This window comes from Rana temporaria, chromosome 3 (assembly GCF_905171775.1).
Source record: "Rana temporaria chromosome 3, aRanTem1.1, whole genome shotgun sequence".
NCBI lineage: Eukaryota > Metazoa > Chordata > Amphibia > Anura > Ranidae > Rana > Rana temporaria.
In genome coordinates, this window is record NC_053491.1 from 268,121,915 (window position 1) to 268,194,003 (window position 72,089).

Sequence of the window (72,089 nt, forward strand, 5' to 3'; positions counted from 1 at the left end):
AAAAAAAAAAAAAAAAAAAAAAAAAAAAAAAAAATATATATATATATATATATATATATATAAAAAATTAAATACAATTCAAACAAACAGTCCAAAAGTCCATAAGTGTCAGAAGATGAGTGAATTAAACGAAAATAAATCTCCACCACGTGACAATCCACCAAAATTTTGAAGTGATCCCTCCACCGTTGTAGATGGCTACTCTCACCTTCATATATGGACCACTGAGTTAACAGATGGTCAATAAAGCAAATCAAATAGGCAGGTCATGAACAGGAACCAGGCTGATGTATTAGATCCTCATAAGACAACCAAACCGCAAAGGACAGGTGCATGTAAAGAGATAATCACATACTAAGTGCTCACTGTTGCAATGTGTGGATTTATTCTTTAAAAGAAGCAAAAGTCAGGCTACTCACATTTGGCCAGACAAAAAACGGCATGAAGTAACAATCTTTAGGAATGAACAGCAGATGAGCGACGTGATGTTTCAGGCTCCTAAACCACCGGACGCGTTACGTTATATCAACTTCCTCAGCGGGGCGGGCTGAGGAAGTTGATATAACGTAACGCGTCCGGTGGTTTAGGAGCCTGAAACATCACGTCGCTCATCTGCTGTTCATTCCTAAAGATTGTTACTTCATGCCGTTTTTTGTCTGGCCAAATGTGAGTAGCCTGACTTTTGCTTCTTTTAAAGAATAAATCCACACATTGCAACAGTGAGCACTTAGTATGTGATTATCTCTTTACATGCACCTGTCCTTTGCGGTTTGGTTGTCTTATGAGGATCTAATACATCAGCCTGGTTCCTGTTCATGACCTGCCTATTTGATTTGCTTTATTGACCATCTGTTAACTCAGTGGTCCATATATGAAGGTGAGAGTAGCCATCTACAACGGTGGAGGGATCACTTCAAAATTTTGGTGGATTGTCACGTGGTGGAGATTTATTTTCGTTTAATTCACTCATCTTCTGACACTTATGGACTTTTGGACTGTTTGTTTGAATTGTATTTAATTTTTTATATATATATATATATATATATATATATATTTTTTTTTTTTTTTTTTTTTTTTTTCTGCATATTTATATTCACACTTATGGTATTGGTGTTTGAGTATACCAGTATCATTTATATATTTGAGTTTTGCGCTGCACTTTTTCTATTTTATTTTTTACTTGCTTAGGATTTTTGCGAATTTCCCTTAGTGTTCAGCTGGCATTACCAGTGATCTGAACCCTGGGGGTCTGTATCACATAAATACACTTTTAATATCATAATTTTTTGATCTATATATTTGCGCTGATTGCACCTTGTTTTTTATATATTTTTGAACTTTAACGTAACGCCCATACTAAAAGTAAGGGGGCGCTACATATAGTATCACCTTCACCAACTTGTGACAAATAGGGATGAGCCCGATGTTCGTCTGTTCGCCGAATAGCGAACAATTTGCGGTGTTCGCGGCACCCTTTAAAAGTCTATGGAAGAAATCAAAAGTGCTATTTTTACAGGTGAAATTTGAAAAATGTGAATATTGTGCAAAAGTTCATTTATCTCACTAATGCAACTTAAAAGGTGAAACTAATATATGAGATAGACTCATTACATGCAAAGCAAGATAGTTCAAGATGTGATTTGTCATAATTGTGATGATTATGGTTTACAGCTCATGAAAACCCCAAATCCACAATCTCAGAAAATTATTGTGAAAAGGTGGAATATTCTAGGCTCAAATTGTCCCACTCTAATCATCTAAATAAGCCATAACACCTGCAAAGGGCTCCTGAGCCTTTAAATGGTCTCTCAGTCTGGTTCCGTAGGAATCAAAATCATGGGAAAGACTGCTGACCTGACTGTTTTGCAGAAAACCATCATTGACACCCTCCATAAGGAGGGCACGCCTCAAAAAAGATAATTGCAAATGACGTTGGATGTTCCCAAAGTGCTGTATCAAAGCACATTAATAGAAAGTTATGTGGAAGGGAAAAGTGTGGAAGAAAAAGGTGCACAAGCAGCAGGGATGACCGCAGCCTGGAGAGGACTGTCAGGAAAAGGTCATTCAAAAGTGTTGGGGACTTTCACAAGCAGAGGACTGAGGCTGGAGTCAGTGCATCAAGAGCCACCACACACAGACAGATCCTTAACATGGGCTTCAAATGTCATATTCCTCTTGTCAAGCCACACCTGAACAACAAACAATGTCAGAAGCGTCTTACCTTAACTAAAGAAAAACAGACCTGGTCTGTTGCTCAGTGGTCCAAAGTCCTCTTTTCTGATGAGAGCAAATGTTGCATCTCATTTGGAAACCAAGGACCCAGAGTATGGAGGAAGAATGGACCGGCACACACTGCAAGGTGCTTGAAGTCCAGTGTGAAGTTTCCACAGTCTGTGTTGATTTGGGGAGCAATGTCATCTGCTGGTGTTTGTCCACTGTGCTTCATTAAGTCCCGGGGTCAACACAGCCATCTACCAGGAGATTTTGGAGCACTTCATGCTTCCTTCCACAGACGAGCTCTATGGGAATGCTGACTTCATTTTCCAGGAGGACTTGGCACCTGCCCACACCACCAAAAGCACCAAAACCTAGTTCAATGACCGTGGGATTACTGTGCTTAATTGGCCAACAAACTCGCCTGACCTGAACCCCATAGAGAATCTATGGGGCATTGCCAAGAGAAACATGAGACACATGAGACCCGAACAATGCAGAAGAGCTGAAGGCTGGTATTGAAGCATCCTGATCTTCCATAACACCTCAGCACTGCCACAGGCTGATAGCTTCCATGCCACACCGCATTGAGGCAGTAATTGTTGCAAAGGGGGCCCAAACCAAGTACTGAGTACATATGCATGCTTATAATTTTCTGAGGTCTGATATCGTTCTATGTACAATCCTTGTTTTATTGATTGCATGTAATATTCTAATTTTCTGAGATTGTGGATTTGGGATTTTCATGAGCTGTAAGCTATAATCATCACAAATCACGGCTTGAATTATCTTGCTTTGCATGTAATGAGTCTATCTCATATATTAGTTTCACTTTTTAAGTTGCATTAGTGAAGTAAATGAACTTTTGCACAATATTCTAATTTGTCGAGTTTAACCTGAATGGTCCTGCCCCAGGGAACATGTATCAATGCAAAAAGAAGTTTTAAATACTGCCATTTTTTCAGGAGCAGTGATTTAATAATGTTTAAAGTGAAACAATAAAAGTGAAATATTCCTTTAAATTTCAGACCTGGGGGGGGGGGGTCTATAGTATGCGAGTAGAGCTGCACTTGTTTCCCGTGTTTAGAACAGTCCCTGCAGCAAAATGACATTTCTAAATGAAAAAAAGTTATTTAAAATTACTTGCGGCTGTAATGAATTGTCGGGTATCGGCAATACAGAAAAAAGTAATTGAAAAAAAATGATTTCGATAAGCCCCCCACCTGCAGACCCCCACAACCAACGGGCAAGGTTTGTGGGGATAAGGCCCTGCGCCATTTTTTTTTATTTTGGCACAGGGTTCCCTCTATCCATACCAGACCTGAAGACCTGAAGGTTCTGGTATGGATCTTAAGGGGGACTCCTACGCCATTTTGAAAAAAAAATGGCGCAGGATTCCCCTTAATATCCAAATTTTTTTTAAATCTTGGTTTGGGTTCCCCCTAATATTCATACCAGACCCAAAGGGCCTGATAATGGATTGGGGGGGGGGGGATACATGCTGTTTAAAAAATTTTTTATCTGGGACCCGACAATTCATTACAGCCGCGACCAGTTTTAAATTACTTTTTTTCCTTTAGAAATGTCATTTTGCTGCAAGGACTGTTCTAAACATGAGAAAAATGTGCCACATTACAGGCATACTATAGACACCCCCCAGGCACAATATTTGAAGGAACATTTCATACTTTTATTGTTTCACTTTAGGCCTTACTAAAATCACTGCTCCCGAAAAAACATTATTTTTTAAAAAAAAATTTGCATTGATACATGTCCCCTTTGGCAGGACCCAGGTCCCGAAACACTTTTTATGACAATGCCATGCATAAGCCTTTAAAATTAGCACTTTTGTGTTTTCATGTTCGTGTCCCTCAGAATTTAACGGTGTTCGCGTGCTTGAACACATTTTTTTGCCTGTTCGCATGTTCTGGTGCGAACAGAACCGGGGGTGTTCGGCTCATACCTATTGACAAATCGTACTGTCACTGATACGCAACAATGACACGCTCAACCTTACCCTGCAAAAAGATTTTCCAGCATACAAGACAACAGTCTTGGTGCCAACTAAGAGTGATTGTCACTGTGTTTAGTTGACCAAACAATTACATCTTTAAACTGCCACCAACTACTTTTATTGAGAAGTAATGCTGTCCATACACTATACGAATAATCTGGCGACAATCGGTCGTTTAGACAGTTATTTCGTTTTTTGAACAGTTAATGGGCACAAAATCGATAATCGTTGGGACGTTTTTGAGCCAAAAAAACGAAGGAAAAGTTTGGAAGTTTTCTGCCGAATGAACGATAAATCGTAAGGTTAATGTGTTTCCCGTCCAAACTTTCTGCACTAGGTATATGTAAAAAAAACAAAACATTTTTTTTTTTATTATGTCCATTACACGATGGCACTATCGTTTGCGCTCACGACCAAACGTTTGTTTTTCGAAAATGGGTTTGGCCGATTTTTCGTATATTGTATGGCCAGCATAACTGTAATTTTAGAATAAATGTCTGTAAAACACGCTTTCACCACAGGCAGGTATATTCAGAGGACCAATTGATGGGGAAATGTAATATTTCTTTACATACAGTAGTTGGTGAGGTTGAAAAAAGACACAAAGTCCAACCTTTGTGTGCTATTATGTTAATAGTAAATTGTATATACCTGTATGTTGTGGTCATTAAGGTACCCAAGTTATCGTTTTTTTAAATTATTAATGCTCCCCACTGATACCACTGCTTGTGGAAGAGAATTTCACATTCTTACAACTCTAACAGTAAAGAACCCTCTACGCAGTTTAAGGTTAAACCACCTCACTTCTAATTTTAGTAAATGGCTGTGTGTCTTTTTAAATTCCCTTTCACTTAAAGTCTTTTCTCTATGCTAGTGTCACCAGTACGGCATTTGTACATTGCCATTCCCAAGTGTCTCCTCTCCAGAGAGAATACGTTCAATGCTTTTAGTCTTTCCCCATAGCTGAGATCCTCCAGTCCCTTAATTAGTTTAGTTGCCCTTCTCTAGACTCCAGTTCCAGTACATCCCTCCTGAGCACTGGTACCCAGATCTGGACGGCATACTCCAGCTGCTGCCAAAACACAGTGTAAGGGCTTACCTTAGTTGGAGTCCATAATGCAGAGTTGTATGGTCACCCTTGCAAATACACATAGCCCACGGTAACAAGGTAAGAAGCTATCTGGGCTGTGAATCTGCACACGGGGGCTTGACAGGAATTTGCCAAAGGATAGTCAGAGTAAAGTCGTAGTCAGGGATTCCAAAATTCAGAATAAACGATCAACATAGCCAGGGTCAGAAGCCGGAGTCAGTCTTGTAGCTGTAACTAGAACACAGAATGCAGGAAGAAAAATAATGCCATTATCAGATTGATGGCCTCTCTGCCAGTTGCAGGGATCTACTAAGTACCACACATCTGATGTTGTGGTCCAATTGATCAACAGAAAATATTATAACTTCATCCATGTTTTTTAATTTATAGGTATATCCTATGGATAAAGCTTTTTTGCTACCTCTAATGCCGCGTACACACCATCGCTTTCTGCGATGGAAAAATGCGACGCTTTATGTGCTTTAAAAAAACGTCATTTTTCAAACTTCAATTTGAACAACGACGTAGCATACACACCATCGCTTTTTCACAACGCTCTAGCACAGCGCAGTTCCGTCAATCACGCACGACGTCACTATAAAGGGTCGTTTCCATGCGGAAGACGGCCTCTTTTGCTGATATCGTGTTGCTGCGTGTTAGTAAAAGTTTGGTGAGATACGATTCGTGATTTTCAGTGACTGTGCTATAAATTTCGTTTTCTGTCGTACAGTTTGTCTATTTGTTGTCGGATCTGTGATACAGTGCTTGTACTAAGGACGTATTTGTTTTGGCATTACGTTTTGTGTGCACGGTGCTGTTTAGCAGGTCGTTCTTCAAAGGCCATTCTTTACTTCAGGGCGTAATTTTTAGTCTGATCTGATTTGACGACCGTTTTCTAGCCATGTTGCGGGTACGAACTCGTCGCCGAGATCGTGCTGTGCTTGTTGTTAGGATGTGTGCTGCATCCCAGCGACGGTCCATGAACAGGGTGAGGAGGAGGTTGTGGACCAAGAACTGGTTGCTACGCAGGGACCAGTTCTCTCATATGCCTCTGCTGCGGGAGATCCGAGAAAATAACCCTGATGATTTCAGGAATTTTCTTAGGATGTCTGACCCCGTATTTCAGCAGCTTTTGGCTTTGGTGTCGCCATATATCACCAGGCAGGACACCGTTATGCGGGAAGCCATCACTGCTGAGCAGAGGCTAGTTGCTACGTTGCGCTACCTTGCAACAGGGAGAAGTCTGCAGGACTTGAAGTTCTCGACGGGCATCTCCCCCCAGGCTCTGGGCCTCATAATCCCGGAGACCTGTTCGGCCATCATTCAGGTTCTTCAGGAGGACTATGTTAAGGTAAGTGTTGTTCTTTCAATGGTCAAACTATGTCCCAAAAAAAGTAAAAAAAAAACTTTTCTAATATGCTCAGAATGCTCACTTTGTCTCTATGTATGCTGTTCTACACAATTTGTAAAGCCCTACATGTTTATTTAATTTAGCCAACCTGTCCATCATTCTATGTTGTGGCCAAACCCACCTAGCATAGTCCCTATATCCCCGTTTATTTGTGGCCTCCATTGTAGTGCTGCATTTTGTGTGTCCCTATATCCCCGTTTATTTGTGGCCTCCATTGTCCAAACCCCCCCCCCTAGATTTTTGAACTACATACTAATAATTATTTTTCTTATTAATATTTTTTTTTGTGGGGTTGTTTCTCATGTGAGAAACTCATCTTGAGCCCCACTCCCCCTAAATATATTTTTTGAACATCAGAGGGGGTGATTAATATGCTTAGTGTTCCCATGTTATTTTTTAATACTAACCTTTTTTGTGGAATTGTTGGTGGGATCCCTTGTAATTTTAGCTATATTCTGTTCAAAATCTTTGTTTTAATGTATTTTTTATTTTCTTTCTATCCAGTTCCCCACCACGCCACAGGAATGGCAGACTGTGGCAGCGGACTTCTCCCAGCGTTGGAACTTTCCGAACTGCGGAGGAGCCATTGATGGCAAGCACATCCGCATTGTGCCCCCACCCCATAGTGGATCCCATTTCTTCAATTACAAGGGGTTCCACAGCGTTGTTTTGATGGCGGTGGTCTCTGCCAATTACGAGTTCTTGTACGTGGATGTTGGGAAAAATGGCCGGATGTCGGACGGCGGTGTCTTTGCGGAGACGGAGTTCGCCCAATGGCTTCGGTTGGAGGACCTAGGATTGCCACCTGCGGAGGAGAACGAAGAGGGTCTGCCCTTCGTGTTTGTTGCAGATGAGGCTTTTGGTTTGGGTCCCCACCTCATGAGGCCATTTCCCGTACGCACCCTCATCCATGAGAGGAGGGTTTTTAATTATCGGCTGGCCAGAGCAAGACGTGTGGTAGAGAATGCCTTTGGAATCATGGCCAGCCGATTCCGATTGTTTTTAACAGCAATAAACCTTGCGGAATACAAATGGAATTACATCATCCTATGTTGTTGCATTTTACACCATTTTTTAAAACGACATTCACAAACTTATCTGACGGTATTGCCTGATGAGGCTGATGTTGTGGCTCCGGAGCCGGGACATCAGGCTAGCCATAGAGGCTTGGCCCCCCAAACCGCACGTGCAGTGCGTCAATCATATGTGGACTATTTTATGGGGAGGGGGGCCATTGAAATGCCTGATCTTGACTAAAGAATAAAATTTACTTTTTGTTTGATGAAACAGTGTTTATTTTTTAGATATTATTTCTTTGTAAGTTTTGGGGGGTAATGTTTCTTTTTCCTAGGTTCTCATCCAGCCATGTGTTTGGGATGTCATAAATTCCCATGAGTGTTACATCTTAATAACTCTAAAAATATGCCTGAGTAATTGAATGAGTCTGCATTGATACCAATAACTACACACAAATTGTTTGGAGTCCAAAATGTTATTTATTTTTTACCTTTTTCTTTTTGATTATTACAAAATATAATCATTTTTAAAAAAAAAATTTGTATTTTTTGATTAGTACAAAATCTTGTTTTTTTTTTTTTTTGTCTTTTTTGATTAGTACAAAATATAATTTTTTTATATTTTTTTTGTCTTTTTTGATTAGTACAAAATATAATTTTTTTATATTTTTTTTGTCTTTTTTTTGATTAGTACAAAATATAATTTTTTTATATTTTTTTTGTCTTTTTTGATTAGTACAAAATATAATTTTTTTATATTTTTTTTGTCTTTTTTTTGATTAGTACAAAAATTTTTTTTTTTTTTTTGTTGTTTTTCAAATTCAAGGAAAAAATAAAATACACAAACAATTAAACCCTCCCCAAAACATTAATAAAATTTTTAAGCTGCCGTTCCAGCGTCTTTGCTTTGTGGCGTATTTCACGGCAGGCCAGACGTATGTCCTCGACTTGGGCCCTGCAGGTGAGAACCTCGCCGATGAGGAGCTGGGCACTATACGTGTCCAGTCCCTGACCAGCCCGATTTCCTCCTGAAATGTGGAACCAAAACATGTGTTAAAAGATTGTATGCCTATATCTATATTCACAGAAAATGTGGTAGATGTTACTTTACCGGATGTTGAGGCAGGTTCCTCTTCCTCTACATCCCTCGGGGGTGTGGCTTGATTGGCTTGTGCCTCCTGCCTTTCTGCTTCATTGTGCCCTACAAGATTGAAGAAAGGGAAAACATGAGGTTCAAACATTACGAGCGGCCTGAAATGACACCAAAAAATTACTAAATTATAAACAAAAGGGCAATATTGTTGATTTTTAAACAATTATCAAGAAAATAGACCAGTATTTAATCCATTCACAAAGTAATGTCAAATCTGTTGACCAAATTTTTATTTTTAGATATGTAAGCTAACCAAGTCTCCCCTGGATCTGCTCACCCCTGTGTGTGACCCAACATAGGTTGTGATTGTGACAAACAATTGTGCTACTGAGTACACATGTTCAATAAAAAAAGGAGTAGCAAACGCTCCTTTTTGGGAATCTCAAGGTATTTACGTTTCTTCTAAAATAAGCTGAAACACATTTCCATCAATTCCAGAATTGAATACACCTTTTTTTTAAGCCCCAAAAATGTCACAACTTTCATATTTGTGTCGACTAATTGGTCATAGGAGTCGTCGTTCATTCGCCCACAATTCATAAATTTACGAATTTAGTTCAGATACAGTGCTTCAACTCCCCTTTGCACATGCAAACTAGGCATGATGCCATTTCTCATTAATATGGTATTGGATTATTGAAAGTCAGCGAATGAACGACGACTACGACGACTGCATCATGCGTCCACATTCATAATATTCATTTTATGGTCAACCTGCAAAAAAAAATAAAATGGCACAAAGAACACACCAAAATAATTAATACACATGGAAAAAACTTACTTCTTCTTCGAATCACCCTATTAATTTTGTAAAGTTGGTGGGGTTCCCTTTTTTTTAAATCCGACCACCTTTTGCGCAGGTGCTCTCTGCTCCTGGTTTTCCCAAACTTCCGCTGGAGCCTACGGATGACCTTCTCCATAATTTGGGCTTTGACTTTATTGGGATGCATGTAGGGGCCATGCTTGGCATCATAGTCCTCCCTCCTCAATATGGTGACCATCTCCACCATTTCATGAAAACTCATATTGGAGGCTCTGCAGCGGAATCTGCGGCGTGGTTGGGCCTGGCCTGCCTCCTGGCTTGAGCTCGAATACACCTCCATGTTGTCCATCTTTTCTCACTCACCAAACGACAGAAAAGGGGCGTGGAAAGGACGATACCGAACGTCAGGGGCGGGGTGTCGTGCGGAGCGTCACGCGTGCGTAGTGTAAAAGGGATGGGACGTGTTTGTAAACGGCGTGCATAGTCTGTGGAAGAAGGCGTAAATCACGATCTTTCCTAACGACGAGACGTAAGTTTTTTATTCCGACTTTATTATAGTGAATAGGGAATGAGTTTGTGGGCTAGTTAGGGGAAGTAAGCTAGTGGCTTTAATTACATTATGTTTTGGCTTCTGTTTCATGTGCAGAAAGAATGGATCCCTTCAAGGATGCTGATTTCCTGACAGAATTCATACAAAAATGGAAGGAACATCCTGTTCTGTGGCAAACCAAAAGCACAATAAATAAAAACAAAGATGCCAGGGAGAAAGCTAGACAGAGCATGCTTGTTTTTCTGAAAACAAGGGTCCCCAACGCCACAACAGACACTGTGAAAAGCAAACTAAATTCCATCAGGGGCACCTACAGGGCCCAACGGGTCCAAGTCCTGGCCTCAATGAGGTCTGGGGCTGCAGCTGACTCCATATACAAACCAACCCTGTGGTACTATAGTCAGCTGCAGTTCCTGGACGACCACATTGAGACCAGGGCATCCATGTCTACCCTTCCCCCAAGAGGTAGCTCCCAGCTTCCCAGCAGCCAATCCTCCAGTGTTCCCTGCAGACAAGAGCAGGCAAGCTCGGAGGAAGAGGAAGAGTTCCTGGAGGACCCCAATTGTGAGCCATGGAGAATGGTATGTGTTTTTTGTATGAATTTAGTTAGTATATGACAAGTATAGTAATAATGGTAAATGTATGTTACTATTGTTCTAAATTCTATGTGAATCTCGTAAGTTTAGGGATAGGATCAATAGTCAGTAGTGGGAAAACATGATGGGGTCAAAATGGGCAAATTAATAATGTTTATGAAGGAGTGGGTGGCATTTTCAGATAGGCCAGTAGGGGGGAGTAACGCAATACACCTGCAAGGGGTCCCAGATGGAAGACACCCTTTTTGAGTACTATCTAGTTGACACTAAATTGAATAAAATAATTTTTGGGGAAAAGGCCACTTATTTGCTAAATTAGGCATGCAACAACCCACATAATTCCAGGGTGACCATGTCTGAAGGTGTTTAAGGGGCCACATAATTAGGGATGGCGACCCTGTGTGTAATATATATTGACATTCAATTTGCATCACTCATGATTGTAAAAATGTGTGTGATTAATGACAAACACAAATAACATATGTTCCTTTTTTTGATACACAGGCAGACCCAAGCCAGGAAGAGCCAGGGCCCACAGGGAGCCAGGAAGAGCCAGGGCCCACAGGGAGCCAGGAAGAGCCAGGGCCCACAGGGAGCCAGGAGGAGCCAGGGCCAACTGCAAGGCAGGAGGTGGCAGAGCCCACTGGGAGCCAGGAGGTGGCAGGCCCCAGTGGGACCCAGGAGGCACGCCGGCGGGATACCATCTCCCGGATCCCTCCATTCCGCAATCCCAATAAACGGCTCAGGAGTATGCGACAAATGGAGGAGGAGACCCAGGGCCTGCTTCGCCAAGCTACTGCAGCCATCCGAGAGCCACCCAGTGAAGTTGAGGGGTTCGCAGCGCTCATTGCAGCCAAGCTGTACAATCTGGAGCAGAGCCAGCGTGTGCGCTGCAAACTCCTCATCTTCCAAGCCATAACCATGGCATCCCTGGGGCAGCTCGATGACGACACCCACATTGTGCGGATTGCTCCTCCTGTCCTTGCTGCTCCTCCTGCTCCTGCTCCTGCTCCTGCTCCTGCTCCTGCACCTGCTCCTGCTCCTCCACTTCATGAGGCTGCTCTGGCTCCTGCCACCTCATCTCCTCCAGGAACCCAGCCCCCAAGGACTCGGGCTACAGGGAAGGCTGCAGGGAAGACTGCAGGGAAGGCTGCTGGGAAGAAAAAGGCCAAGAAATAATACGGTGCCCCTGATGGAATTTTAATGTGGACTCACAGGCTGTATTTGTGGCTTCGGGGACCCTTGTTTTCAGAAAAAATCAAGCATGCTCTAAAGTGCTGCCTACCTTGGCATCTTTGTTTTTATTATGTTGTGTTTTTGGGTTGCCACCTTTTTTTTTGGAAATTTTTAGGAAGACTAAAATAAATGTTAATTTTTCCGCCAAATTTCACCATGTTTCTTTATTGTAGATTTGAGAGATCATTATTGAGTGGGCAGACCCATTACAAAATAAATAATGCAAACATTAACAAGGTAAAAAAACATGCTTGTGGGTGAGTTAACTAAAAAATTAGGTTGTTGCAGACACTTCACACACTCCTAAATAAACACAAAATAGAGATTACTAATCAAATTGGTGACAAAAATTTAAAAAATAATAAAAAGGTGGACCAATATATATATTTAAAATGTTTAAGATGGAAGATACAACTAAATAACAGAACACAAACATAAACATTATCAAACAAGAAAGAAACTAATTAAAAGCTTGTCATAACTATGTAACAAGATCAGCCGCAACAAACGTCCATTTCTGGGCAGCAGTTAAAAGCAGGGGTTAAAGAAGCGCTTTCTTTTCTTGTCTATAAGCTGAAAAACACCTTTAACGAATGTGCTGATTCCATTCTGAACAGTCGTTTTACATGAATGAGCGCTGCCGTCTCCTAACTTGCTTCTGAGCATGCGCGGGCTTAAATCGACGTTTTTACGTACACACGGTCAATGTTTAGAACACAGAAAACGACGTCGGACAAAAACGACACATAAAATTGAAGCATGCTTCAATTTTTTTCTGTCGTTTTTTAGAAGACATAAAACGACGTTTTTGCCCACACACAGTCAATTAAATTGACGTTTTTGAAAATGACGTTTTTTTCCATCGCAGAAAGCGATGGTGTGTACGCGGCATTATGCGGTGTCTGTACGCGGCATTATGCCGCGTACAGACGGTCGTTTTTTGCAATGAAAAAACACGAAGTTTTGAAAAACGTCATTTCAAATGACCGTGTGTGGGGAAAACGTCGTTTTATGTCTTGAGAAAAACGACAAAAAAAAAATTCGAACATGCTCGAATTTTTTGTGTCGTTTTTCAAAACGTCGTTTTCTGTGTCAATTAAAATGATAGTGTGTGGGCAAAACGACGTTGAAAACGACGTTTTAAACCCGCGCCTGCTCAGAAGCAATTTCTGATACGGGAGCGCTTGTTGTGGTAAAACTACTGTCCAGAATGGCTTCAGCACATTCGTTCGTTTTAATAGTAATGAAGAAAAGACTGCGCAGCATTTGACACAATGCATTTAAATGCTACACTAAAACCCTAGTTTGTTGTGGCTCATCTTGTTACATAGTTCTGACAACCTTTTTTGTTTTAGAATTATTTTTCTTTCTTTATTTATTTTTTTTGTTTATGCACATCTCCATGTCCCTTTATTTTTTTGGGGTTGTTTAATGTATTTGAGCAAATGAATACCATGTTTAGCCTAGGTTCACACTGCTGCGAATTCAAAATCGCGGTAAAATGCACGATTTTACCGCGATTTCGCGGCCGCGATTTTGCCGCGATTTGCCGCGATTTCGGCCGCAATTTAATGTAAATCGCGGCCCGAAATCGCAAAAAGTAGTACAGGAACTACTTTTTGAAATCGCAGATGCGGCGTCGCACTGATTAGGACAGTGCCATTGCCGACAATTGCCGCCGATTTGAGATGCGATTTGACATGTCAAATCGCATCTCAAATCGTTCCAAATCGTACCCAGTGTGAACCAGGGCTTAATGTTTGTTATTTTGGAGTGTGTGAAGTCACCACAACAACATAATATCTTTTTAGGCAAATTACCCACAAGGAGGTTGTTGTCCCTTGTTAATGTATTTTTTTTTTTTTTTGGGAAATGTGTTTGCCTCCTCACTAATGATCTCTATATATGTAAAAAAAATACACATGTCAAATTTTTGCCCAAACCAACAAATACATTTATTCATGTATAAAATAAATAAAATAAACTTAAACACATCTGTCAAACAAAAATATATATAAAAAAAAAAAAAAAAGCCAGGAATAAAGTAAAGGAGACCCTGCTTGGATTTTGCAAGGCAAGGGTCCAGCAAGCAAATAATCCAGGCTGGCAATGCCAATGTTTTGGGATTAGGGGCACCATCTCCTCACTTCTTCCTCTTTGGTTGAGGCTTCCCTGCACGCTTCCCTGCAGGCTTCCCTGCAGCCTTCCCTGCAGCCTTCCCTGCAGTCTGCCTCCTCGGGGGCTGGGTTTCATGAGCCAAGTTTGTGGCAGGAACCAGAGCAGGCTCAGGAAGAGGAGGAGAAGGATCAGGAGCAGGAGAAGGAGCAGGAGTAGGAGAAGGATCAGGAGCAGGAGAAGGAGCATGAGCAGGAAGAGCAGAAAGCACAGGAGTGGGAATCAGCTCCGGTAGGTACCCACGTGGTGGGTGCCTACCCACGTGCACCCACCACGTGGGTACCTACCGGAGCATGATGGGATGGTGATGCCTATATAAATGGGATGCAAGGCGCGCTTCCATCATTGCAGTGAGAAGAGGCGACGTGTCAACATCGGAAAAAGGGAGAAGAAGAACATGACGTCGCAGAAGACCGCGCTGGCTGCCTGTTAGTAATTGAGCTAACACACGAAGATAGCAGGCAGCCAGCGCTGAAGAAGAAGGCACCGGACAGCTGCAGAAGAACCGGGGTGCGCCGAGTCAACAGCGGAGAGCGGCGAAGATAGAAGAAGACCCCCGGAGAGCGGAGAAGACCCCCGGAGAGCGGAGAAGACCCCCGGAGAGCGGAGAAGACCCCCCCCGGAGAGCGGAAGAAGAAACCCCCCACGGAGAGCGGAGAAGACCCCCGGAGAGTGGACGAAGAAGCCCCCCCTGGTATTAGAGCTAATAAAGAAGACAGGGGGGGCCTCCGGAGCAGACTAATAAATTATTTTAAAAACCCTTGTGTTGTGTGTTTAATAACTTTAACTTTTTGCCTCCAGGTGAATGGGTAGGGGTACGATGTACCCCATATCCATTCACTTAGGGTGGGGGGCCGGTATCTGGGGGCCCCCTTATTTGAGGGGACTCCCAGATTCCGATAAGCCCCCGCCCGCAGACCCCGACAACCAACGGCAAGGGTTGTCGGGAAGAGGTCCTGTCCTCATCAACATGGGGACAGGGTGCTCTGGGGTGGGGGGGCCCGCAGTGCGTCCCCCTGCCCCAGAGCACCCAACCCCCCCATGTTGAGGGCAAGCTAGGTGGGTTTGCCACTAACAAAATAACACAAAATGGACATGTGGGCTATATAAAAGATGCATGTAGGACCAAAAAAAAACAGCATGCATGGAGACAAAGGTAACATTACCAGCATATTATTAAAAAAAGGTTAATTAGGGACTGTTTAAAAAACAAAAAAATAAACATAGTTTATGCATTTAAAGGACAGAACTTACCTTAATATAGTCCTCCTGCAAAACCTGGATTATGGCAGAACACGTCTCCGGGATTATGACGCCCAGAGACTGGGGGGAGATGCCCGTAGAGAACTTCAAGTCCTGAAGACTTCTCCCTGTTGCAAGGTATCGCAACGTAGCAACTAGCCGCTGCTCAGCAGTTATGGCTTCCCGCATATTGGTGTCCTGCCTGGTGATATATGGCGACACCGAAGCCAAAAGCTGCTGGAATACGGGGTCAGACATCCGAAGAAAATTCCTGAAATCATCAGGGTTATTTTCTTGGATCTCCCGCAGCAGAGGCATATGAGAGAACTGGTCCCTGCAAAGAAACCAGTTCTTGGCCCACAAAGTCCTTCTCGCCCTCCTCAAGGACCGGAGCCGGGATGCAGCACACATCATAACAACATGCACAGCACGATCTCGGCGACGAGAACGTACCCGCAACATGGCTAGAAAACGGTCGTCAAATCAGATCGGACTCAAAATTACGCCCTGAAGTACAGAAAGGCCTCTGAAGAACGACCTGCAAAACAGCAACGTGCACACAAGAACGCACTTGCAAAACAAATACGTCCTAAATACAAGCACTGTATCACAGATCCAACTACAAATACACAAACTGTACGACAGAAAACGAAATTTAAAGCACAAACACTGAAAAGCGCGAATCGTCTCTCACCAAACTTTTACTAACACGCAGCAACACGATATCAGCAAAAGAGGCCGTCTTCCGCATGGAAATGACCCTTTATAGTCCCGTCGTACGTGATGGACGTCAGCGCGCATTGCTAGAGATTTTTCAAAAAACAATGGTCTGTATGCTACGTAGTTTTTGAAAATAAAGTTTCAAAAACGTCGTTTTTTTCATCACATCAAACGTCGTTTTTTTTTCATCGCAAAAAACGACCGTCTGTACGCGGCATAACAAAAATATTTTTCTGAATGATTTATTTAGCAATCAGTTTCCCTGTCTGGTCCAAACATCAACGTACACTATGATATGTTTTGATGATGCTGTGCAAAAGAAAAAGTATTAATTGATTCACTTCCATGAACTACAAAAAAGGTGATTCCTAGTACTGCGTATTGAAGTTTTAAGGTATATCAACTTTAATCAAATTGATGCCTTCGTCCCATCAAAGTATTGTAGAGAAAAGGGAGGCTAAAATAGACTTTGGTGGCATCGTATGTGCAACTGATAATCAGTCAAAATCATAATATAAAATAATTTTTATTACAAAATAGAAAAGGTTCATAACATTTACAATAACATTTTGATTGTGACAATCATGAATCAACTCATCATTGACATTCTATTACCAATGATGTATCTAACCACCAATAATTGGGCAGCGTATAAAAAACTTCACATGTTTCGCAGTTTACTTGGTAATATCCGCTTCCTCAGGAGCCATAAATCGGCACATATTTTGTTAGAAGGTGTACATGGAATTTGTCACATAACTAAAAATAGAGAAATAGACATTAGTATATTCATACATTGTGGAAATATATTGTTACAATTTTACATATAAAAGAAAAGAGTACATCCATCTGCCGATATAAACCCACCACTAAAGAAAGTCTCAACGTGGATGCTGTGCCAGGTAAATGGCCAGGGAACTGGACCAGGGAGGCAACCCACCCCGGAGGATACAGGAAATCACAGGATGACCCAAGTAAATTGGTACAACCTAGATAAAATATTTTAAATATACATATGTCAGTATGTTTATATTTTCCCTCTGGCCCACACAAAGTGGCCAGGTGGTAAAACATATTAGAATATAAATATTGGTACTCATATATGTATGTATATAAACATATACCTTTTATAAAGAGGTGTCTGTTTTATCCCCTCAATGTCACCTTGGTATATTATGTTTGAATAGCCCCTGGGTGCACGGAGGTCTGAAAATAATGATTAACAATAATTATAGTTTTTCAGTATATATTGTCTTTATTATTCCTTGACTTGATCCTTATGGGGTCATAAACATTATTGTATGGATAAATAGTTTATTTTAATTGTTATTGTTATTTTTCCTGGATTCTTTGCATATATTGCAACAAGATGTAGATCTGATTAACTCATTTTGGGAATATACTGGTGAACTATGTGAATGTGCACCTGTGTGTATTAGGAAAACATATACCTTATGTAACATAAAAGTAAAAAGAAAAAGCAAAGCAAAAAGAAAGAAAAAAAGAAAAAAAGGAAAAGAAAAAAGACAAAGTTTTTCCATATATTGTGACAGGAAGTCAGGTAAATATGTGGGTGTTGTCACAGACGGGACATACATTTCTGCCTTGTTTAGACAATACACCAATTGTTATTAGGTGTCGGCTGCAAAAGTAGCCAGAAAAGGTCTAAGGGCGTTGGAAAACTTCAGCTGTTCAGAATGAGGCAATTAAGGCCTCTAAAAGTAATCCAGAGGATTACCACTGAATTGCTGCATCCTGAGGCTTTGTGAGTAAGGAGAGCAGTGTACTGAAAGTCTTCTGAGGAGGTGAGGAGGTGTTTGATTTTTCTGTGTGATAAAAATCAAAAGACTATTGTTTTTCTGCGGTATGACCAGCATTGTCTGCCCAGCACTAGGCTGTGCCAGACTCCATAGATAGGTTCCTGTGTGGTGAAGATATGCATGGAAGCATTGAACTTCCGGGTTCGCGCACGTCACCGCGTCATCGTTGCCACTACGTCGCCGCCACGTCACCGCGTATTCTGTCCGCGAGGAATTTGGTCTGATGGTGTGTACACACATCAGACCAAATTCTGCCAGCAGACATGTCCGATGAAAACGGTCCGCAGACCGTTTTCATCGGACTTGTCTGGTCGTGTGTACGAGGCCTGAGGATTCTCCTGAGTTTCCATTCTCAGTATTAGCAGGGGAAACACCAGTCCCTAGGGAGGAGCCTGCTACCTCAGAAGAGGAACAGCGGCCGATAGGGTTTGATGACCTCGAGGTGCACAGAGAAAATGTTGTCACTGAGCAATTGAGGGACCCCACATTGCTAAGAGCCCGGGAGAATGTAATGAAGATAGATGGGGAGTTAGTTAACCCTGACGAGAGGGTTGCCCTCCCTTACTTCATTATTGAAAGGGACCTGTTATATCGAGTGCCACAGAGGATAGAGGACACCATTGAGCAACTGGTAGTGCCTAAACCGTACCGCAAGATGGTTTTGGAACTGGCCCATGGGCACATTCTCGAGGGACATTTGGGAGCAGAAAAAACCCGGGAGAGGATCACCCAGAGGTTTTATTGGCCTGGGATCACTAAAGAAGTAGAATTGTACTGCTCTTCCTGTCCAGTGTGTCAGATTACTGCATCCATGCCACATTTACGCAGTCAGTTGGTACCCCTGCCCATTATCAAGGTCCCTTTTGAGAGGATCGCCATGGACTTGGTTGGCCCCTTTACTGAAGTCCACTAGAGGGCACCAGCACATCTTGGTAATAATGGACTATGCCACCCGTTACCCAGAAGCGATTCCTCTCCGAAACCCCTCTGCTAAAACCATTGCCAAAGAGTTGTTTCAGGTTTTCAGCCGTGTGGGTCTTCCTAAGGAAGTCCTAACTGACCAGGGCACCCCGTTTATGTCTAGGGAAGAGGCGAAGTATCTGGGGTATACCATTGGAAGAGGTCTAATCAAGCCCCAAATAAACAAAGTTGAGGCTATTCAGGATTGGCCCCGTCCCACCAACAAGAAACAGGTTTGTGCATTTTTGGGGATTGCGGGCTATTATCGCTGCTTTATCCCCCATTTTGCCCCACAGGCTGCTCCCCTGACCAATTCGACCAAAGGGGAGGAGTCTGTAATGACCAAATGGACTCCCAAAGCAGAAACAGCTTTTCAGGCTTCAAAACAGGCCTTATGTAGTCAGCCAGTTTTAAATTCACCTGATTTTTCACGGGACTTTGTGGTTCAGACAGATGCGTCACATGTGGGCTTAGGAGCTGTACTGTCTCAGATTATCAAGGGGGAGGAACACCCTGTTATGTACCTCAGCCAAAAGTTGAAGGCACATGAGGAGAATTATGCCACCATTGAGAAAGAATGTTTGGCGGTGAAATGGGCTTTGGATTCTCTCTGGTACTACCTTGTGGGTAGACAGTTTGAACTGGTGACGGATCATGCCCCATTGAAGTGGATGGCACAGAACAAATAGACCAATAGGAGAATAAATAGGTGGTTCCTGGCCCTCCAGGAATTTAGTTTTGTGGTAACGCATCGCCCCGCTGCTAAAATGGGGAATGCAGATGGGTTGTCCCGAGTGCATGCCTGCCTGGCAACCTGTGTCCCAACCCTAGGGTTGAAACAAGAGGGGGGGGTATGTGACAGGAAGTCAGGTAAATCTGTGGGTGTTGTCACAGATGGGACATACATTTCTGCCTTGTTTAGACAATACACCAATTGTTATTAGGCGTCGGCTGCAAAAGTAGCCAGAAAAGGTCTAAGGGCGTTGGAAAACTTCAGCTGTTCAGAATGAGGCAATTAAGGCCTCTAAAAGTAATCCAGAGGATTACCACTGAATTGCTGCATCCTGAGGCTTTGTGAGTAAGGAGAGCAGTGTACTGAAAGTCTTCTGAGGAGGTGTTTGATTTTTCTGTGTGATAAAAATCAAAAGACTATTGTTTTTCTGCGGTATGACCAGCAGTGTCTGCCCAGCACTAGGCTGTGCCAGACTCCATAGATAGGTTCCTGTGTGGTGAAGATAGACGCCCCAAGTGGCCAGGGTTTATTTTATGTTTGATTTTGTTTATGCTGTTTGGATGCTTGCACTTGTTTCCAGCAAGATGGAAGAATAAACCAAAATCTTTGTTTTCAACCGTCTTCGACTGCCTGTCTGTATAAATTCAGTGTGTGGTGAACCCATCCAAGGGGTCACACACCCCGCTACCGAGCTAACCCCTTACAATATATATATATATAAAAGTCTTTTGATATAGAAAAATATAAAATGAGATATATATGTGGGGTGTGTATATATAAAAAAAAATATTAAAGTGAAGATAGAATGTCCTATCATACTTGTGTGTCCTAAACATATATTAATGAAATAAAGTGTTTGCGGTTATTATGGTGTTTGTATGAAGGGTATAGTTCTATACCCTCCAGCCAGGTTTCCCATTCGTTCAATCAGACAACTGCCTCACATAAGGTTAAGGTTCTGTGGGTGATCATCATATATAAATTAGTTGTGGTTAAACAGCCTCATCCGTTCAAAAATCAAGGTGAGTAGGTTTAGGCTTATCATTGGTGACAGATAGGGATATGCAGGCGTCTCCTCAATGCAACACACAGCTGATGTATGTACTGATGTGTGAGCTTTTATACTGTGTCTCCTGGAGCTTCCATCCGGAAATACCCATGCCGCTCGGCGCCTGACATATGCGTGCACGCATGCAAGCATGCGCCCTAGTCCCAAATCGGTAGATGCATAGAGAATGCTCCACCATAAAGACAGTGGTCGCCCATGGCGGCATGAAGCCGTCAGGGCAACCACCACCAGAAACATGCATCCGCCGGGTGAGTTACAATTGGCCCATATTCCCAGCCTGTGACACAGATCCGCGCCGATGCCAGGGGCACCATTTTGGAAAAGGGAAAATCCCTTTTCCAATGTAAGACATCTGTGGAAGTGATGGGTCCCCCAGTGGTGAAACGGCCACATTGCATTTTCACTATGCTACTGTACCATGTCATCCTGGGAGAAGAATTCAGCAAATGGCTGTACTCTGTAAAAACATACAATCATTTTACAGATTTTTATACTAAACATACAATCATTGTTTCAAAACAATAAATGACAAAAAAATTAAATAGATACATGCGATTCCGCTCATACTGCCGAATAGAACCCGATATATGTTCTCCATGTTCACAGAAGGTGAATGGGAAAAAATTAAGCAGGAAGACATACACAGACATATATACAATAAGAGATGGAGGGGAAAGAAATACACAAATAAACAAAGGACACAAGGAGAGAGATTATGTAGAATTAAATAGATAGATCAACCATAAATAAATACGGAAAGTTTATTTACTTATGCAGAAAGCCAATTCATTAGCCATATCCATATATCAGAATATTTCTGTAGCAAAAATTGCATGATTTTGAAGGGAATATTATTAAATTCTCCATTCCGTTATCATTATTATAGTATCATAGGAAAGGTTTATATGAATTGACTTTGTTCATTCCTGGGGGAGTCATTTCCTGGGGGAGTCATTTCATGCTGGAGTGCATACGGCGCTTGTGCGATGACGTCATCACCCGGCGCCGCTCTGCGTTCCAGCATGGAACGCGGAAGTGCGCCGCACACGGTGCCCTGTTTGCATTCACTGCAATACACTGCAGCTGATCTCCTGCCTATAAAGGCATTCAATGGAGATACAGCTGGCGTTCTATTATTGTCAGCTGTAGACTCAGGCCTGCCTGCCTGTCAGCTCAGCCATGCTGCTGTCATGGGCGACTCTGCCCACTAGATTATGATATCGGCACATCGACGTGCACGAGCGTGCGCAATCGCAGTAATGGCGCACCGGCGCACACGGGCACGTGCAATCGCGGCACTTTGATGCGCACGGGCACGCACACGAGTGGCAGCGGCGTGCGGGCACGTGCTGACGCCATCTTGGTGCCAGATTTGCCTATTTAAGGGAGCTGACTCTGGGGTCTCTTGCTGTTCGGTCTACAGCGTGTTTTGAGACAAACCTGATACCCGTTACCCATTACCTGCTTGTTCGTGAGAACCAGCTTGCTCCCAACTACCCCTGATCTCTACCTGCCCTGACCTCGGCTTGTCTGTCCCTCTGGTCTGTCTGCTGCCTGCCAGTTGCCAACCTGGCTTGGATCACAACTCCGCTTCTGCTCTGATCCTGCACCTGATCTGCCCACCAGTGTATGACCCGGCCTGCCTGAACCTGCTACTGTCTGTACTACGATACACCTCCCTCAGTTGCTGATCCTGGCTTCCTGCACCTAGCTCCAGTCACCTGCTGTCCAGTCATCCTCAGCACCGCTGAATTTTCTCCAGAGTGCACAGGATCCCTGCTCAGCCCAGCACCAGCGTTCCCGCCAGGCGCTTGTGCGACTCTGCACTCTCGGGTTCCCTGTTCACTCTACCAGGGCCTCCGGAGTCAGAGGAGCAAGAGTAGCTGTTCCCTGCACGTCAGGCTCCGCTACCAGGTACGTGACAGCTGCTAAGACTTCCTACAACAACTGCATTGTTGGGAACTACCTTCATGCCATGAACATCTTGCACCATGGACCTTCCATCTCCTGTATAGATATCTACAAACGGGTGAGTAGTCATTCCTTCACTTGTAGTTCTATAGGAAGATCTAATGCTAATGTTTCATCTATTACAATTGCAGTATTACAAATACCATCTGGATATTATTATATCTTCTGGGAGATACTATTGTGCTAAAGCTTATTGCAAAGGAGTACCTAAAAGGGACAGCTACCTCTAAATCATTATAGCAATAATTACCTCATGTATGCTACTCAAATTACCTGAGCTATATTGCCTCTCATAAGTGTGCATTGCTACATCTATAATTACAGCTCATGTCTACAACTATATTTACCTGAGCTTTATTGCCTCTCATGTGCAATAGTTTATATCTACAATATTCACCTCAAGTATGTTACTATAATTACCTGAGCTATACTGCCTCTCATATTATATCTACAAATAAATACCTCAAGTATGCTACTATAATTACCTGAGCTATATTGCCTCTTATACGCACGCACTATTACTCAACTAAAGTACCTGTCATATGCAAGTAACAGTTGTCACTACAACTTCTATTACTACGAGCCCGACATAAGTACAAATCCTCATAGGCCTTGTCGTAATTGTTTGAACATGTTCGCTCTAACTTTTCTATGCTAGGGGTTGATGCTATTTCATAGCATCTCCCTTAGTGGTCTAATACATCTCTACATGCCAAGGTGAAATGATGTAGAGAACCCCCAGACTCCTGTTGAGAGGAGAGGTGCCTGGGGTCCCTTACTGACAATCACCGGCAAGTAGTGGTGTATTGGGATATTGTCCTTGAACTAATTTTAAACGCTAAGCTCTGGTCGCATGCTGTAATGTGTCCATGCTTAATAGCTCAACGCCTTTCTTTAAGTGACACAGAGATGATGTATAGATCCCCCAAACTCATGTTGCGAGGAGTGACGCCTGGGGCCTAATACTGAATTGTCGCATAGAGAATTGCATTGAAGTCCTTGCTAACCGCAGTTGTGGTTCACTCTGTTCACCAGTGTTGTTACAGGTAGAGGGTATAGAACTATACTCTTCATACAAACACCATAATAACCGCAAAGGTAAACACTTTATTTCATTAATACCGTATTTTCCGCTGTATAAGACGCAGTTTTACTACTCCAAAAAACGGAGTGAAATGTCCCTGCGTCTTATATTGTGAATGCTGACCAGTCACTTACACCCCCCCCCTCCGTCGACGCCGTGTCAGAATCCCTCTCTCATAGGAGAGAGGACAGGACATGTGATGCATTCCTAGCAGGGGCATACCAAGAGGGAGTGGGGGGAGACGTTTTGCACCCGGGTGTCAAAACATGGGGGATGTCAGTAGCAGTGCTATGGGGGTGCGCTCCGCACCCAGATCGGGTGTCACCTGCCAGAGGTGACACCATCCTGAAGGCAGTGAGAGCCTTTTCTGGGGTTTTTTTCCAGCCGAACCCCCCTCCCTTTCAGGGCCGTCGTCTAATCCTGTCTGACTTCCTGCTCCTTCCCCCGCAGCTGCTGCTGTGAATATGTCACCACAACTAATTCCTAGCTGCTTCCTGGGTACATCTGAGAGCCAGCCAGCCAGGCAGCCAGCCAGGCAGCCAGCTAGCCAGCCAGAGGGGATTATAATGGCAGTGTCCTCCACTGCCTGAGGTGAGCTGTTGATAAGGGGGTGGGAGGTGTGAGCTGGCATGGTATCCATTGCTCATCACCTGAGCTAATGTTATAGAGGCTTAAGGTGTGTTTGTGTCTGCCCTGCCACCCTGAGCTGATCTGGGAAGGGGGGGAGGTTGCTGTGTCCACCACCACCACCAGATATAGTGTAGCTGAGCTGATTTGATAGGTGGGGTGGTATTGCTGTGTGTCCACCACCCACCTATAGTAGTAGTATAATATAAAATATTTTAGTACACCATTTGGTTCAGATTTTTTTTCTTGTTTTTCACCTCTAAAACCTAGGTGCGTCTTATGGTCAGGTGCGTCTTATACGGTATATGTTTAGGACACACAAGTATCATAGGACATTCTATCTTCACTTTAATAAATTTTTTCTATATACACCCCACATATATGTCTTATTTTATATATATATATATATATATATATATATATATATATATATATATATATATATATATATATACTGTGTATATATATATATATATATATATATATATATATATATATATATATATATATAGTGCCTTGCGAAAGTATTCGGCCCCTTTGAACTTTGCGACCTTTTGCCACATTTCAGGCTTCAAACATAAAGATATAAAACTGTAATTTTTTTGAAGAATCAACAACAAGTGGGACACAATCATAAAGTGGAACGAAATTTATTGGATATTTCAAACTTTTTTAACAAATAAAAAACTGAAAAATTGGGCGTACAAAATTATTCAGCCCCCTTAAGTTAATACTTTGTAGCGCCACCTTTTGCTGCGATTACAGCTGTAAGTCGCTTGGGGTATGTCTCTATCAGTTTTGCACATCGAGAGACTGAAATTTTTGCCCATTCCTCTTTGCAAAACAGCTCGAGCTCAGTGAGGTTGGATGGAGAGCGTTTTGTGAACAGCAGTTTTCAGTTCTTTCCACAGATTCTCGATTGGATTCAGGTCTGGACTTTGACTTGGCCATTCTAACACCTGGATATGTTTATTTGTGAACCATTCCATTGTAGATTTTGCTTTATGTTTTGGATCATTGTCTTGTTGGAAGACAAATCTCCGTTTCAGTCTCAGGTCTTTTGCAGACTCCATCAGGTTTTCTTACAGAATGGTCCTGTATTTGGCTCCATCCATCTTCCCATCAATTTTAACCATCTTCCCTGTCCCTGCTGAAGAAAAGCAAGCCCAAACCATGATGCTGCCACCACCATGTTTGACAGTGGGGATGGTGTGTTCAGGGTGATGAGCTGTGTTGCTTTTACACCAAACATAACGTCTTGCATTGTTGCCAAAAAGTTCGATTTTGGTTTCATCTGGCCAGAGCACCTTCTTCCACATGTTTGGTGTGTCTCCCAGGTGGCTTGTGGCAAACTTTAAACAACACTTTTTATGGATATCTTTAAGAAATTCCTTTCTTCTTGCCACTCTTCCATAAAGGCCAGATTTGTGCAGTATACGACTGATTGTTGTCCTATGGACAGAGTCTCCCACCTCAGCTGTAGATCTCTGCAGTTCATCCAGAGTGATCATGGGTCTCTTGGCTGCATCTCTGATCAGTATTCTCCTTGTATGATCTGAAAGTTTAGAGGGACGACCAGGTCCTCGTAGATTTGCAGTGGTCTGATACTCCTTCCATTTTAATATTATCGCTTGCACAGTGCTCCTTGGGATGTTTAAAGCTTGGGAAATCTTTTTGTATCCAAATCCGGCTTTAAACTTCTCCACAACAGTATCTCGGACCTGCCTGCTGTGTTTGTTGTTCTTCATGATGCTCTCTGCGCTTTAAACGGACCTCTGAGACTATCACAGTACAGGTGCATTTATACGGAGACTTGATTACACACAGGTGGATTCTATTTATCATCATTAGTCATTTAGGTCAACATTGGATCATTCAGAGATCCTCACTGAACTTTTGGAGAGAGTTTGCTGCACTGAAAGTAAAGGGGCTGAATAATTTTGCACGCCCAATTGTTCAGTTTTTTATTTGTTAAAAAAGTTTGAAATATCCAATAAATTTCTTTCCACTTCATGATTGTTGTTGATTCTTAAAGATATAAAACTGTATTTTTTTTTTTTATGTTTGAAGCCTGAAATGTGGCAAAAGGTCGCAAAGTTCAAGGGGGGCGAATACTTTCGCAAGGCACTGTATATATATATATATATATATATATGGAAAAACTTTTTTCTTTCCCTTTTTTCTTTCCTTTTCCTTTGATTTTTCTTTTTACTTTTATGTTACATGAGGTATATTTTTTCTTAATACACACAGGTGCACCAGTATATTCCCTAAAGGAGTTCATCAGATCTACATCTGGTTGCAATATATGCAAAGAATCCAGGAAAAATAAAAATTAAAATAAAAAATTAAAATTTAAATAAACTATTTATCCCTACAATAATGTTTATGACCCCATTGGGATCAAGTCAAGGAATCATAAACACAATATATAATGAATAACTATAATTATTGGTAATCATTATTTTCATACCTCCCTGTACCCAGAGGGGCTATTCAAACATAATATACCAAGGTGACATTGAGGGGATAAAACAGATGTCTCTTTATAAAAGGTATATGTTTATATACATACATATATGAGTACCAATATTTATATTCTAATATGTTTTACCACCTGGCCACTTTGTGTGGGCCAGAGGGAAAATTTGAACATACTGACATATGTATATTTAAAATATTTTATCTAGGTTGTACAAATTTACTTGGGTCATCCTGTGATTTCCTGTATCCTCCGGGGTGGGTTGCCTCCCTGGTCCAGTTCCCTGGCCATTTACCTGGTGGTGGGTTTATATCGTCAGATGTATGTACTCTTTTCTTTTATATGTAAAATTGTAACAATATATTTCCACAATGTATGAATATACTAATGTCTATTTCTCTATTTTTAGTTATGTGACAAATTCCATGTACACATTCTATGTACACAACAAAATATGTGCCTATGTATGGCTCCTGAGGAAGTCAAGTAAACCGCAAAACATGTAGACAATTATTGGTGATTGGATACATCATTGGTAATAGAATGTCAATGATGAGTTGATTCATGGTTGTCACAATCAATATTTTATTGTAAATGTTATGAACCTTTTCTAGTTTGTAATAAAAATGATTTTATAATATAATTTTGACTGATTATCAGTTGCACATACGATGCCACCAAAGTCCATTTTAGCTTCCCCTTTCTAATTCCTAGTACTGACAGCAGTAGGTGTTGGCTAAAGCCATGGCTAAGAAATGCACATCTGAGGGGCGTGGCCTGACGCGGAGGACAATGGAGGCTTTCTGAGAAGGCTCCGTCTAGCCGACTTTAATCAAGAGCCATCCGGTACCTAGGATCGGAGATTAATGCTCCTAAACCCTCCATCCTTGCTTAGGATATCACCCTGCATGCTCCGGTACCATCATTGTACCTTCAAGAGGTCCCCCGGAGGTGTGCTGTGCTCCGTGACGGAGCTCTGTTGGAGAAGTCTCGTCGCCATCTTGGGGCCTACGAGGCCTTCCCCACAGGCGCGCTACAGTGAGGTAGACTCAGCGGATACCGACACACTAATAGTGTCTTCTCCCCCACGGGTGGCAATCGGGGTGAGGGGGATACGTTACCTGTTAGGAATCAGGCATTAATTAGACCCCCGCACCGGATCCCTCACTCCTGAGGCCTATGCTCCCTCCGTGATCCACGGACTCAAGTGCCGCAGACAACGAAGCGGTCGAGTACAGCGGGGACAGTTGACACATCAATCTGCCAGTTCACTCCCGTCTGTATCGCATAGATCGACGGGGGGTGCCCAGGACAAATATCTGACAGGAATCTGGTAGAGAAGCACAGTTAATAAACCAGAGGCCCTCTGACGCACTTCATAATAAAACTGTGAGGGGAAACGTCGCCATCTTGTGGCCTGAGAGTATATTGTCACAGGAATTGATTTAATGTGATATAGACTGCATAGATTTGGATTGGCCTTTTTTCTAATTAATTCATACACTGAAGCCTGAAACTAGGAATGAAGTCACCCGTTCACTTGCACCGATGAAACGCTGCCTCAAGAGGAACGCAAAATATTTCCGATCGGCGACCGGGAAAAGAGCCTGATCTTACCACCAGAAGCCCTCAGACACACCTTGAAGTCTATACAAGGAGGTAACGCCGCCATCTCACGGCCTTCGTGCTTCATAATAATATAATAATAGTGTAACTACTTTTCTGAGGCGAAAACTGCTGAAATTAACCACTTTTCTCTCATAATCCACCTCAGTGACTAAAACTCAGTGTGTGGTGACTTGTGACCATTATCCTGCAAAACTACTGCGAGGATCTGATAGAGTGTAGATGGATTTTATCCCCAGGTCACCGTAACATCTTGCAACCTAAATAATCCATTATATCACACTTTTTAGAATTTTTATTATATTTATTCCTTCTCTAAACTGAGGTAATTTTTTGTACACTGGATGCCTGACTGCAATAATAGACTAATCACAGTAGTCAGAGATTGGTTACCAACTCGATACGGTGCCCAGGGCCTGTGTTATACATTATCGGATTATCATATGATTATCCCTGCAATGGAAACTTACTGAGGTGTTCCTACTCACCGTCAGATGTTAGTCGACAAAAGCTGCAGACCTATCCACTAATATGACACCTGCATGATACGTAATTTGAGGCATTTTTATGGTGCTGGTCTTTTTACAATACTTACTGTAAAGACTCAAAGCTAGGTTTGGACTGATCACATGATTAACACCCGCTGAATGATGATGGTTATAGGACTGTTACACCTATAGGAGCTTATATAGGAGTGAACTGTTGATTCTAAAATATAGTACGACTTAACTCCTGCTGATACAAATTCATTATAGCACTTCTTATATATGAAGGGGAAACAGGGCAAAAAAAATAAGAACTCAATTATCAGAGAGTGTCTTTCTGATATGGGTACCCCTCCTTATACATGCCCTCAGATGTCTGTAGTGGATCCTAAGTTTACTGAACAATTCTCATCTCATTTGATGCCCTCCTCATCACCTCCACCCTTAAGTTCTACTACAACTCCAGCTTTATTTTCATCTGTAGTAAGGGAGGAAATAATACCTACAATGGCTGATCACGGGATTCCTATGGTTTCTCCCTCACATGACCCTATACAAGTAACAGCTGACGTTGAAACTGCCCCAGAAGTTTCTTTCAATGTAGCTGATCTCTATAACAGGATATCTGAAATGCTGGAAAGGGGTTTAGCTCATACGGCCGAGAAAATTACTAAAGATATTAGGGCAGACTTCCAATGTCTTGGCAACAGGATTGATTCAGTGGAGCATAAATTGGACACTAACGTTTCTAAAACTGAACAACATGATGAACATATCCATTTCCTACAAGAACAACTGGAGGCCGCTCAGGCTAAGATTGACGATTTGGAAAACAGGTCAAGAAGAGAAAACTTCAGGGTTAGGGGTCTTCCTGAGTCCATTATGGACGTTCATTCAGCAATACGAGACATTATGAGAATCCTCCTTCCATCTATGCCTGATATAAAATTGGAAATTGATAGGGCTCATAGATCATTAGGTCCACTGAGAAGAGATGGTTTGCCCAGGGATGTGGTGGTCAAGCCTCATTATTTCTCCACTAAAGAGGACATTATGAAACGGTCCAGACAACAGGAGAATCTTCAATACCAAGGTGCTAAAATACAAATATTTTCTGACATTTCACCATATACCATTCAAAGAAGAAGAGCAATGAAACCATTATTGTCTGCCCTCATCAACAAAGACATCAAGTATAAATGGGCTTTCCCCTTCGCCTTAAAGTTCAATTATAATGGTAGAAACCATGTAATACATAGTTTCCAAGAAGGTGAACGACTTCTGTTTGATCTGAAAATTATATCTCTTGAACCTGCCATGGACACTAATCCACCTCAACTTCCATCTGCCAAGAGGAACACACCTACTAGTCCGACTCAAAATCCATGGAACAAGGTCAAATACAGGAAAATTGGAGGTGACCAAGCACCCTGAATATTGAATAGACTTACTCAGGACGTATTTCTTATTCTTTAATTCAGATGAATTTTATCCCGGATTCTTTTTTTAAAAAAAAGAAGACTCCGGGATTACATATCTAGTTTAATGCCGTTTTTATTTAGATTTTTGTCCTCTTTTTTTGGTCATCCTATGATTCAAATGCCTTTTTTCTAAAATTTGTTTTAAGGTGTAATGTTTAATTTGTCGGCAACTGACGACGGTGAGGTATTGAACCTCAACTTGCCTCTTGTGTCGACACTTTGTCGACCCAATGGGTAAGAATGTAGTCCTTTTTTGGGACTATACTAAAATTTCTTGTTTGAATGAGGGAAGGAGAATCATTCTCTTCCCCCATTCTGGGTCACGAATTGACCTTGCACGATCTAATAGTTTGTTGTGCTATATGTTTTTTTATTTTTCTCTTTTTATCTCTTCTTTTCGTTTCTTTTTCTCTCTTCTTCATACTCTCTTCATTTCTTCAGCCTGCCTGCCATTGTTCGTATTTACGAAACTACTGATGATATCTGTTCGGTCCTGCCTGTTCATAGATGTTGACAAGACTTATGGCTGGATCGACTGATGTATCTAAACCCCTTAGTGTTGTTACTCACAACACTCAGGGGTTAAATTCTCCTGTTAAGAGGCGCAAAGCTTTTCAAGTATACAAGTCTCTCCGTGTAGATGTGGTTTTCCTCCAAGAAACCCACTTCCCTAAACGATACAACCCTTCCTTTATGCATGCCCACTTTCCATTGTTTTACCTAGCTAAAGCAGAAAACAAAACTAAGGGTGTGGCCATTTTGTTTTCTAGGTATTGTAATTTTAACCTGACTAAAGAATTTGGAGATCCGGAGGGTAGGTTTCTATTGTTACAGGGTACCCTTGATGGCAGACTGTACACATTTATTTCTTACTATGCTCCTAACAGAGGTCAGAAAAAGTTTTTCTCACAGATGCTTGATACCCTCCGACCATTTATGGAGGGGATCATTCTTATGGGTGGAGACTCTAATCTAGCTTTTGACACGGGATTGGATAAGTCCAATCCTTCTGTCAATGGAATCGTCAGACCGACTAAACTTAGTCTGCAAGTAGCACGCATTCTACATCAGTCTAGATTAACTGACATCTGGAGGGAGTTGAACCCCAAAATTAAGGACTATACTCACTACTCTAACCCTCACCACTCTTATTCTCGTATAGATCATATATTAATCTCTAACCATCACGTCCCAGCTGCCATTAAGTCTCATATAGTTGATGTTTCTTGGTCAGATCACTCGATGGTTCTATTGTCACTGAAGAGAGAAGACACTTCTCCTAAAGTGTCTCATTGGACACTAAATAAGTCTATTTTGAAGGACCCTGTCCTAATGAAGGATATTGAGCGATCTCTACTAGAATACTTTAAGCATAATGATACAGGAGATGTGTCCCCTGAAACTCTGTGGGCTGCCCACAAGGCTTCTATCAGAGGCAAAATTATACAAGTGGCCGCTGGCCTCAAGAAACAAAGAAACATAGACATAAGGAAGCTGGAAAACAACTATCTAGAGCTCCGTAAAAAACATAAATCTGATCCTCTTAACTTTCCTACTCAGGCACTTGATGCAGCTAGATCTGCCCTAAACTTGGTACTTACCACTAAAGCAGGGGAAGACATGAAATGTACTGGAGCTAATTTCTATAAATTTAAAGATAAAATAGGCCCGATGCTAGCTCATAAACTCTCACCTAGATTTCAATCACGGTCTCTCCCTAAAATAAGGATGACTGATGGTTCTCTTACCCTGAATCCTAGGAAGATAATGGAGGCCTTTCATGATTTTTTTTCTAAGCTTTATGCATCCACTGATGATTCTTCTTCAGAGGGAATGGATGATTTTCTGGACAATTTGAATCTTCCTCAATTGACTGAAATACATAGAGAAATGATGGAGGCTCCCATATCAGCTGAAGAAGTATTGTTAGTAATTAAAAACCTAAAATTAGATAAAGCCCCGGGTCCTGATGGGTTTTCAAGTGCTTATTATAAAACATATTCGAGCATTCTAACACCCTACATGGTTAGATTTTTCAACCACATGACCGGTGGAGTTCCCATAGACAGGCAACTTAATTTGGCCTATATTTCGGTTATCCCGAAGCCAGAAAAAGACCATAGCCTGGTGGAAAACTATAGACCTATATCTCTCATTAATAACGATCTTAAGATACTCACTAAGATAATGGCCAATAGAATGTCCTCTTTCATTGGCCAATATGTTAGTAAAGATCAAGTAGGCTTCATCGCTGGAAGGCAAGGTCCTGATCAGGTTAGGAGGGCTGTGGATCTGATCTCTATTTTGAACTCGGGTTGGACTGGTGATACTAATCAAAGGGGAATGCTTCTTTCTATTGATCTTCAGAAAGCATTTGACTCAGTATCATGGCCATTCATGTTCGAAGTGATGAAACGTTGGGGGTTTGGCACGAAATTTCTTGGAGTCTTATCTGCACTTTATTCTCATCCTAAGGCTAATATACGCTTTCAGGGTATTTTTTCGGAACCTATTGAGATTCATAGGGGTACTAGGCAGGGTTGTCCTCTGTCTCCCCTGGTGTTTGCAATAGTTATGGAATCCCTGGCTATAGCTATTCGTGAAAACACAAACATCAGGGGAGTTAGATGTGCCAAAATGGAGCATAAATGTGCCTTATTTGCAGATGACCTTTTACTGTTTTTGACCGCTCCAGATTCATCCCTACCGGAAATATATTCTCTTTTAGACAAATTTTCTATGGTTTCAGGTTTAACTGTGAATATGGCCAAGTCTAGGGCCCTCAATGTTTCTCTCTCTGAATCCACGGTTTCTCTACTGAAGGAAAATTATGGATTCAAATGGGACACCTCTTATATCAAATACCTGGGTATCTATTTGACCCCCAACATCCAAAATTTGTATTTGGCCAATTATCCACCTATGTATAAAAAACTTGAGAAAGATTTGAAAGATTGGGGGACTCAGAATATAGGTTGGATTGGTAGAATTAACTCGGTTAAGATGACTCTTCTCCCTAGGCTTTTGTATCTTTTTAGATCATTACCCATACCGATAATTAAAAGTCATCTAAAATCTTTTCAAGGAAAGATTATCAAGTTTATTTGGAACAATAAGGGTCCACGCCTTCCATCTCGCACTCTCTATAACTTGCCTGAACAGGGTGGTCTGGGGGTACCCAACTTATTATGGTACTATCAATCAGCAAGATTGGCACAGTTATCGGAAACTTTTCTTAAACATGAACGCCCTGACTGGTTAGATATAGAAGAGCAGGCGACCCCGAATCTAACAATAGAGGAGTTAATGTGGAGTCCTACCAAGAATAGGCTTTCTATTTTATCTCCGACTCTTTCTCAAACCTTAGTTTTATGGGATTCACTTAAAAACAATCCCTCTCTAATTTCTAAAGGCAGACCTTTATCGAGTGTTTTTCTAGACCCACTCTTTGTTTCTAAAATTGAAATAGATTCTTTTAAATGGTGGCATGACAAAGGGTTGTATCGTATAGGCCGTTTTTTTTCACGTTCGGGTCCACTTCCTGAACAACACTTCATTGACAAGCTAGGTCTTCCTGTCTCAGAAAAATTAAGATTTTCTCAACTACATGACTATGCACAAAGCCTATGGGATAGTGACTCGATCTCTGGACTATTGACACCTTATGAAAGTAATTGTGATCAGGGTTTGATCAGGAAGGGGAATATTTCAATCATATATCAATCGCTTGCTAATAACTGCACCAAATTACCTCATATGCTGGCCTGGGAAAGGGAACTTAATAACAATTGGGATTTATCTGACTGGTGTAGTAATTATACTAGATCCATTAAAGGATATGTGAATATATCCCTTGTAGAGGCTAATGTAAAAATTTATACTAGGTGGTATTTAGTTCCCGTTAAACTGGCTTCCATGTATCCGTCAACCTCGCCCCTATGCTTCAGAGGTTGTCAGGGATTAGGGTCTATGGTACATATATGGTGGGAATGTCCCAAAATACGTGGATACTGGAATAAGGTGTTCAACATAATAAGACGTGTCACAGGCTGTAATTTGCATCAATCCCCCACTATTGCTCTACTTCACGGGATGTTACCCCAAACCTCCAAGGTTACTAGAAAACTCATCCTATACATTCTGACAGGTGCCAGGATCACAATCGCAGCTGCGTGGAAAAAGTCTACTGTCTCCATCCGGTATATGAAACAAAAGGTTACATGGATTATGGAACAAGAAAAGAGGGTCTGTTCCATGTTGGATATGTCTACTCTTTTCCATGAAATATGGGAACCGTGGATGAAATTTATGGGAATATCTTTTAACCCGTAAAGGCTGTGATGATATTTATATCCTTAGGACGATGTTGTTCGTTGGCAGGCAGGCTGCCATTTCTTTTTCCTTTTACTTTCCCCTGATCTTCTTCGTACTTTCTTTTTTACTCCTCTTTCTGTCTTCTGTCTTTTTTTTTTTTTTCTCTTTTTTTTTTTCTCTTCTTTTCATTGATTGTTCTTTGATTTGATATTTTTGTCTTTTATACGAGGATAAAATCCTTGTTATTTCTCATTCTCAAAGTGTTATGTTTAGAAAAAGAAAAAAAAATGATATATATAAACATTTGTATTAGCCTATGTTTAGGTTGTTAAAAGATTCCACCAAACTTTTGGGGATATTAGGTATGTTAAGGATTTTGAGAATATATATTTACAGATACCGGTGGGTATTAGTGATAATTATTGGAGGGAGGGAGGGGGGAATGAAAGGTTTGCTTAACCTCTTGGACACAGACAGTTCCCAGTGGGGGTGTCAGAGAGGTCATTGTTCTCCAGAAATCCCATCCTTTATTCGTTCCATGAAATTAGATCCAGTACACACATGGGGTTTTTTATTGTGTGACAACAATAACCCTAAGGAATTATATAGTATATGGAAATATCCTTTTATTTATTTAATTATTAATTATAAATTATTGGTTAAACCTAGCTTTTCATCTTAGCTATTACAAACAGTTATACTCTCACCGTATGGTGATGAGCATATGATATGGCTGTATATGATAGACAGTTTTTACGACAGGACCATCTAATATGTAAAGCAATACATTTGATTTATTATTTTCTGTGTATTACTGCTGTTATAGTACAAATGTATGTACTTTTATTGAAAATAAACTTAAATTTGAATGAAAAAAAAAAAGAAATGCACATCTGTATTCACCCATGCTCATCATCATGAAACCAAAGTACTGAATCATCAAGCATAGTTTGCAAACAGGCCACGTTTAGCGCTATTGGACGTCAGGTATAGTCAGAATACTGACAGAGGATTAGCTGGGCCCTGATTGAAAACAGACACATTCACTTGACTAGATAAATTAGCTGAATTATTAGGATAAAATTTCAGAATACAATCACAGGATGCAAACAGAGAAAAATACCGTGCTAAAACCCTATACAAGCTGCAACTAAAAAGTGATATACACACCAAAGTACAAGAAGAAAAAATGTAGTTGCGCTATAAAAATTAAATAACATGTGAAAAAATGACAAAATCCAATGAAGTGAATAAAAAATGGAAGACAATAAAAATGTTCATTGATAAGGAAGTCCTATTAAGGGTGCAATGAATAATTCCAAAGTGAATCGTATGCTGATAAACCACCACCAATAAAGATCACCGTAAGGGATGCAAGCTTACCAGATGGCAAGCATAACCAGCTTGCGGCTGTAAACCCCAGCCCGGGCCTTGTGATGGAACTGCAACAAACACCGGTATATGGGATCCTCCAGGTATGAAGCCAGAAAGATGTACCGTAAAATAAACATAAATTTAATCGAAAAATTGCATTTACAACATGGTTTCTTCATAAAAGCATGGGATAAGAAGGTAAAGCCGGCCAGCTCTCAGGAACGCCCGTCCACACAGGACTGTAACGCCACACGTCAATACATCTCCTTTCTTGACATACGTTTCGTCATACAATGACGTCGTCTGGATGGCTTTTTAGAACTGAAGCAAGGACAAAGGCACCTTTGCTCAGTCATTGTGCCTGATAACATGTTCACGCTGCAGCAGAGCCGGGACAAGGGGTGGGCAGGAGGGAAGGCTTCCCTTAGCACTGTGGTATCATGTGAAGTGGGGGGGGTGCACCACAAGGAGGTTTGGGGGAGGGGATTTGTGTTGGGAGAGGGAATTTGGGGGCAACATTGGATAGTTCTAGGAGGGGAAATTTGAGGAGGTATGCTAGGAGTAGTGATTTGAGGGTATTTGTGTTGGGAGCGGGAAAGAAGATTTGTGCTATGAGGGGGGAATTTGGTGGATTTGTGCTAAAAAAAGGTAATATGGTATTGGGAGGGGAAATATGGTAGAAGGGTTTTTTTTTGGGGGGGGGGATTTGTGCTAGGAGGGTTGATTGAGATGATTTGTGCTAAAATGTGGGATAGGGAGAATTTGTGAGGAGTAGGGGGAGAGGATTTGTGCTCAAAAGGGAAATTTGAGGGGTAGGGGATTTGTACTAGGAGGGGGGAATTTTTTTTAGTGGGGGGGTGGATTTGTGCTGAGGGCATATGGGGAATGAGAGGATTTGAGCTGGGGGGGTAAAGGGCAGCAAATATTTGTGCTGGGAAGGGAATTTCAGCAGGGGCAGATTTGTATTGGGAGGAGGGGGAATTTATGCCTATGGGGTAAGCATGCAGATTAGTGCTCGATGTTTTTGGGAGAAGGGGAGGGAATTTTTACTGACACATGATTTTTATACATTATGGGGAGGGGAGGGCGCAATTTGGCACATTCGCCCTGGGCTCTAGATGATCACTTCCCAGCACTGCACTGCAGTAGCTTATTAGGGTGACAAGGATACATGTACCCATAATTAGGGATGAGCTTGGTGTTCGAGTCGAACCCATGTTCGGCTCGAACATTGTATGTTCGACCGGGTGCGTCGCGGCCCATCGCGTCGAGTGGCGCGTCACGGCCCATAATTCACTGCAGCATCGCAGTGCATTGCTGGCTGATGATTGGCCAAGAATGCACTATGACCCGCATGCTTGGCCAATCACAGCGCGCAAAAAATGGAGAGCCATTTGTGTCGTAAGTTACGGCGGCGTAGTGTATCTCTTGCGGCGTAAGGGCGCGGAATTCAAATGGATGTAATGGGGGCGTGTTTTATGTAAATACGTTTTGACCCGACGTAAACAACGTTTTTTTTAACTGCGCATGCGCCGTCCCTGGGGGTATTCCAGTGCGTATGCTCGAAATTTAAACGGAACAAGCCAATGCTTACGACGGTGACGTCATTCTACGCAAATTCCTATTCGCGAACGACTTACGCAAACAACGTAAAAAAAAATTAATTGTACGCGGGAACGACGGCCATACTTAACCACTTCCATACAGGGCTGTTATACACACATCCATACCAGGCCTATTCTGGCACTTCTCTCCTACATGTACAAATCATAATTTTTTTGCTAGAAAATTACGCAGAACCCCCAAACATTATATATGTTTTTTTACCAGACACCCTAGGGAATAAAACGACGGTCATTGAAACGTTTTATCTTGCACGGTATTTGCGAAATAATTTTTCAAACGCCCTTTTTTTTGGAAAAAAATTGTTTCATGAATTAAAAAAATAACAAAACAGTAAAGTTAGCCCAATTTTTTTGTAAAATATGGAAGATGATGTTACACCGAGTAAATAGATACCTAACATGTCACGCTTTAAAATTGCGCACACTCATGGAATGGCGCCAAACTTCGGTACTTAAAAATCTCCATAGGCAACACTTTGAAATTTTTTACAGGTTACCAGTTTAGATTTACAGAGGAGAGTTGCTAGAATTGTTGCTGGCACTCTAACACACGCGGCGATATCTCACATATGTGGTTTAAACGGCGTTTACATATGTCGGCGGGACTTGCGTGTGCGTTCGCTTCTGCGCGAGAGCTACTGGGGACAGGGGTGTTAAAAAAAATATTTTTTTTTATTTTTTTTTTTTACATATTTATTTATTTTTTTACACTTTTTTTTTATTTTATTTTTTTTATTATCACTTTTATTCCTATTACAAGGAATGTAAACATCCCTTGTAATAGGAATGTGTGTGACAGGTACTCTTTATGGAGAGATGCGGGGTCAATAAGACCGCACATCTCTCCTCCAGGCTGGAAAGCATGAAATCGGTGAAAAAAAATTCACCGATCTCATGATTACTGTTGCTTAGCAGCCGCAATTGCGGCTTTGTTTACTTACGGGGACCCGGCCGTGACGTCATCACATCGCGCCCGGGTCCTCCGACGGTCATAGAGATGACTGGTGACCATCTGGTCAAGAGGCATCTCTATGCTTCCTGCCAGCGCTGGACGGTTCGTTCTCCGGGCCCCTGATGGCACGGGAGAGCCCGGAGAAGCACCGGATGTCCCCTCCCGCCGCCTGTAAGAACGATCTAGCGGCGGAATCTCCGCTATGATCATTCTTACGTTGTGCAGAATCGCCGGCAGAAGAGAAGGATATCTGAATGATGCCTCTAGCTGCAGGCATCATTCAGATATCCCCCCACAAAGCCCAGGACATCATATGACGTCCACCCGGATCGTTAGAGGTCCTTTGTGGACGTCATTTTACAATGGGCTGGTATGGATGTGGTTAACATTAAGTACGCCACCATATAGCACCTTTAACTATACGCCGGAAAAAGCCAAACAAAAACAACGTAAAAAAATGTGCCGGGCCGACGTACGTTCGTGGATCGCCGTAACTAGCTAATTTGCATACTCGACGCGGATTTCGACGGGAACGCCACCTAGCGGCCGCTGAAAAATTGCAGCTTAGATCCGACGGCTTACTAAGACGTATGCCTGTCGGATCGATCCCAGATGCCGTCATATCTTGTTTTGTGGATACAAAACAAAGATACGACGTGGGAATTTTTTAATTACGCCAGCATATCAGTAGATACGCCGACGTAATCCTTTTGTGGATCTGCCCCACAGTGTGTAGAGGATATGTAGAGGATATATATGCATCCCAGGAGTTGTACATATATGTATACACTGCATAGTTTAGCTAGATCAGCTATTCCAAATTTACTGGCAGGCAGTTGATTTTGCTAGCTGAAGTATTCTCCTCTGTAGTTTGCACCTAAAGCTACTTGGTGTGTACTGCACGTGTCCTCTGTAGTTTGCACCTAAAGCTACTTGGTGTGTACTGCCCGAGTCCTCTGTAGTTGCACCTAAAGCTACTTGGTGTGTACTGGCCGTGTCCTCTGTAGTTTGCACCTAAAGCTATTTGGTGTGTACTGCACGTGTCCTCTGTAGTTTACACCTAAAGCTACTTGGTGTGTACTGCACGTGTCCTCTGCAGTTTGCACCTAAAGCTACTTGGTGTGTACTGCACGTGTCCTCTGTAGTTTTCACCTAAAGCTACTTGGTGTGTACTGCACGTGTCCTCTGTAGTTTGCACCTAAAGCTACTTGGTGTGTACTGCACGTGTCCTCTGTAGTTTGCACATAAAGCTACTTGGTGTGTACTGCACGTGTCCTCTGTAGTTTGCACCAAAAGCTACTTGGTGTGTACTGCACGTGTCCTCTGTAGTTTGCACCTAAAGCTACTTGGTGTGTACTGCACGTATCCTCTGCAGTTTGCACCTAAAGCTACTTGGTGTGTACTGCACGTGTCCTCTGTAGTTTGCACCTAAAGCTACTTGGTGTGTACTGCCCGTGTCCTCTGTAGTTTGCACCTAAAGCTACTTGGTGTGTACTGGCCATGTCCTCTGTAGTTTGCACCTAAAGCTACTTGGTGTGTACTGCACGTGTCCTCTGCAGTTTGCACCTAAAGCTACTTGGTGTGTACTGACCGTGTCCTCTGCAGTTTGCACCTAAAGCTACTTGGTGTGTACTGGACGTGTCCTCTGCAGTTTGCACCTAAAGCTACTTGGTGTGTACTGGCTGTGTCCTCTGTAGTTTGCACCTAAAGCTACTTGGTGTGTACTGGCCGTGTCCTCTGTAGTTTGCACCTAAAGCTACTTGGTGTGTACTGCAAGTGTCCTCTGCAGTTTGCACCTAAAGCTACTTGATGTGTACTGGACGTGTCCTCTGCAGTTTGCACCTAAAGCTACTTGGTGTGTACTGCACGTGTCCTCTGTAGTTTGCACCTAAAGCTACTTGGTGTGTACTGAATGCTTCCTCTGTAGTTTGCACCTAAAGCTACTTGGTGTGTACTGCCCGTGTCCTCTGTAGTTTGCACCTAAAGCTACTTGGTGTGTACTGCCCGTGTCCTCTGTAGTTTGCACCTAAAGCTACTTGGTGTGTACTGGCCGTGTCCTCTGTAGTTTGCACCTAAAGCTATTTGGTGTGTACTGCAAGTGTTCTCTGCAGTTTGCACCTAAAGCTACTTGGTGTGTACTGCCCATGTCCTCTGTAGTTTGCACCTAAAGCTACTTGGTGTGTACTGCAGGTGTCCTCTGCAGTTTGCACCTAAAGCTACTTGGTGTGTACTGCACGTGTCCTCTGTAGTTTGCACCTAAAGCTACTTGGTGTGTACTGCATGTGTCCTCTGTAGTTTGCACCTAAAGCTACTTGGTGTGTACTGAATGCGTCCTCTGTAGTTTGCACCTGAAGCTACTTGGTGTGTACTGCCCGTGTCCTCTGTAGTTTGCACCTAAAGCTACTTGGTGTGTACTGCCCGTGTCCTCTGTAGTTTGCACCTAAAGCTATTTGGTGTGTACTGCACGTGTCCTCTGCAGTTTGCACCTAAAGCTACTTGGTGTGTACTGCACGTGTCCTCTGTAGTTTGCACCTAAAGCTACTTGGTGTGTACTGCCCGTGTCCTCTGTAGTTTGCACCTAAAGCTACTTGGTGTGTACTGCACGTGTCCTCTGTAGTTTGCACCTAAAGCTACTTGGTGTGTACTGCATGTGTCCTCTGTAGTTTGCACCTAAAGCTACTTGGTGTGTACTGAATGCGTCCTCTGTAGTTTGCACCTAAAGCTACTTGGTGTGTACTGCCCGTGTCCTCTGTAGTTTGCACCTAAAGCTACTTGGTGTGTACTGCCCGTGTCCTCTGTAGTTTGCACCTAAAGCTACTTGGTGTGTACTGCCCGTGTCCTCTGTAGTTTGCACCTAAAGCTACTTGGTGTGTATTGCCCGTGTCCTCTGTAGTTTGCACCTAAAGCTATTTGGTGTGTACTGCACGTGTCCTCTGCAGTTTGCACCTAAAGCTACTTGGTGTGTACTGCCCGTGTCCTCTGTAGTTTGCACCTAAAGCTACTTGGTGTGTACTGCCTGTGTCCTCTGTAGTTTGCACCAAAAGCTACTTGGTGTGTACTGCACGTGTCCTCTGTAGTTTGCACCTAAAACTACTTGGTGTGTACTGCATGTGTCCTCTGCAGTTTGCACCTAAAGCTACTTGGTGTGTACTGCTGGTGTCCTCTGTAGTTTGCACCTAAAGCTTCTTGGTGTGTACTGGCCGTGTCCTCTGTAGTTTGCATCTAAAGCTACTTGGTGTGTACTGCACGTGTCCTCTGCAGTTTGCACCTATCAAATGCAGCCACTGTGCCATGCCATCAAACGCAGCCACTGTGCCATCAATTGTCGCCACTGTGCCATCAATTGTCACCACTGTGCCATTAATTGTCGCCACTGTGCCATCAATTGTCGCCACTGTGCCATTAATTGTCACCACTGTGCCATCAAATGTCACCACTGTGCGTATCAATTGTCACCACTGTGCCCATCAATTGTCACCACTGTGCCCATCAATTGTCACCACTGTGCCATGCCAAACACACCCACTGTGCCATCAATTGTGGCCACTGTGCCCTGTAACATGCTGCCAGATTGCCCCCCCCCCCCCGACACTTACCTTTCTTGGGTCAGCCATTCTCCTTCCACTGTCCTTTAATCTTCTCCCGCCTTCGATGATGCTTCAGCCAATCAGGTTACCGGTAACCAGAACCGGTGAACCTGATTGGCTGAGACACCTGTCAGTGTTAACCAGGGAACGCACCCCCTGTGCGTCCCCTGGTTAACTATTTGGAAGGCGATTACAGCCCTCAGGCTGTAATCGGAAAGCCTATCAGAGCTGCTGGCTCTGATAGGCACTTCCAAAGCCAACCAGCTGCCGTTATTCAGATGGCCGGCGCTCACCGGGGGGCCGGCCATCTGAATAGTGGGTGGCAGCGACAATACATGGATTTGTGCAATGCACGAATCTATGTATTGTATTCAGTGGCGGTGCAGGAGCGAGAGGGGCAGCGCTACTGCGCCCTCTATAGACACACTGTCACTGCTCCACTCAAAGGATGAAAAGAGAAATGCTGCCCAGCTCGAGCAGCAAGCAGAGTAGGTGCTAATTTAATCATTGAGCTATGTATACTTGTGCCAACATAGGCACCAGACAATGTGAGTTCTTTTTATATATGTTTTTTTTTATTTAATAAATAATTCCTGCCAATTTTACATCACGAGTGCCTTTCTATGTTTCCCTTTTCATGCTATGATTAGAGATTCAGTGGAAGTCCAGGATCCTGCCTTCACTAAATCTGGTCTCCCACAGTACACGGAACATGAAAATGCAATTATTTTAGTAAATATAAAATGCTAAATACCACCCTTCTCATCAGCAGTTTATAGTAGTCTTGTGACTTCTACAGTAAAACCTTGGTTTGGGATTACCTTGGTTTGAGAGCGTTTTTCAAGACAAGCAACATTTTAAAATAGTAGTGTCATGTCACAACTGAGTATAAAAGAGAAGAGAGGTGGCTCTAAGTGTAGCAATATGGTTACATTTAATGAAGGTACAACATTAACCAACTCACATGGTTGATGATTAAGAGGCACATCTAAGTATGCAGGGATCCGGATGCCTCTCTTCTCTTTTATACTCTATAGCGCCTGCTGGATTTTGCTTATAAACCCCTTGTGGAGGCTTCCATTTGTATATGGACATTTTATGGTTACACAACCTATAACATTGCTATAATCTTTTTATATGGACTATAGACCGAAGGATTTATGAATAAATGGTTGTGGAACGAATCATCTGAGATTCCATTATTTCTTATGGGGAAATTCACTTTGATATACGAGTGCTTTGGATTACAAACATGTTTCTGGAACAAATTATGCCCGCAATGCAAGGTTTTACTGTATTAGTGTATGGTTAAAGCTTGTAGAAGGAATATTAATTCTCCTATGACTGTCTTTTGAAGCTACCTGACCCCTGACTTTCTGCCTGGATAGCACTGATTGGTCCTGTGCTGATCACATGCACCCTGCCAGGAAAAAAAAACCTCTCTAGCAATACACATGAAATTGAGCATATGCAGAGTGACTTCAAAGGCTCTGTCTTATCAGCCGATGAATTGGGGACTGTGGAAGAAGGGGATGATTAGAGAAGACAGGATCAAAAAGATTTTTTTATGCAGGGAACCCCTTAGGTTCCCTGTGAGTATACCAAGCATGCTTTACTGCATATACAGACTGATTTTACTGTTGTGGGTTTAGCAACACTTTAAAGGACTGGAGAAAGAACATCTGCTAATGAGTTTAATATGACCATACTATGTGGAGCCTGATGGATCCAGTGAAGTGGAGGAATTCACCTGAGCTGGAGCTTCACCAGTGGGAACGCCACCTTTTTAAAAAAAAATATAACAACCTATATACTCTATAAAACAAGCATTAGCACAATTTTCTTTAAACATTTTTTGTCATACTATATATTTTGATCTTACAGCTTCATGAAATGTCTTATATGTGACATATACAGTATCTCTAGACAAAAATGGTAACCAGAAAGTGAAACATGATAACCATCTTCAACATATATTTTATAATACAACACATTGCAGTATTCAAATTTCATTGGCTACAAGAATAGTTTAAAGCTAATGGCATCATTTAAACCTGGGGCCATAGTCGGGGCACAATCAGTGGACCCACTTAGCTTCAATTTGTGGATACAATGATCCCAATCACCCCCTCAGGGGGCTATATACCCTCATGGGTTTTTCATATAATGCCAATCACCATGCCTGCCAAATGGTCAAGAAATTTCACCTTTATGTTGGGGGGTAATGCGTGATCATATTTGCATTGCCAGAAATTAAATTTTGCTTATGGATAATTCCAGTAGTCCAGCAATTAACATAATGTCTTGCCCTATGCAATTTCACATCCGGTAGCCTATGGAATTTGCCATGTGAAAAATTTGAGCAGAGCACACGTGATTCACAGATATAAGTACTGGAATGATAACAAGGGTCACCCAATACTTCTCTAGAGAAGTGACTCTTGTCAAGGGAGTCCCTCAACAATTAAACTCTCCTAAACACAATTTCTGACCTATTCCTAATACCTTTTACCTATTAGCCTTAACAAATGGCCACATTGATTTGCAAGAATCCAACCCCATAATCTTCAGTAGCTGTTGGCATAGCATTTACAATGTCCAAAATGTTATATCTGTTTGGCAAATGTCCTTCGAATTGAACCAAGGCACATTCAGCTTAGCACTACACGCCAGCTCTTGTTAAATTCTTTATCTTGTAGCTAAAACTTTGGTTGGAATTGCAGAATTGAAAAAAAACTTTTCCTGCCTTTCTTTAAAATCAATATTCCATTAACTCACAGATTTATGTGTTAAACATATGCAAAGAGGCTTACGCTGGTAAAATGAATGCTAGTCACAATTTGATTTGGCACTAATAACTGTAGTACTGCTTTGAGAATCAAATACTTTTTGGAAAAGTATATTCTATCACAGTGTACTTTGGGGTACATGGATTTTATCTAAATTAGTGTGCAGAAAAGCGTACATCTGATCTGCTGTATAGCCAGAATGTTACAAAATAACCTATACCGCCCTGGACTTTTCTTTTTTTTTTTTGCACCTAAAGCTATTTGGTGTGTACTGCACGTGTCCTCTGCAGTTTGCACCTAAAGCTACTTGGTGTGTACTGCACGTGTCCTCTGTAGTTTGCACCTAAAGCTACTTGGTGTGTACTGCCCGTGTCCTCTGTAGTTTGCACCTAAAGCTACTTGGTGTGTACTGCACGTGTCCTCTGTAGTTTGCACCTAAAGCTACTTGGTGTGTACTGCCTGTGTCCTCTGTAGTTTGCACCTAAAGCTACTTGGTGTGTACTGCATGTGTCCTCTGTAGTTTGCACCTAAAGCTACTTGGTGTGTACTGAATGCGTCCTCTGTAGTTTGCACCTAAAGCTACTTGGTGTGTACTGCCCGTGTCCTCTGTAGTTTGCACCTAAAGCTACTTGGTGTGTACTGCCCGTGTCCTCTGTAGTTTGCACCTAAAGCTACTTGGTGTGTACTGCCCGTGTCCTCTGTAGTTTGCACCTAAAGCTACTTGGTGTGTATTGCCCGTGTCCTCTGTAGTTTTCACCTAAAGCTATTTGGTGTGTACTGCACGTGTCCTCTGCAGTTTGCACCTAAAGCTACTTGGTGTGTACTGCCCGTGTCCTCTGTAGTTTGCACCTAAAGCTACTTGGTGTGTACTGCACGTGTCCTCTGTAGTTTGCACCTAAAGCTACTTGGTGTGTACTGCCTGTGTCCTCTGTAGTTTGCACCAAAAGCTACTTGGTGTGTACTGCACGTGTCCTCTGTAGTTTGCACCTAAAACTACTTGGTGTGTACTGCATGTGTCCTCTGCAGTTTGCACCTAAAGCTACTTGGTGTGTACTGCTGGTGTCCTCTGTAGTTTGCACCTAAAGCTTCTTGGTGTGTACTGGCCGTGTCCTCTGTAGTTTGCATCTAAAGCTACTTGGTGTGTACTGCACGTGTCCTCTGCAGTTTGCACCTATCAAATGCAGCCACTGTGCCATGCCATCAAACGCAGCCACTGTGCCATCAATTGTCGACACTGTGCCATCAATTGTCACCACTGTGCCATTAATTGTCGCCACTGTGCCATCAATTGTCGCCACTGTGCCATTAATTGTCACCACTGTGCCATCAAATGTCACCACTGTGCGTATCAATTGTCACCACTGTGCCCATCAATTGTCACCACTGTGCCCATCAATTGTCACCACTGTGCCATGCCAAACACACCCACTGTGCCATCAATTGTGGCCACTGTGCCCTGTAACATGCTGCCAGATTGCCCCCCCCCCCCGACACTTACCTTTCTTGGGTCAGCCATTCTCCTTCCACTGTCCTTTAATCTTCTCCCGCCTTCGATGATGCTTCAGCCAATCAGGTTACCGGTAACCAGAACCGGTGAACCTGATTGGCTGAGACACCTGTCAGTGTTAACCAGGGAACGCACCCCCTGTGCGTCCCCTGGTTAACTATTTGGAAGGCGATTACAGCCCTCAGGCTGTAATCGGAAAGCCTATCAGAGCTGCTGGCTCTGATAGGCACTTCCAAAGCCAACCAGCTGCCGTTATTCAGATGGCCGGCGCTCACCGGGGGGCCGGCCATCTGAATAGTGGGTGGCAGCGACAATACATGGATTTGTGCAATGCACGAATCTATGTATTGTATTCAGTGGCGGTGCAGGAGCGAGAGGGGCAGCGCTACTGCGCCCTCTATAGACACACTGTCACTGCTCCACTCAAAGGATGAAAAGAGAAATGCTGCCCAGCTCGAGCAGCAAGCAGAGTAGGTGCTAATTTAATCATTGAGCTATGTATACTTGTGCCAACATAGGCACCAGACAATGTGAGTTCTTTTTATATATGTTTTTTTTTATTTAATAAATAATTCCTGCCAATTTTACATCACGAGTGCCTTTCTATGTTTCCCTTTTCATGGTATGAGTAGAGATTCAGTGGAAGTCCAGGATCCTGCCTTCACTAAATCTGGTCTCCCACAGTACACGGAACATGAAAATGCAATTATTTTAGTAAATATAAAATGCTAAATACCACCCTTCTCATCAGCAGTTTATAGTAGTCTTGTGACTTCTACAGTAAAACCTTGGTTTGGGATTACCTTGGTTTGAGAGCGTTTTTCAAGACAAGCAACATTTTAAAATAGTAGTGTCATGTCACAACTGAGTATAAAAGAGAAGAGAGGTGGCTCTAAGTGTAGCAATATGGTTACATTTAATGAAGGTACAACATTAACCAACTCACATGGTTGATGATTAAGAGGCACATCTAAGTATGCAGGGATCCGGATGCCTCTCTTCTCTTTTATACTCTATAGCTCCTGCTGGATTTTGCTTATAAACCCCTTGTGGAGGCTTCCATTTGTATATGGACATTTTATGGTTACACAACCTATAACATTGCTATAATCTTTTTATATGGACTATAGACCGAAGGATTTATGAATAAATGGTTGTGGAACGAATCATCTGAGATTCCATTATTTCTTATGGGGAAATTCACTTTGATATACGAGTGCTTTGGATTACAAGCATGTTTCTGGAACAAATTATGCCCGCAATGCAAGGTTTTACTGTATTAGTGTATGGTTAAAGCTTGTAGAAGGAATATTAATTCTCCTATGACTGTCTTTTGAAGCTACCTGACCCCTGACTTTCTGCCTGGATAGCACTGATTGGTCCTGTGCTGATCACATGCACCCTGCCAGGAAAAAAAAACCTCTCTAGCAATACACATGAAATTGAGCATATGCAGAGTGACTTCAAAGGCCCTGTCTTATCAGCCGATGAATTGGGGACTGTGGAAGAAGGGGATGATTAGAGAAGACAGGATCAAACAGATTTTTTTATGCAGGGAACCCCTTAGGTTCCCTGTGAGTATACCAAGCATGCTTTACTGCATATACAGACTGATTTTACTGTTGTGGGTTTAGCAACACTTTAAAGGACTGGAGAAAGAACATCTGCTAATGAGTTTAATATGACCATACTATGTGGAGCCTGATGGATCCAGTGAAGTGGAGGAATTCACCTGAGCTGGAGCTTCACCAGTGGGAACGCCACCTTTTTAAAAAAATATATAACAACCTATATACTCTATAAAACAAGCATTAGCACAATTTTCTTTAAACATTTTTTGTCATACTATATATTTTGATCTTACAGCTTCATGAAATGTCTTATATGTGACATATACAGTATCTCTAGACAAAAATGGTAACCAGAAAGTGAAACATGATAACCATCTTCAACATATATTTTATAATACAACACATTGCAGTATTCAAATTTCATTGGCTACAAGAATAGTTTAAAGCTAATGGCATCATTTTAACCTGGGGCCATAGTCGGGGCACAATCAGTGGACCCACTTAGCTTCAATTTGTGGATACAATGATCCCAATCACCCCCTCAGGGGGCTATATACCCTCATGGGTTTTTCATATAATGCCAATCACCATGCCTGCCAAATGGTCAAGAAATTTCACCTTTATGTTGGGGGGTAATGCGTGATCATATTTGCATTGCCAGAAATTAAATTTTGCTTATGGATAATTCCAGTAGTCCAGCAATTAACATAATGTCTTGCCCTATGCAATTTCACATCCGGTAGCCTATGGAATTTGCCATGTGAAAAATTTGAGCAGAGCACACGTGATTCACAGATATAAGTACTGGAATGATAACAAGGGTCACCCAATACTTCTCTAGAGAAGTGACTCTTGTCAAGGGAGTCCCTCAACAATTAAACTCTCCTAAACACAATTTCTGACCTATTCCTAATACCTTTTACCTATTAGCCTTAACAAATGGCCACATTGATTTGCAAGAATCCAACCCCATAATCTTCAGTAGCTGTTGGCATAGCATTTACAATGTCCAAAATGTTATATCTGTTTGGCAAATGTCCTTCGAATTGAACCAAGGCACATTCAGCTTAGCACTACACGCCAGCTCTTGTTAAATTCTTTATCTTGTAGCTAAAACTTTGGTTGGAATTGCAGAATTGAAAAAAAACTTTTCCTGCCTTTCTTTAAAATCAATATTCCATTAACTCACAGATTTATGTGTTAAACATATGCAAAGAGGCTTACGCTGGTAAAATGAATGCTAGTCACAATTTGATTTGGCACTAATAACTATAGTACTGCTTTGAGAATCAAATACTTTTTGGAAAAGTATATTCTATCACAGTGTACTTTGGGGTACATGGATTTTATCTAAATTAGTGTGCAGAAAAGCATACATCTGATCTGCTGTATAGCCAGAATGTTACAAAATAACCTATACCGCCCTGGACTTTTCTTTTTTTTTTTTTTACGCTATGATACATCCACATTTGAGTACAGAGAACATATATTTTGGGTTATTATTACAATGTGCAAAATATGGGCCAAAGGAAATGTAAAATCTTTTAATTGGGTTTGATTCTGCAAAGTGAATCTTTACTGAACTTAATGCAGTGAAATTGAGTTGACTTTAACCATATACAAGCAAAAAAAGGGATTTTTAATACAGCTTACCTGTAAAATCCTTTTCTTGGAGTACATCACGGGACACAGAGCGGCATATTCATTACTATATGGGTTATATGGAGTACCTTCAGGTGTTGACACTGGCAATCTCAAACAGGAAATGCCCCTCCCTATATAACCCCCTCCCATAGGAGGAGTACCTCAGTTTTGTAGCAAGCAGTATGCCTCCCAAAATGGTCCCCAAAAAGAGGGGTGGGAGCTCTGTGTCCCGTGATGTACTCCAAGAAAAGGATTTTACAGGTAAGCTGTATTAAAAATCCCTTTTTCTTTATCGTACATCACGGGACACAGAGCGGCATATTCATTACTATATGGGATGTCCCAAAGCAATGCTCACAATGAGGGGAGGGAGAACATCTCCAAGACAAAAGGATTTTATTTAGAGAAATACTCAAATCATAATAAATCCAACTTAGTTGAGAAAAATAATCTTAAATTTTAAATTTAACTCAAAAAAGAGGAGCCCCCGGAATCCGAGGGTCTCAAACTGCAGCCTGCAGCACTGCCTGCCCAAAGGCTGTATCAGACTTCCTTTTTACGTCCAACTGGTAGAATTTTGTAAACGTGTGGACAGAAGACCAGGTTGCCGCCTTGCAAACTTGAGCCATAGAGATCTGGTGGTGTGCTGCCCAGGAGGCGCCCATGGCCCTAGTAGAATGAGCCTTTAATGATACTGGAGGAGGCAACCCTTTCAAGCCGTAGGCCTGAGTGATTAATTGCTTAATCCACCTAGAAATGGTGGACTTTGCAGCTGCCTGCCCCTTCTTGGGCCCATCCGGTAATATGAACAGCACATCTGTTTTCCGGATCTTCTTTGTAGCTTTAAGATAGGCCTTCATGGCCCTGACGATATCCAAGGTATGCAGCAACCCTTCCTTTCTGGAAGTAGGTTTAGGGAAGAAGGATGGTAATACCAAATCCTGGTTCAAATGAAAACTGGATACAACCTTCGGTAGGAAGGAAGGATGAGGGCGGAGAACGACCCTGTCCTTATGAAATATAAGATATGGTTCCTTACAGGATAAGGCCGCCAGTTCCGATACTCTTCTTGCGGAAAACTATGGCGACCAAAAATACTAACTTTCTTGTCAGTAAAACCAAAGGAATTTCAGCCAACGGCTCAAACGGTTGTTTCTGTAAACTTGACAGAACAAGGTTAAAATACCACGGGCAAAGCGGGGATTTAACTGGAGGTTTAATACGTAAGACCCCTTGAAGGAAGGTCTTAACCAGCGAGTGGGTGGCCAGCGGCCGCTGAAACCACACTGACAGAGCAGAAATCTGTCCTTTGATTGTGCTTAATGCCAATCCTTTATCCACTCCTAGCTGGAGAAAACTTAATACTCTATCGATGGTAAATTTGCGAGAAAGCCATCGCTTGGACTCACACCAGCCTACATAGGCCTTCCAGACCCTGTAATAAATCACCCTAGAGACCGGTTTCCTGGCTCTGATTAGGGTAGAGATTACTTTCCGAGACAGACCTCTACCCCTGAGAATCAGGGATTCAGCTTCCAGGCCGTCAAATTTAGATGCCGTAAGGCAGGGTGGAGGATCGGACCTTGCGATAGCAGGTCTGGCCGTAGAGGAAGAGTCCCAGGGTCTCCCACTACCATCCTTAAGATTAGTGAGTACCATGCCCTTCTGGGCCATGCTGGAGCTACCAGGATGACTGGTATGTGCTCCGCCCGGATCCTGCGCAGCAGGCGGGGTAGTAACTGGAGCGGGGGAAACGCATAAAGAAGTTTGAACCGATGCCACGGGCAAACCAACGCATCGGTTCCGCAGGCCATCGGATCCCTTGAGCGGGACATGAACCTGTCTAGCTTCTTGTTGAGTCTCGATGCCATGATATCCACGTCCGGCACTCCCCATCTTTGGCAGAGTGCTTGAAAGATTTGTGGATGCAGAGACCATTCCCCCGGCAAAAGAGTCTGGCGGCTTAAGAAGTCCGCCTGAAAGTTGTCCACTCCTGGAATGAATATTGCCGATATGCAGGGCACATGAGCCTCTGCCCATAGGAGAATCAAGCTCACCTCTCTCTGAGCGGCTTGACTCCTGGTTCCCCCTTGGTGATTTATGTATGCCACGGCCGTGGCCTTGTCTGATTGAATTCTCACCGGGAACCCCTGCAATTTTGACGTCCAAGCCCTGAGGGCTAGTCGAGCAGCTCTGAGCTCCAAGATGTTGATGGGCAACTGCTTCTCTGGCGTTGCCCAAGTACCTTGGCGAGTGCCACCATCCAAAATTGCTCCCCAGCCCGTCAGGCTGGCGTCTGTGGTCACTATCTTCCAAGCCACTGGGCTGAAAGACTTCCCCTTCAGTAGATTCTGAGGGTCTAACCACCAACACAGACTTTGTCGGACTCTTGATGAGAGCGGCAACGGGATATCCAAGGCCTGTGGCCTTCTGCTCCATGCTGACAGGATGGCTGCCTGCAGGATGCGAGTGTGGCTCTGGGCGTATGGTACCGCCTCGAATGTGGCCACCATCTTGCCTAGTAACCTCATACATAGGCGAATAGTCGGTTCCTTCTTGCTTAGAACCAGTAGGATTAATTCCTTGATGGCTTTGACCTTCCTCAGAGGTAGAAACACTCTTTGTTGTTCTGTGTCTAATCTCATGCCGAGATATTCCAACTGCCTTGTGGGCAGGAAAGCTGACTTTTCTCGATTTAGGACCCAGCCGAACTTCTCGAGGTATTGGACCGTGAGGGCCACTGCTCGCTCCAAGCCGGGAGACGAGTGATCTATGACTAGGAGGTCGTCCAGGTATGCTAGGATCGTGACCCCTTGGATCCTTAGTTTGGCTAGGATTGGAGCTAGGACCTTCGTGAACACCCGGGGGGCCGTAGCCAACCCGAAGGGAAGCGCCACGAATTGGAAGTGACGCGAAGCCACCATGAAGCGTAGATATCTTTGATGTGGCTGATAAATTGGAAGATGAAGGTAGGCATCCTTTATGTCTATGGACGCCATGAAGTCGTCCTTTTGGAGTGTGGTAGCTGCTGACCGCACGGATTCCATCCGAAATGAGCGGATCTTTAGGTATGTATTTACCATCTTTAGGTCCAAAATTGGCCTGACATCTCCATTGGACTTCGGGATGATGAATAGGTTGGAGTAGAAACCTAGCCCCTGTTCCAGGACTGGTACCTCTACTATTACTTCCTGGGAAAGTAGATGATTTAATGCCGACATTAATGCGGCTCCTTTCTCCGGATCGTTTGGAATCCTCGACTCCTGGAAATGAAGAGGAGGAAACCTTAGGAAATCTAATTTGTAGCCCGTGGCCACGGAAGACCGTGCCCACTCGTCGGGAATGCTGGCTTCCCAAACCTCTGAAAAGAGTCGCAGCCTTCCCCCCACCTTCGTGGGTGGGGGCGTCCCTTCATAAGGTCGGCTTGGGGGCTGGTTTTGCTGGTTTGCGAACCCACTGCTTTCTGCCTCTAGCAGCCTGTCCTTGTGATTTGCTGTTGAAGCCGAAGTTTGCTTTCGCAGGAGGCCGTCGATATTGTTTGGCATTAGAGGGCCCCTGCCCAGGGGAGTACTGTCGTTTAAACGCAGGCCCCTGAAACTTCCTCTTAGTTGGCAAGAGAGTACTTTTGCCATTTGAAATGGTTTGAATGTATTTATCTAGGTCTTCTCCGAAGAGTCGTCCTCCATGGAAGGGGAACCCTACCAGGAGCTTCTTGCATGGGGGCTCGGCCTCCCAGCTTTTTAACCATAAGAGTCTTCTCATATGGATAAGGGATAACGATAAACGTGACGCTTGCTGGATAGAATCCTTAATTGCGTCTACTGTAAAACATATGGCCCTAGGGACATCCGAAAATTCTTCTGCCTGCTGGGCAGGAATAAGTTTAAGCATCTGCTTAACTTGATCCGATAATGCTTGAGCAACCCCAATCGCAGCCACGGCTGGCTGTACTACTGCCCCTGCAGTAGTGAAGGAGTTCTTAAGTAGTGCTTCCAAGCGTTTATCAACTGGATCCCTGAATACCTGTATGTTTTCTACAGGGCATGTTAATGATTTGTTAATACATGAGATGGCTGCGTCCACTGTAGGAGTAGCCCATTTCTTGGAAAATGTATCTTCCATAGGATATAGGGCAGAGAATCTTTTAGGTGGTAAGAAGATTTTATCTGGCTTGTTCCAATCTTGGAACAAAACTCCCTCTAGTAGAGGGTGGATCGGAAATACTGCATTGCTTTGAGGCGCCCTCAGTGAGCCCAAAGCTGAAACCGTAGATACCTGGAGATCTGGTACTGGCAAGTTGAATGCATTATGGACCAAGTCCGTTAAGGCTTGAATCCACCAGCTCTCCCCTTGGGAGACTGCTCCAGACTCCTCTGTATCCGGATCTTCGATCCCTGAACCTACTTGGTCCTTGTCCAAGAGGTCGTCCAATTCCCATGAGGAAAGGACCTCCTCTTCTGAGGGTCCGCGCTCGGGCGACGGAGATCTAATCCGTTTACTGCCCCGCATAGCTGTGGCTATCATTTTTCCCATTCTTTTCTCCATCTCTCTTAAAGAGGTGAGTAATACCTTGTCCGTGACCATCTTAGGGTTGGACTGACCTGCGCCAGCTCCAGCCCCAGATCCCGATGGCCCCAAGGCTCCCTGTGGGGAAAGCAGCGGCATAACTTTGTCCGAGACCTCAGACTCTCTGGGGGAATCCCCACCTCTTGTACCCTCTGACCCGGATGCCATGGTACAATACCGAGGTACACCTGCTACCTATTGGTATTTGGAACTATAAAAGTTAATTGCCCAAACACCTGTTTGGGGGATAAAAAATGCTTCCTCTCCCCTAGATGACTTTTTCTTTTTTTTTTCGTTTTTGTTTCAAATCCAGGAAAGAAAAAACATTCTGTCCCCCTGAGTAGTATTGCAAAGAAAAACTATGAGATGGAAAGAAACAGCCTATTTCTAGGCTTGAAAAAACAGTCTTCTGAAGACTGCAATATCCTTTCTGGCCACTGTGTGTCCTCGGCGCCCCGTGCTGCCGCTCTGGTCTTTCTTCCCCAGTTCCAAAGTATTGAATGGAACAACAAGGAAGGGCCGCCCCTTCCTTAAGCCACTGACCCGCCCTTCCCCCCCCAGCAATCTCAAACAGGAAATGCCCCTCCCGACAGGGGGGGGGGGGTTTGGGAGGAAGGGACCTCTCTGCTCCAGCAAACTGCAGCCTGCAGCCTGGAACCACGAGGAGGTCAGCGTTTTGCCTGCTTTGCAGGCTCTGAGGAGGAAGACTGAATGGAGCATCGCCTGGAGGCTTGCAGGTAAGCACAGCTCTCTGACACACACATATACTTTTATATCACACAGGCCCCACTCAATGCTTTTCCAACACTACAAGGGAGGTCACATCTTATGGGGAATAATACATATAGAGCCATCCTATCTTTATGATATGTGACTAGTTTGCCAGATGCAGCGCATAACTTTAGGCATGTCCCCTGTGACCCCCCAGAAAAAAACCTGCTAAGAACCAAGTTCCGCAAGTTTTCCCCTCACTTACCTGCTCCATGCCGCAGGACTTTGCCAAGCAAGAGGCCCAATCTTCCCCCATCTCCGTGGGGATGTCTAGACCTTCAGGCCCTGGGTTCCTATGAAGGATCCACTGTCCTGGGCCCATATAGCACCCTGGCAACAGAAAACATTAGGCACCCAAAGGTTTCTAAGTTCTGGGCCCAGGGTCCAGCTCTCTAAAAAGAAAAGCATTATGGGCTATACCCCAAGGGTTTGGGGTCCGGTTACTGACCACTTTAGCGCTGAGGCTTTTTTGGACAGAACCGGTAGCTCACCTAATCCCAAGGATGCGGAGGCAAGCTAAACCATGACTAACACCTAAGACACTGGCGTAAAAACTGAGGTACTCCTCCTATGGGAGGGGGTTATATAGGGAGGGGCATTTCCTGTTTGAGATTGCCAGTGTCAACACCTGAAGGTACTCCATATAACCCATATAGTAATGAATATGCCGCTCTGTGTCCCGTGATGTACGATAAAGAAATACCGTTATATAATTTTTCAAGTACTTGATTGGGTATTCAAATTGGACACAACTTCAATGTATTTAATAGGTAAATGCCTATACCTCTTTCAATTCCAATGCATTTTGAGCTAAAACAGACCAGCTTATTATAAAAAAAGCCTAAATATATTTGTGCTTTTTATGTGAAAATTGTACTTTTGGACAATCATATTTGCTAATTGCATTGCACTTCCATTAGGGCTGCTGGAAGATGACTGACCCCAAAGGTTGCACTGACATTGCAAGCCTCCCAACACCTCTGTTACCCTGGGTTTGGACATATTTCAAAGTGATAATGCAATTACACAGACACCAAACTGTAGCAAAGTAAACAGGTATTTTACCTAAGATTCCTAAAGCATATAAGAACAAGAATGGCTTAGGCGAATATCTTTCAGTGTTAAACTTTTACTCTTTGTAAATTTTCAAAGGGTATGCAATGTAAAGAAAATCACAAAAAGTCAAACAGTAGTGACCAGTAGGGCCAGATGAATTGCCCGAATCTCCAGAATGTTGATGGTAGGAGCTTTTTGGCCCCGGACCACTTCCCCTGGGCAGATGCTTCTTCTAGAACTGAACCCCAGCCAAGAAGGCTGGCGTCTGTGGTTACCACTTTCCAGGTAACCGGAGTGAAGGATTTTCCTTCTAACAGATTTCGGGGGAGCAACCACCAATTGAGGCTCTGGCGAACCTTTGGAGATAAGTTCATAAGAAGGTCCAGGGCCTGAACATCTTTGTTCCAACCTGACAGAATTTTGCCCTGTAATGGCCTTCAGTGAAACTGGGTTTAAGGGACAGCCTCGAATGAGGCTACCATCTTTCCCAATAATCTCATGCATAGACGGATGGAAGGCCTTCTCTTTGCCTTTATCATTTGGACTAAGTCTCCTATGGCTTCTGCCTTTGGCTTGGGAAGTAATATCTTGCTTTGGGGCGTGTCTATAATCATGCCCAAATACTCCAGCCTTCTTTGAGACTGCAAGGAGGATTTTTCCAGATTGAGGACCCAGCCTAGGCACTCTAAATATTCCACTGTGCTGTGCACATTGTGGCCCAAGCTTGCAGCGGACTGATCTATGATCAACAGATCGCCCAGATAGGCTGTTACTGCTATGCCTCTTGCTCTAAGGCCTCGTACACACGATAGGATAGCCAGAGGACAACGGTCAAAACCGATCGTGTGTGGGCCCCATAGGTTATTTAACCTTCGGTTAAAAAAATAAGAACTTGCTTTAAAATTTAACCGATGGACGCCTAACCGATAGGTCAAAACCGATCGTTAGTACGCACGACCATCGGTTAAAAATCCACGCATGCTCAGACTAAATGAGGGACTAAATGAGGGAACGGGAGCGCTCGTTCTTGAAAAACTAGCGTTCGTTTTAGAGATAGCACATTCACCTTCGGACTGTTCTCATTGGATGGACTGATCGTGTGTATGAGGCTTTAGTCTTACTAGGGCCGTGGCCAGTATCTTTGTGAACACTCAAGGTGCTGTAGCCAGTCTAAAAGGAAGGGCCACAAACTGAAAGTGGCGCTGATCCACCTCAAACCTTAGAAACCTTTGGTGAGCCGGGAATATTGGCGCATGTAGATATGCATCTCTGATGTCTATTGATGCCAGGAATTCTCCTCCCTGAAGGGTGGAAACAACTTAACAGATAGACTCCATGCGAAAAGAGCGAATGTTCATAAACTGATTCAGGCTTTTCAGATCTAGGATAGGCCTGATATCCCAGTTTGGTTTTGGAACAGTGAAAAGGTTTGAATAAAACCCTGAGCCCTGATCCTCTGGGGCTAACTCCATGATTACCCCTTGGGACAACAGGTGTTCCAAGGCCAACAATAAAGACCTTATTTTTTCGGGATCTTTGGCAACTCTTGATCTCATAAAACGGGGTGGCGAAAGTTCTCTGAATTCTAGCTTGTAGCCTGAGGACACTGGAGATGACCCACTTGTCCTGAACTTCGTTCCGCCAGGCGCTTGCACAATTCAGTAGCCTTCCCCCCACTCAGCTGAGCGGGGGCATCCCTTCATAGGGAAGTTTTGGGGTTCTGCTTAGAATTTGAACCCCTTGGGCTTGGCTCTGGGCCTTTCCCCAGTGTGGAGAGGCCATCGCCACTGCCTGGAGAATGAGGTTCCAGGGGCTGGAGAAAGAGAAAGCTTAAATAAAGGACGTTTACTCTTCTTCTTAACAGGCAACAGAGTAGACTTGCCTCCGGTAGTTTTTTGGATATATTTATCCAAGTCATCCCCAAACAGGCATCCTTCCCCAAAGGGGAACGCTGCCAAGTATTTTTTGCAAGAAACCTCGACCTCCTAATGTTTTAACCAAAGGGACCTGCACATGTCTACCTGCAGGATATTCAAGCAGGATGCTTGCTGAACAGAGTCCATAATCACATCAATTGCAAAACACAAGGCCTTAGGGAAGGTCCTCATAAACCTCAATCCCCTCTGTAGGGAGGAGGTTAGTCATCTGCTTGATTTGTTCCTTGAGGAACTGACATTCACCAATAGCTGCAACTGCAGGTTGTACTACAGCCCCAGCCATGGAGGAGTATGCTTTCAATAGGGACTCCAGCTTTTTATCAGTTGGATCCTTAAAACCCTGCGCATTGTCTATAGGACAGGTCAGGTTTTTTTTTTGCACAAGAAATAGCTGCATCAATAGCAGGTACCCCCCATTTCTTAGTGAAACCTTCCTCCATAGAATAAAGGAGGGAAAACTGCTTAGGAGGTAAAAACAGTTTATCTGGGTGAACCCAGTCATCATACATCAGTTCATCCAGCAAGGGATGAACTGGAAAGGAGCATACAGCCTACAGGGATTTCCGAGATCCCAAGAGGAAACAGATGACATAGAAGCTTCAACAGAAGGCAATTTGTAAGTGGCACGCACCATCTCAGCATAATATTGCACCTGCATCTTTAGCGACTGAGAGGTAGCAGGAATCCTCTCATCCTCTGAGTTCTCAGACTGCACATGATTCTCATCTCCAGAGAGGGATTTTTCAACCTCAGCAGGCTCATCTGATGAGAGAGCCAGAGCAGATGAAGGGGATCTACCCCGTATTCTGCTATCTTTTAAGGAGGTTGCGATAATAGTAGCAATCCTAAATTCTAAGCCATCCAAAGCAACTTTCAAAGCATCCTCAGTGATGTATACAGGAGCTACCGTAGGAGAAGCTGCAGAACCAGACAGGGGCTCATCCTGTGAGGTTGCTATCAGGCTGACAGAGATGGATGGTAAACTGCAGACAAGCTCAGAATGCTTAGCCATAAGCAGGGATTTTCTGGTGCCTCTTTTACTAGCCCTTGAACCTCTTCCTCAGGACATAGTCCTTACTGCAAAGCAAAGGTACTATCCACAAAAAATAAATGCAATCACTGTTGTGCTATAGTCTTACAATACACATACTGTATATCAGCTCACTGCACAACCTGATGCCGAGTAGGAGTCTTAGGTTTGCCTGGTTCAATCCATAGGAATGCTGTGTCCATGCCGCTTTACCGAAGGCTTCTGGTGTGCTGGGCTTTAAATCAGCCTCTTGGCACCTGCACACAGGTGATCCGTGTCTGCGCACGGGCACTAGCAACCACGGCCCTCCATCTCTCTTTAAGACAGCTAAAAGCGCGCACCCGGCACACACGTGCGCCACTGTCATGGCGGTGCCCTGAGTGATGAGGAAAAGGGGGGAGAGATTACTGGGGGCATCATTGGGTAGAGCCTGCAGAGGAGGAGGTGAGTGGTGTTTAAATTGACCGAATTCACTTCACTGAGCTTGTTCCTGGGTGGCTATGTAAGAATACAACAGGTATGCACCTCCAGTGGTGAAAACCAGGAAAGACATCCTACTCCCAGAAGACAAATATAAAATAAATTATCCTCTTCTTACCTTATCCACACCGCAGGAAAAGCTACTAAAAAGTAGTTCCAGCTTTCACCCATCACGGCGGGGAAGTTATGCCAACCCTCAGGTTTATCAAGGGTTCCATTATAAAAACCTCATACCTGGACCTGTAGAAGACTCTGCCAAAAACGTTTCGTGTCACAGTTGCATTAGTACAACAAAGTCTGTATCCCAGAGCCCAGACCTCCGTAGAGAGACATTACAGGCAAACCTTGTTTCTTCATTACACAAGGCCCGGGTTCCACCCATCTTAGGCTTTTGATATCGGCCCGAGGTATGGATCCAGTTATAACTCCTAGGTCTCCGCAGACAGACCATCAAAAGAGCACTTTCTTTTTAGCACATGTTGAATGTGACCAACCACCTTAAACACTGGCGAAAAAACTGAGGTACTCTCCATTTGGGAGGGGTTATATAGAGGAGGAACTCAATTTTCATTGGGTTTGCCAGTGTCCAGTCGCCTGTGGTGACTACATAACCCATTAAGTAATTAAGGCTCTGTGTCCCGTGATGTATGAGCAAGAAATGTATTTTTCTAAATACAATTTTACGTTCAAATTTCAATTTTAAAATTATAAAAAAATATAATCTACCTTTTCTACACTTACCACAAACTTTAAGTTACTTAGTTATTATTCATTTAGATATTTCCAGCTTCTCCATATTTTTGCTGCACAGTTTCCACAGGACTACGGATTATACAATTCTCTTTAGAATCGGTACTCAAGGTTGCCCGTATAAACCCACCTCGAGACTGTACTCTCATCTTACTTTAATTTCTATTCTACCATTAAAAGGTCTTAGAGCTAGGTGGATGCGAGATATACCAGATTTGGATATGAAGGATTGGAGGGCTGTGCGGGATTTCCCTCTGCGATCTCTGATATACTTGACAGACCGCATGATACAATTTAAATTGGTACATAGAGCATATATTACGCCTTATAAAGAAAAAACCTGTGTGCTCTTCCAAGCATTTTTTGGAATTGCACAATAGTGATAATCACAATATTTTATCTTTCAATGTATATGCACTAAGTTCATCACTGATATTAACAAATCGTCCAGAGCATTTTTGTGGAATATAAAAATGTAAAAAAGCTAATAACAATTAATACAAATTAAAGTGCAATAATAATAATAATAAAAAAACTAAAAAGTGATCAATTCATAATATGTCATAATGTATGTCAACACAAGTCCTTTATCAATATCACAACTTGATCTTTATCTGCTTGCCGACCAGCGCACGACTAGGGATGAGCTTCGAGTTCGAGTCGAACTCATGTTCGACTCGAACATTGCCTGTTTGCTTGCTTGGCGAACAACAAACAATTTGGGGTGTTCGCGGGAAATTCGAAAAGCCGCGGAACACCCTGTTAAAGTCTATGGGAAAAATCTAAAGTGCTAATTTTAAAGGCTAATATGCAAGTTATTGTCCTAAAAAGTGTTTGGGGACATGGGTCCTGTCCCAGGGAACATGTATCAATGCAAAAAAAAGATTTAGAAACTGACATTTTTTCGGGAGCAGTGAATTTAATAATGATAAAAGTGAAACAATAAAAGTAAAATATTCCTTTAAATTTCGTACCTGGGGGGGTGTAAAGTTAGCATGTGAAAGAGCGCATGTTTACCGTACTTAGAACTGTCCCTGCACAAAGTGTCATTTCTGAAAGAAAAAAATACATTTAAAACTGACTGGCGGCTATAATGAATTGTCGGCTCTGGCAATTCAGAGATAATTCATAAAAATAAAAGGGCGGGGGTGCCCCCAAATTCAATTACCAGGCCCTTCAGGTCCGGAATGGATATTAAGGGTAACCCTGCCATCAATTTTAAAAAAAAATGACGTGGGGTTCGCCCCAAATATCCATTCCAGACCCTTCAGGTCTGGTGTGGATTTTAATGGGATGGAATTCCCCCAAAAATCCACACCAGGAGTTATCCAAACACGTTAACCGGACAGGCCGCAGAAAAGAGGGGGGGACAGAGTGCGGACCCCCCTCTCCTGAACCGTACCAGGCCACATGCCCTCATCATGGGGAGTATGTCCCCATGTTGATGGGGACAAAGGCCTCATCCCCACAACCCTTGCCCGTTGGTTGTGGAGGTCTGCAGGCAGGGGGGCTTATCAGAATCTGGAAGACCCCTTTAACAAAGGGGACCCCCAGGTCCTGCCCCCCCTATGTGAATTGGTAATGGGGTACATTGTACCCCTACCATTTCACGAATGAAGTATAAATAGTTGGAAAAAACACACACACCATAGAAAAAAGTCAATTTTCTTAATAAAAAAAAAGAAAAAAAATCCAGTGGTGGTAATCCACTCGGTCCCGGATTCCTGCTCCAACGTTGTCTGTATCCTGCGACGGGTGATCTCCTCTCCGGTCCAGCGATGAGAAGATCGTCCGGCATCCAGAGCTTTAGAGCACAGCATCGGAGGCCGCCTCTCTCCGCCGGACACAGCCCAGCGGAATGACGCGGCTGGAGCTTTGACATTTCTTATATAGGGGAGGCGGGGCCATCCGTCACGTGACCCTGCACCCTCTGACGCACCCTCTGCTACGTCACTGGGGAAGCCCAGTCTTCCCCCTTGCGTCAGAGGGGGCGGGGGTCACGTGACGGGTGGCCCGCCTCCCCTATATAAGAAATGTCAAAGCTCCAGCCGCGTCATTCCGCTGGGCTGTGTCCGGCGGAGAGAGGTGGCCTCCGATGCTGTGCTCTGGAGCTCTGGATGCCGGACGATCTTCTCCTCGCTGGACCAGAGAGGAGATCACCCGTCGCTGGATACAGACAACCTTAATATCCATTCCAGACCTGAAGGGACTGGTAATTGAATTTGGGGGCACCCCCACACCTTTTTTTTTTATGAATGAATTCTCTCTGAATTGCCAGAGCCGACAATTCATTATAGCCGCAAGTCCGGTTTAAAAATGTCTTTTTTTCTTTCAGAAATTACACTTTGTGCAGGGAAAGTTCTAAGTACAGGAAACATGCGCTATTTCACATGCTAACTTTACACCCCCCCCTAGGTACGAAATTTAAAGGAATATTTTACTTTTATTGTTTCACTTTTAGCATTATTAAATTCACTGCTCCTGAAAAAACGCCCGTTTTTAAAACTTTTTTTTGCATTGATACATGTCCCCTGGGGCAGGACCCAGATCTCCAAACACTTTTTAGGACAATAACTTGCATATTAGCCTTTAAAATTAGCACTTTAGATTTCAAACGTTTGAGTCCCATAGACTTTAATAGGGTTCTAAAGTTCACACGAACGTTCGGTGTGTTTGCAAGTTCTGGAGCGAACCGAACAGGGGGGTGTTCGGCTCATCCCTACACACGACTATATACGTCGGCAGCATGACACGGACAGGCAGAAGGACGTATATATACGCCCCCTTTAAGATCGCGGCATTGTGGATCGCGACTCCGTGAGCCTAACCGCGGGTCCAGCGGACTCGATCGCCGTGGGGATACCCGCGATCATCTCATGGTAAGGATGAACGGGGATATGCTGATGTAAACAAGCATCTCCCCGCTCTGCCTAGTGACAATGACAGTGATTACCACTTCCTGTAATCGGAAGCGGTGATCACTGTCTTGTCACATGTAGCCCATCCCCCCTACAATAATAATCACTCACTAAGGCACACTTAACCCCTGCAGCGCCACCTAGTGGTTAACCCCTTCACTGCCAGTTTCATTTTCACAGTAATCAGTGCATTTTTATAGCATTGATCGCTGTAAAAATGACAATGGTCCCAAAAGTGTCAAAAGTGTCTGATGTGTCTGCCATAATGTCACAGTCATGATAAGAATCGCTGATCGCCGCCATTACTAGTAAAAAAAAATTATTAATAAAAATGCCATAAAACTATCCCCTATTTTGTAGACGCTCTAACTTTTGTGCAAACCGATCAATAAACGCTAATTGCAATTTTTCTTACCAAAAATATGTAGAAGAATATGTATCGGCCTAAACTGAGGAAAAAATAAATGTTATATATTTTTTGGGGATATTTATTATAGCAAAAAGTAAAAGTTTTTATTTTTTTTCAAAATTGTCATTCTATTTTTGTTTATAGAGCAAAAAATTAAAACTGCAGAGGTGATCAAATACCACCAAAAGAAAGCTCTATTTATGGGGAAAAAAAAGGACATCAATTTTGTTTGGGAGCTACGTCGCACGACTGCGCAATTGTCAGTTAAAGCGACGCAGTGCCGAATCGCAAAAAGTGGCCTGGTCATTTAGCAACAAAATGGTCCGGGGCTTAAGTGGTTAAAGTGTACTTCACCTTTAAATGTCAATGAAATAACCTCATGGATTTCTGTCCATCATATGTGCTTCAATACATAATTAAAACATGCTCTACTTCTGTGTCCCACCACCTTTCACTGCTGCCCCTTACCTTTAGAATATGACCTACACTCAGGTAAGGTCACCATGTGCATTCCCAAAACTGGGTCAGTGTTTTGCAGCAATTCACTAGAAGAGTCAAAACCTGATTACCACCCACTCAGGATCTAGACCATTAAGCAAAACAGAATAGATTAAAAAAACTCTCAGAGTTTAGTATTCCCAAACTCTTGGCTTTATTAACTCAGAGAATAAAATGGCACTTACAAATAAAGTGCACCAAAATCTAGTGCACTAGATACACTGCCCTTTAAAAATCTTCCAAAACATTGCCCCCTTAAGGATAAACATCAGGAGAAAAGACATGTAAAATGGCTAACCTCAGACTTCTGGACTGATGATGTCACGTAGACCCACCACTACCGCGTTTCATAACGTGATACAGAGACTCATAAGTCATATAGAGTCCGGTCCTGTTCCATAACAAGAGTAGGTACAAACCGACATCCTGCTCATGAGGGATGCTGGAATATAAAGCTTCCACATCTAATGTCACAAGCAGGGCTCTGGGGGGGAAACAGGTCTAAGTACCTTTAATGTATGAAAGAAGTCTAGCTACTTGAGGCATCAGGAAGAAGTCAACTAGCCTGCTGAAATTCTCCGTGACCAAGCCTATGACTGACACTATGGCTCTTCCAGGGGGCGCTATGGGGTTCTTGCAGATTTTTGGAACATTTTTGAAAGTCTGGTCATTGTGTGTTTAGAAAATAATATGTATCTCTGTCAATCAAGGCTTCCAAAAAGGCAGAGTTATTTAGTGCTTAGTATTTACTATTAAATTGGGCCACTCTGCTAGCTGAAATGGGACGGTGCCATTTTTCATTGTTAAGTATATCAAAGCACATCATCAGAAGGCTTAATAATCATGTCAGGTTTGCGTTTTTAACTGTTGAATGCATGTTGTTGTCCGTCAGTCAAGTTGTTTTCAGTCTGTTCAATGGTCATGTACAAAAGTCACTAACCATTGCTCTCAAAAAAGCCCAAATGTTTGGATTGGTAGTGAGGTCTGTAAATTTCTCTGATTTGTTTTTAAATATATTCACCTGTTTAGCGTTTTGATCACTAATTGTATTTCTAGTCTCACCAGGGGTATTTTCTAAGTTCCCATTCTCTTCTAATAATAGAATGAAATCTCAGAGAGCCTGAAAGCCTTGCATTGTAAAATGTTTAATCTGTTCCATTCTGTTTCCTGTTTAAATCTATTTGTATCCTCATCGAAAAAAATGTTTGTGTGTAAGTTTCCGAACAAACATAGATCTTTGATAATTTCATATATTTCGATTTTATTAGTTGGACAAAAACAAAGTCCTAATCTATGGATATTAATTTGTCTGTGGAAACGCGGTAAGGAGTTTGATTAATAATGCTTAGTTCTGTGTCAGGGGAACGCTTGGAGGCAGGGACAGCAACATGGGTTGTAAGCTTTCCTTGATATGGTAATATAGGCTGTAGGTGCCTTAGGCGATCCTTTACCGTCTTAAGGCCCATACACACAATCAAACTTTTTGACAACAAATTTCCGACGGACCTGTTTGATCGGACAATCTGACCGTGTGTATGCTCCATCGGTCAAATGTTTTTGCTTTTTAAATCGGACAGATGTTAGATGTAAATGCTCTCAAACTCTTCGGCAACAAATGTCCTACGTCGGCTAATCTGATCGCGAGTACACAAGTCCATCAGACGAAAGTCCAAAGTACACATACGCATGCTCAGAACCAATGCTAAAGATCAGACAACAATAGAATAAGTTGCCCAAAGGGTGGCGGTAAGGGGGGTGAAAAACCACGTGATTTGGTGAAAGTTGGCTGAAAAAGTCCTGCCATGTGTATGCAGAACAAGTTCACGGACCACGCCCTTCGGACAGAAATCCATGGAAAAGTCAGATGGAAGTCCAATCGTGTGTATGAGGCTTTAGAGTCAGAAAAATGGATTATGAGCCCAAATGTATTAGGTAAGCATCTAGTGTTCCTTCTTGAGCTGGTTCCTGGAATTTTGAAAAAAAAAACTGTAGAGATCTGAGGGAATGGTGTTTGAGCTTGTGATAATTGGGAATTCTAAGAAATTCACAGATGTCTTGTAATATAATGACTGTTTGGTAGGATTTCAGTGGTATTAGCAAATGTATATGTGTATTATTTGCATAGCCTTTGCAACTGTAGGGCCTAAATTTGTATTCTTGGAGTTGCCAAGTGCATTAGTGCCAAGTGCCTTGCAGTTATCATTATTGGAGTGCATTAGTACCACCTCCACCTGACTGGGAACTACCACCATGTGTGCGATTGGATAAACTGTTGAAAAATTTCTGGGCCGCTTTGAGAAGTGAGGAGTTTGCACATGCCAACAATTAAAATGATTCCGCTTACATAATTCGGAATTAGCTGCCCATGGATGGAAGGAGTTTCTTTCTTTAAAACATGGGTTGTCATTGTTGATGGGGCAATCCCTCCTGCTGAGCTAATGTGTTCTTCTGACAGGGAGGGAGAACATACAGTGATTATTGCTAGCAGCAAAGTGAAAATTAGCTTGGGTACAATTAGCTTGGGCACAATCAGCCTGTCCATACATGGTTCGAATTTCAGCCGGTTTAGCAGGATTCATTTCAAACCATCCATGGCCAGCTTAAAGAATATGGAAGCCCAATATTTCATATTCCTGTGTCTGATGTACCATGTACTTGTTTGAAAAAGTATCCTGTTCTCTTTTTATTGCCTTCTTTGTATGAAATCCCTTGTGATCCTGCCAATCATTCTGCTTTCCTATTAAAAACTAACCACACTAAGCAGGAGACATTGTTTAAGCAATTAGGCAGGGAGCTGACTGGCATCTCAGGTGGCTCAGCAAGAAGAGTTACTGCCAGACACAGCAGAGGTCTTGGGTTCAGGCCCTGAAAGTACACCCCTCTTCCCAGGATGTTTCCTGTATTTTTTACAGCCAGGTAAGAGGAAACCTCTGTTGGGATTCTCTTGTTAATCGGAGCATGAACATTCGTTCTCCCTAGGCTCGCAATAATTTTTTGTTTCTGGCCCACATATTTCCCATTTGATCAAATATTCAAATTTGTTCCTAAAGATCCTGAAATCAAGAATTTTCTGCACAACAAATTATTTTTCACCCTGTACCTCAACAGGTGGTGGAGGTGGAAGAATTCTTCTAGAAAAGGAATTACCATTAAACAGTTTGAGTAGCGATATGTGAAAAACAGGGTGAATCTTCATACTGTCAAGAAGTTTTAAGTGAAAGGTGACTGGGTTGATTTGAGCAGAAATCTGGAAAGGTCTCACAAACCCTTGGCCAAATTTAGAAGACATTTACCTTCAAACTTTGTCACCCACATAAAAATGTAGAAAATGTCCTGCGATGTCTGTAAACAGCCTCTTTGTACCACTTCCTTCAAGTATCAATCAATTTCTCCTGAACTTTCTGTTATGTAGTTAATATGTTGGCAGCGGCAGGAATTGGATTTGAGATAGGGAGATCAGAAATAAAAAATGCACTATACCCTGTGTTTAAGAATAAAGAGAGAAGTGAAAATATGTTTAGAATTGCTGTAAGCAAACTTTGTCATAGAAATATAGTCCAACCAGTCATCCTGAAGTTAACTGAGAAAACATCGAAGGTGCTGCTCCAAAGTTTGATTGGTGCCCTTGGCCTGGTCATTAGATTAAGGATGAAAATCAGAGCATGGATTCATTGTTACACCTAATGCCTGAGCAAAACCTTTTCCAAAATTTTGACGTAAACTGTACTCCTCTTTCAGGCGCCACATCATAAGGCGTTCCATGTAGCCTAAAGACTTCTAGAATCATCAAATTCACAGTTTTTTTTGTAGCAGAGAATACCCTCTTTACCAGGTATAAAGTGAGCCATCTTAGTGAGATTGTCAACCACTACTAAGATAGTAGTCATCTCTTTCGGGGGAGTAAGATTAACTACAATGTCCATAGAAATTGATCTCCATGGTCTTGATGGGACAGGTAGTGGCTGGAGAAACCCCAGAGGAGAAGATCAGGGGGGTTTATTGCATGTACAGATCAGGCACAAGCTACATAGCTTTTGACATCTTTCTTGTAACCAGGCCACCAAAAGGAATATGATAAAAGTTTTGTTTTAGAAACCCCAAAATGCCCAGAAAGTTTGGAGTCATTAACCAACCTGAGGGCTTCAACACAAGAAGATACACAGAGACAATGTGCTTAAATCCAAAGGCCGTTCTTGAAGAGACTCAGGAATGGCTTGCAACTTGTGGCCCTGGGAAGTTCTTTTGAGGAGAATTGGGCATTCAGAGTTGCCTTGAAGAGGTTAATACAACATCCTTGATAAGGCATTGGCCTTACCATACCTTGACCCAGGTTGATGCGAGATAAAAAAATTAAACCTGGAAAAAAATATAGACCAATATGCCCATCTAGAAAACAATCTCTTGGCCGAACAAATGAATTCCACATTTTTATGAGCAGTGAGAACTGTTACAGATGTTTCTAGAAAAGTTTTAATTAATTGCCAGAAACTCTTTTTATTCTCAATGTTATAATTCCTTTTGGATGAAGACATTAAACAAGAGAAATAGGCACAAGGATAACACTGCATCTTTTCTCCTTTTTTGAGCAAGAATAGCTCCCACAGCAGAGTATGAAGCGTCCATATACATATACTGTATTTATTGGCATATAACACTCACTTTTTTAGCCTGAAATAGAGGGTAAACTGTGTCTGCATGTTTTACACAGGGGGCTGGCTGTGGAAAGTTTTTTATCTGAAACTTCCCTCTTAAAGTTAGGGTGCGTGTTATACGCCTGTGTGGGTTATACGCCGATAAATATGGTAATTACGCTACGGTAAAAAATCCAGCGTTGTAATCCTTCTACGACCCAGACCCGCTGCCACGAATGATAGAACCTCCATAGGAGTCGCCCGGCCGAATGACGCGCGACCCGTCTGACAGCTCTTAAATAACCGAGGGCGGGGCCACCCACGACGTGGACAGATGACCCCGCCCTCTCTGACACAACAGGGTTTCCGGTGGTTTCCCCGTGGTGTCACAGATGACCCCCGCCCCCCTCTGATGCGTCACAGGAAACCCTGTTGCGTATTCTACATTTTACAAAAATGACATGTTCAAAAGACTCATTATGTCTCATAGAATATAAATTGGGTTGTGGGTAATTTCATTGTCCTGGTGCTCCAGGGCCTTCAAAAATGTGATAGATACTCAGGAAACAAAATGTGTAATTATTGATCCTAGAACACATATGGCAAGGTTGTGGAAATGTTTTGCACATGTGGTATTGCCATATTCAGGAGGGGGTAGCAGAATATATTCTGGGGTGTAATTTGTTATATGTAATGCTGTGTCAGAAATATCTTATAAATTGACAACTTGTGTAAAAAAAAGCATTTTCATAAATAACATGTTCAAAAAACTAATTATGAATATCATATAATATCACAGAATATATATTGGGGTAATTCCACTGTCCTGGTGCTCCGGGGCCTTCAAAAATGTGATACTATGGGACACTAACATGAAAAACCAAAAGTGTTCATTTTAAAGGCTTATATGCATGGTATTGACATAAAAAGTGTTTGGGGACCTGGGTCCTGCCCCAGGGGACGTGTATCAATGCATAATTCAGGTCTGGTATGGATTTTAGGGGAACCCTGTGCCAAAATTAAAAAAGAAATGGAGTAGGGGTCCCCCCAAAATCCAAACCAGAACCTTATCTAAGCAAGCAACCTGGCAGGCCACATGAAAAGAGGGGGGACGAGAGAGTGCCCCCCTCCTGAACCCTACCAGACCACATGCCCTCAACATGGAGAGGGTGCTTTGGTGTCTGACCCCAAAGCACCTTATCCCCATGGTGATGGGGACAATGTCCTCATCCCCACAACCCTTGCACGGTGGTTGTGGGGGTCCATGGGCAGGGGTTTATCGTAATCTGAAAGCCCCCTTTAACAAGGGGACCCCCAGATCCCGCCCCCTATTTGAATTGGTAGCGGTGTGCATTATACCCCTACCATTTCACAAAAAAAGTGTCACAAATGGTAAAAAAGACAAGAGACAGCTTGGGACAAGTCCTTTATTAATAAAATAAAAATGTAGCAATGTAAATCCATGTCGCCCGATGCCGGGAAAAAAATTAAATCTGCAACAGTTCCGCCTCCATGGGAGGCTCCCGCAGAGTGACGCTTCTCCCGCCATTGACAGCTGTTATATGGCTGAGGGCGAGGCCACCCAGTGACATAAACGGTGACCCTGTCCCTCTCTGACACCACGGGAAAGGTTTGTTTTTTATTTTCTAAGTACGTTTCTTTAAGCTAGTGCATTGTTGGTTCACTAACCTTTTCCTTCGATTTCCCTTTGAATTTCTCACTTTCTGTCCCTCTTCCTCAGTAAGCTGTTCTGGCGGACTAACCCCCATGGATGATGGGGGCAAGCTTACTGAAGAGAAACAGGAAGTGAGAAATTCAGACAAAGAAAAAAAAACATTTAGAAGGGAAATCGAAGGAAAAGGTAAGTGAACCAACAATGCACTAGCTTAAAGGAACCTACTTAGAAAATAAAAAACGAACCTTTGCAACCCCTTCAAGCCACTCTTGAGCATTTTTTATTCAGGTTTAGACAGATTGAAAAAAGCTGAAAAATGCTGCCAAAAGGTATTTCTGCCCCTTGAATCAATGCATAAGGACAATCGCATGGGCAATGAGGATGACCACTACACCAGTCAAGGATCTTGCCGATAGGAGGAAAGAGCTCCTCAGTTCTCCACTTTTTCATTGTCCAACTGCAAGCTGTGGGTAAGACTGTATTGCTGTAACTTCAGAAAAGTCAAATGTTGTTTGGTAGGGCTGTTGAAATCTTAGAACTGGCTGGAGATAACACACACACATATATAGTATATATATTCAACTGTGTATTAAGCCATTTGTCAAGCGTTCATCTGTATCTGCTTCTGTTGGTTTACTTAGTTTAACTTTTCTACAGATTAATTTTAAGCAAAATAAGCAGCAGTGTGATTCATATTCTGAAAGAGAAAGGCATCCTTGCATTATTCATAATGGATCTTGAAATATATTTCTATCTCATTATGAACATTTCTTCAGGCTGAGATATGTTCTGCAGTGAACTTTGTGTTTGTGCGGAAGTTAGCGAGCTTGGCATGTTCAGAATGTTTGTCAGATATGTAAACAGTAGTGTTCCCTGACTAAATGGAGGAGACTTGTGCCTGTGTAATTTCAAGGCTGGGATGGAGAACAAAGTACATTTCCATGCCAGAATTATCAATATACTAAGATCAACAATCTAAAAAGAATCTGCTGCTATTACTGGATATTCCACCTAACATAATGTTTTCTTGGGAATCCTTTAAATTCTTAATTTAGTATTATAAGCGGTATAAATTACAATGCTGTACATTGTAATTGTGAAGGAAATTACCATAACTATAACAGAAATTTGTAATTTTTATATATACTTTTTCTATTTTTTACTTCATTTATTCAGAAAGAAAATAACAATTCATGTTTCTAAGTCTGTATTACCCCCTCCAAGCCTTTTAATAACACCAACTTGGCTGTAATAAGAAAATAACTAGGCAATTCAGAGTAATTTGAAACCTACCATAAAAACTCATGTTAACAATTAGAAATAATTATGACCTTTACTGTAGCTAATTCTGGAAATCAAATTAAAAATATATATCATTTGCACACCATTTTATGTTACATTATTTCCCTATATTTTGTATTCCTGCCAACAAATGCGACCGCTCCATTCCAATTTAAAAAAATCTTGTTATTATAATTCTCTGTCTC

General features: G+C 42.7%; 1 long non-coding RNA gene across 1 annotated transcript; it reads left to right on the plus strand.

Moving 5' to 3' along the window:
* The first annotated feature begins 26,921 nt into the window (after window positions 1-26,921).
* LOC120930837 lies at window positions 26,922-27,365 on the plus strand. Its single transcript, XR_005747733.1, has 3 exons — window positions 26,922-26,999; window positions 27,135-27,247; window positions 27,336-27,365. It is a non-coding gene; the product is annotated as an uncharacterized LOC120930837 (long non-coding RNA).
* The last annotated feature ends 44,724 nt before the right edge of the window (window positions 27,366-72,089 follow it).